The following is a 72,089-nucleotide window of genomic DNA, read 5'->3' as shown; positions in this document are numbered from 1 at the left end:
AGTATTGTTTCAGATAGGGATAGCAAGTTCATGGGCCATTTTTGGCAAACCTTATGGAGAAGACTAGGGACTAATTTATCATTCAGCTTAGCTTACCATCCACAAACTGATGGTCAAACTGAAGTCATTAATAGGGTGTTAGGCAACTTGTTGAGGTGTCTAACCAAGGAGTATGGGTAGACTTGGGATCTAGTTATTCCACAAGCTGAGTATGCCTACAATGACAGTGTAAATAGGATGACTGGAAGGAGTCCTTTTGAGGTTGTCTATGGCGGACATCCAAGAGGGGTGTGTGAACTAAGAGAACTTGGTTCCATGGAGATGAAGAGTGGGAAAGTAGAGGACTTCACTCAAACCATCAAGGAAGTCCAAGAATAGGTCAAGAGAGCCATCCTAGAGTCTACTCAAAAACTGAAAGCTAAAGTGGATGAAAAAAGGAGAGAGGTTCAGTTCAAAGTGGGTGACTATGTGATGGTCCATTTAAGTAAAGCTAGAATGCAAAGTAGTGAGCCTACTAAACTACAAATGAAGAGGGTTGGACCTTGTAGAATTATGTCCAAATATGGTGAGAATGCCTACAAGGTGGATCTTCCTTCAGATTTGGCTATATCACCAGTCTTCAATGTTGCTAATCTGATATTATATAAAGGTGAAATAGCAGGGCAAACTGAGAATCAAGTCAAGGTGCTACAAGACTTGGATGTGAATGCCTTGCCTCAAGTGAAGCAACCTATAGCAGACAAGATCTTGGAGTCAAGGGTGAAGAAGTCTACTAGACACCAGGTCTACATGGAACACTTGGTGAAGTGGGCAGGTCAACATGAGTCTGAAGCCACTTGGGTTGAAGAGGGCAGGTTCAAGAAACATGGTATTGACCCATCTCTCATGTCTCCCCTAGTTCCTTAATTTTTTGCAGAGGGGGGGTATGGTGCAGGAGCACCCTTCTGAGGTATTCCTCCATTTGGATTTTGTTGGGATTTTGCTTCTTTAAAAAGCCATGTAAATGTAATAAGAGCCAAGAGCTCATTGGTCTTGTTTAGATCCTAGTTTAGGTCCTAGGTTCACAAGTCTAGGTTGAGTTTTCTTTTGGAGTAGAGGGTATGTGTGCCCATTGATGATTTTGGGGTCCTTTTAGCATGGTTGTGTCCATAGGATAGCCCAATGTAGGCCTAAAAGTTAAGAAAAGCACCATTGCAAAAGTTGCTCAAAAGTTGCAAAAAGTTGCATGACAACTTTTCAAAGTTGTCATGCAACTTTTCCACCTAATAGGTCATAACCTTAGCTTGGCATGGAGAACACTAACCTTGGCACAAAAACTGAGGCAAAGACATTATATATGGTTGCAATCCATAAAATGAGGGGTTGGATGTCAGATTGTACGGCCAAAGGAAAAAGACCTTGATTGTGACTGTGTTTTGGTTGCCAGTCGACACAAATGGAGCAATGAAGGATTGTTAATGGATTGTTTTGGAACCTAAATTGTATTGGGAGTCTTTTTTATTGTTGAAACATTCATTTTGAGCACTTAGATTAAGTTTGTTTTCCAAGTTTTGGTGTGTTTGTAAATACTTTGCAAATTTCTTCTTTACTGTCCAGTTTTGGATTGTTTTGTGTAAATGGGTTGACAACTCCTATCCCCATTGTGGAAACACCATGAAACCATGGGGAATAGGAGTGAAGACCTTGTATAGTATCTCAAAGGAAGTAGGGCCCTTGAAGATGTAGGAAAGCCTTTCAAAGACCCACTCCTAGGCGAGACTAGACTCTGCCCGACTAGGAAGGGTTAAGGTTGTAGAGGTCTGTGAGAGCAAGGAAGGACAAGGAAGGAGGAACCCTTTGGAGAAGTCATAGAGGGGTGTGTGGAGAATCATTGGTGAGAAGGAGAAGCTTCCACCAATCCAGACAAGGTGGTGAAGACAACAAACCATCATTGTGACCTTGGTAGGCCTAAAAACCCTCATAAAAACCCTCAAAAACCCCTAAATTCACCTAGGGCAGTGTACAGACACTTGGAGGCCCAAAAATAGGAAAATATTTGAGCCTTTTCCAAATGAATAGCAGTCCCTTTGGGAAGTTTCACAAGTTTGGACATTGTTTGCAAGAGGGAGCCGTAAAAGTCCGGAATGGAGGCCTAATTGGGGCACATTCCTTGTAGCCCTATTTTGTAGGAAAGAAGCAAAATAGTGAGATCGGTAACAAGTAGGAAGGTCAAAACCTCTTGGGGGGACATGAATGGATGGAGAACTATGTCAAATACTTGTCCTATCCTTTCTAGGACCTGAGAAGGTGTAGGAAGAGTTAAACCATTATTAGCCTATGTGAGGGTTCTTGAAGCTTGTGAGTAGGTAAGACCTTAGGAGAAGAATCACATGTTGTTGGTGGGTGGATTGGGAAAGGTCAGGGGGTTTGACAAGCAAGGGAAGTCCAAGAGACCCTAGGGTGTGGTTGGAACACCTGGTGATCCAAGGAGAGGATCAAAGAGCATAGACTAGGCTAGTCTATCCCATACCCATTCCCATCATAGATCCAATAGATTCACTGGAAACTGTTATGCATGCAACAAGTTTGGGCATAGAGAATTTGAATGTAGGTTGGTTTTGCACAACACTAGGAGATATCCTCCAAGGACTCAAGGAGTCATCTCGAAATCTTTTGTGAACCAGAATCCCATCCAGTATAATACCTATGACCATCGGTTAGGTGGTGAATTAGTATACCAAAAATCTTTGCACTTAAACACTTTGCAAGATTGATAGTAAACTGGTAAAACAATTTAGCAAACAAACTGGTTAACAAACATGCAAACCAAATAGCTAATAATGCTTTCACCCACAGAATCACAAACACCATAACACAATATATTTTGACATGGAAACCCAAATGGGAAAAACCATGGTGAGATGGGACTCACAAGTAACTATTTGCAGAATAGAAACTAGACCGGTTAAGGTCTTACAACATTCTTTACCAGAACAGATCCTGTTAGGAATCTCAATCTCTATTATGAGATAAGTCCAATTAAAGACTACCTTGCTAGAGGCTTTTAGATCGACAGATGTGAACCACCTTGTTAGAGGATTTACAAGAGGCTTTTGGGCCTACCTGGTTAAGGGCTATAGACTTGTCGAAGATGTGAGTAATCAACAAGTAAGTGATCTAGCAAATAGCATAGATTGCTTGGTTAGATCCTTGATAGCTTGATCTTAATGCATTACATCATTACTTCAGTCTTCTACAAATTCATACTCTCTCTAACTCTTCAGTTACCTTGAACCCTAGCAACAACATCAAACTCAACAACAACAACCTTAGAACCCTAGACATGATGTCCTTATAAAGGAATCTGATTTCATGTAGGTCCAATAGGATTACAATACAATTTCCTAGGTTCAATGCATCTAGACATATCTAGTAACACGACACAAAAAGCACTGTCAAAGAGTGGGCACCGTCAAATGATCAGTGGATGGTAACTCATCACAAAATCCCGATTGGTAACTCATCGCAAAGTATTACCAGTTCATACAAAATATCAGTTGCCGGTTTGTCAAAATGAAGACTGGTAAAAATGTGTTATGCCACTTTAATCCCTTGTACCGCTTGGTATCCACGAACTGCTTGATGTCCACATGTCGCTTCAGACCGGTGAACACATTCTACAAAATATCAGTAGTCTAAAGACTATAATACAACATACCGGTTGGAACAAATACCGGTTGTGCTCTAACTCACACATATGAAGAGGATCTTAATGCAAGTGTGTGTCCATCAACAACAATCACAACATGAACATCAAAAAAGCCAACAATCTCTCCCTTTGGCATTGATGGAAATACTTAGGAAAATAAAATTTTGACATCTAAGTGTTTTACAATAAAAACATGCCATTAGCAAAATTGCTCCCCCTAAGCATATACACTATCCCTTTAACAATACGATGTATAACAATTTTGCATATAGAACATAAACATTGAGATATCAGAGCATATATCAAAGCATATAGTAAAATTTTAAATCTAGATACTTCTCCCCTATACTTCTCCAAAATAGATAGAGTACTTCTCCCCCTTTGCCAACAATGACAAAGTACCGTTGAACAACCATGTTTCCATTTGATATTTAAATTATAAAAGTTTATGACAACAAGGAGTAATACTTGTCAAAAACAGATTTATAGTCCTGCAAGAACTGTTTCATCAATAGAGACCAGGACTCTAGTAGGGAAGTGGCTACTTCTTTCTCTGTTTGCATCTGGGAGACCTGTTCTTCCATGGCATCAACTGTGCTCATCTCCTGTGTAACTGTTAAGGCATCTAGGTTCAGATAACACTTCTAAAGAATTTGCAGACATGGGAGTAGAACCAGTTGTAGCTCCTACAAATCTCTAGACCATGTGCTGATCTCTTGCTCCATTTTGGCTGACTGGATGTGAAACCAGTGAACGGTTTGCCCATAAGTTGCAAAGGAATCATAAGGCATCTTGAATGTCCTCATGTAGGACTGTAAGTCTGTTTGAAGCTTTTTCTTCTAAGATAGCACATCATCACAGAACAGATGGGGTTGACAGATTTTGTTAAGTAGCATATTTCCCTCATCCAAAGCATCCCTTATATCCTTTTGTTCTTTCTTCAGTTCAGTCCGGAGCTCATTCAACTTCTTCACCAGAGCTATATTAAGAGCTTTTTGATGCTCCTTCTTGACATTAGCCTCTGCTACCTCTTCAAGGCTCTGCACCTGATCATCTACTACTGTGCATATGAGCTTAAGTCTAGCTAGTGATGAATCGGTGTTTGGAAGATTTATACCGGGTATCAAAATGGTAAGCGTATCTACAACTACTTGGATTACATCCTGATCCTTCTTCTGTCAAATGATTTCAAGATGCTCTTGAGCTACCTTGATGCTCTGCATTAGCTCCATTTCACTTGCAGACTGGAGATCTATAGGACTGGTGAGATCAGCTAGTTTAGCTTGACTCCCGGTTGCCTTCGGAGTCTCCATCTAAGTGCTCTTCGCTGCTTCTCCTACCTTATCCTCTTCCACTTTCTTCTTCTCCGCTTCTCTCCTCTTCTCTGCTTCCTTGTCTTCCTTAGCCTTTTTCTTTTCTACTTCCTTTTACTTCTCCTATTCCTTATCTTCTTCTTCCTTCTTTTTCCTCTCTACTTCATTCTTCTTCTTCTCCTCTTCATCCTTTTTATTGTTTTCTTCTTCTTCCTCCTTCTTCTTCTCCTCTTCATCTTTCTTCTTTTTCTCCTCTTCATCCTTTTTCTTCTTTTCTTCTTCTTCCTTCTTCTTCTTCTTTTCTTCATCTTTCTTCTTTTTCTCCTCTTCATCCTTTTTTTGCTTCTCTTCTTCTTCCTTTTTCCGCTTCTCTTCTTCTTCCTTTTTCTGCTTCTCTTCTTCATCCTTCTTCCTCCGCTCGACCTCTTCCTTCGCTGCTTCTTGTCCATCCTTGGATTTCTTCTCCTATTCAGCCTAATGCTCCTATCCTGTTGCCTCAGATGGTATCTCTTGGGTAACATCCTTAGCATCCAAAGCATAGACATCAATGGTGTCGATTGGTTCAACAACCAGATTTCCTTCATCATCAAATGCTTCATCCTATTTGGATATAACCGGTTCTTTCTTAGCTTACCAGTTGGCTTCAGCCACTCAATGCATCTTCAGAGCATCTAGAGCATGGGTGTGTGAATCCTTGAGCACTTCCTTACCTTTTCCTTTGAGTAATAGGAGTCTTCTTCTTCTCATGAAGAAAAGACCTTTGTATATGTTCATTACATTGAATAGTTCCGAATTTGATACATCAGGAAAATGTTCAGCAAAATTTTTTTCTCTCATTTCCTGTTCCTGCTCTATGGTGATGCGCCATTTATTGTCTAAGGACTTATACAAAGAATCTGGTGTTTTAGATCTAATTTCTTAAGGGGACCGGTCATTAACACATAAATATTGAATTATCTCTTTTTCCACTGCGTCCTTTTCATCATCATTAAAGTCATCAAAATAATCAATTAAATAATTCAATACTTTTCTCCTAATGTTTTTGATAGTTCTTTGACAATGTGTCAAAGGTTTGTAGGAGGAGATATCAATATTTACCGGTGCAGATGATGTCGGTTCATTCTTTATTTTCTTTCTTGTTTGTCTTGCCTTCTTGGGCTACTCCTCAGACACAGTTTCCTCTAAGTCCAGAGAGTTGCTTTTTGTCTTCCTTTTCCTCTCGAAGACTTTAGCCAGTGCTGCTTCTGGTTTCTTTTTGGCTGGTGACTGCTTGGTCACTTTTGGAGTCATAGTAGTAACCAGTGTGGATGTTGTAGGCATTGCCTTTGCCTTCTTTACTGCAGGTTCTTTTCCTTTCTTTGCTGGTGGTTCCTCAACCGGTGCTATCCTCTCTAGGTAGGTGCCGGTTCTCTTCACCTTAGGATCAAGCAGTGAGGAAATAAGGGTAGAGGCATACCCTTCTAGCATATCATACATCACCTCATAGCCCATTGGCTCTACTTCTTCTTGTCTAGGCTCAATAGCCTCCATTATGCATTTATCTACTTGGATGGTGAAGTGGATATCATCTTCATATTTCTTGATGATGTCACCTGATATCCTCACTCTTTGGCTCATCTTCCTTCTGAACTCATCAAAATACTTGTTCAGAATATTAGGGTAACTGGTTCCAAGTGCTTCAATGCTTTCCTTGATTTTCTTGGTTACCGGTTGGTCACCAGACCACTGAACATCTCCTACTCTTGGAAAGTAGCCTTGGAAATAGAAGAACAACCCAACTAGTAGTTGTCCAAACTTAAACTGAAGTGCATTATCTTGTTTGATCACCTTTAGATTCAATAGGAGTTGTCTCTGCATACCGGTGCACAGATCAAATGATGCATCCTCCTTTATCATCCGGTAAGTGACATTTACCACTGCAACAGATACAAAGTTAATCCTACTGGCTGAGAATGTCCAGTATCCAATCACCATACACACATACTTCACTAGATCATCCTTGATAGAATTTACTATCATGCCTCGTGAGTCACTCGTCGAATTGGTGAGCTTGGCCATTTCAATTTTTCTTACCATTCTTAGGGTTGGCACTTCCCCTATGTTGTAGAAATCAGTGACTGCATGAATTGCTTGCGGTGTAATATCATGCGTCCTCTCCAGGTACATCTTGTCACCATAGACTCTTCTCAAAATGATCCTTATGTGATCTTCTATAAAATCTTCCAGGAAGTAGATAGCATTATGGAGTTTCTTCTTCTCCAAGATATTATACTCCAATTTGATTTTCTTATCCTTGCCACAAAACAAACCTAACTGGGAGTGGATAGCTAGAGACCCTAGGTCTTCAATCTTGCAGTCTATGTAGTCAGAAATTCCCTCTTCTACTATCACACCAGCTAGAACTTGTGATAGAGCATTATACATGGACTTTCGTTGAATAAAACTTTCCGATTCAATAGATGCACTAGAACAGGTATGAGATGCCAAAGCCATGATAGAAACTTTAAGAACTTCAAGAAATACCTTTTTAAAACACATGAATTTAGGGATTTCCGATTTTCCTTCGCTCCACACTCCATTGGTTGCTGAATCACCACTTTGTGTTCTCCACTTGACCGTTTACAGTTTGAATTTGAATCTCCTTCACGGTTTGTCAATTTCTCAAGATCTCAGCTCAAATCGCCTCTTCATCGCTCTGCTCTTTGAAAAACTTTTCTTCGCTCGAAAACAGATAGTGAGAAATGATTTGAAAAATGGCTTTAAACATATCTCTCACCTACCATCATTAATGCTCCTCTATTAGGGCATAAACCCTAATTTGCCTTTTTACCATTTCCAATCTTCTACCAAGTGAGAGGTATCACATACTAGTTAAGGCCTTTTACTGGTGTAAACTAGGGGTTCAAAACATTTCACCATTTGCTTCCCCCTAAGCTTTTCTAAGGCTTAGTTTGTCGGTTCCAATATTTCCACACTAGGTGCAGAAACTGGTTCCTCTTGTAACACCACTGGTTTCTTCTTCCACGTTTTGTTCACATATGCTTGAATGGTGTCAATATCAATGTCTCCTTCCAAAGTGACTGGTATATCATCAGATATGTTCTTTCTTGATCTACAAAATCTAGCAACATGACCTAGTTTGTTGCAGTGATAGCAGACCAATCCAGGTGCTCTCCAAGGTCCATTGTTCATGTTTCCATTCTTCCTTCTACATGTTGCAATAGTGTGACCATGACCATGATAGATCATACAATTTTCTCTCCATCTGGTTGCTGCTTGATAGCCACCACTTCTTGGCTGATGATTGAAGACATTAAACTGGTTGTGATTCCGGTTCTCAAAAGGTTTCCCTCCTTGGGTCCTCTGAGGATATCTTCCATTGTTATTCATGACAAACCTGCATTCAAATGCTCTATGCCCATACTTGTTGCATGCATAACAATTACCATTGAATCTATAGGATCTAGGCTTATCATTTAGGAAATAAGCAAAATTGTTGTAAGCCTTACTCCTACACACATTTGCAGTATGTCCTTCTTTAAGATAGTTAAAACAAACAAGTTGAAACTTTTTCTTACCTTTATCCTTTGATGCTGGTTGTTTCTTTGATGCTCCAGCATTTGTACTAGAGGTCTCACCTTCCTCATGACTGGAATAACCAAGTCCATTGGTATTCTTGATTGGTTTGGCAGATTCAAGCTTTTGCTCAAGCTTGACAGTACTCTTGTTGAACTTAGCAAGTATTTCCTTTGACTTAGAGAGTTCTTTGGAAATAGCAGCATTTGCTTCCATCAGGTTTTCATTCTCAGAGATGATACTATTTAGTTCACCTTGCATGTCATCCTTTTCCACTTTGCTATCATGGAGTTGAGCAGTTAGGGCACTAATCTCTTGTTTCAGCTTAGAGATCTCATGATCTCTTTCTTTTACCAGATCTTCAGCTTTCCTCCAGTTCTCAAGCTCTTAATACATCCAGATAGTCAGTCCTTCCAACTCCTTTCTTAGGTTGGAGTTTGATTCATTCAACTTGTTTACTTCTGCAATTAGGGCTTCCATGTCTGCTTCATTTGCAGAACTATTTTTAGACAGCTCCATTAGCTTTTCTGCATGTTCCCTCCAATTTGCTTCAGATTCCTTGTATTTGACCATAAGATCATCATAGGCTTGCTCAGACTGAGTGAGTCATTGAGTAAGTTCCCTCAAGGTGTATTCCCCCATATCTCTTTCCAAGTGGTTAAACTTATAGAAAGGTAGGCTCTGATACCAATTGATGAATACTGAGAGGGGGGGGGGGTGAATTAGCATACCAAAAATCTTTGCACTTAAACACTTTGCAAGACTGACAGTAAACCAGTAAAACAATTTAGCAGACAAACCGGTTAACAAACATCAAACCAAATAGCTAATAATGCATTCACCCATAGAAGCACAAACACCATAACACAAGAGATTTTGACGTGGAAACCTAAATGGGAAAAACCATGGTGAGATGGCACTCACAAGTAACTATCTGCAAAATAGAAACCAGACCAGTTAAGGTCAGACTGGTTAAGGTCTTACAATGTTCTTTACCAGAATAGATCCTGTTAGGAATCTCAATCTTTGTTAGGAGATAAGTCTGATTAAAGACTACCTTGCTAGAGGCTTTTAGATCCACAAATGTGAACCACCTTGTTAGAGGATTTACAAGAGGCTTTTGGGCCTACCCGGTTAAGGGCTATGTACTTGTCGAAGATGTGAGTAATCAACAAGTAAGTGATCTAGAAAATAGCATAGATTGCTTGGTTAGATCCTTGATAGCTCAATCTTAATGCATTACAACATTACTTCAGTCTTCTACACATTCATACTCTCTCTAACTCTTCAGTTACCTTGAACCCTAGCAACAACATCAACCTCAACAACAACAAACTTAGAACCCTAGACATGATGTCCTTATAAAGGAATCTGATTTCATGTAGGTCCAATAGGATTACAATACAATTTCCTAGGTTCAATGCATCTGGACATATATGGTAACATGACACAAAAAGCACCACCAGAGAGTCAGCACCGTCAAAGGATCGGTGGATGGTAACTCATCACAAAATGTCGATTGGTAACTCATCATAGAGTATTACCGATTCATACAAAATATCGGTTGCCGGTTTGTCAAAATGAAGACTGGTAAAAATGTGTTATGCCGCTTTAATCCCTCGTACCACTTGGTATCCATGAACCGCTTGACGTCGACATGCCGCTTCAGGCCGGTAAACACATTCTGCAAAACATCAATAGTCTAAAGACTATAATACAACATACCGGTTGGAACAAATATTGGTTGTGCTCTAACTCACACATATGAAGAGGATCTTAATGCAAGTGTGTGTCCATCAATGAAAATCACAACATGAACATAAAAAATGTCAATAGAAAAATCTTGCAATCATCTTCAAGCAATCAGTGAAGAACACTAAGAGGTGAACTAGCAAATGAAGTGGTGTGCTGTGCGCGATATTGGAAAACCTAAATTTCAGATTGTGAAGGTATTTTCCAAAATTCTTTCTTATCATTGGGTTATGGCTTTTGCATTGCATTCTAGTTCTAGTGCACCTGAAGATACACCTGAGTTTATTCAAAAGAAAATGAGATACAATGCCCTATCTCAAATTCCCGTCGGAGTTATTATCAAGGGAGATATTTCATGGTATATAGATTGTAAGTTGGAAGACCTAGGATCCTAGTAATTCACTCCCAACTAAGTCTGTTCTATGGAGATGACAAGAAGATCAAACTAGAGTATAGCATCCTCAAGAAGATGAATCTGCACAATGTGGTATACTTTCTAGAAGAATTTATAGAAGAACATATTCACATTATCCTCAACAGAGTGCATGGTGACAAGATGTATCTCAAGCAGACCCATGACATCATACCGGAAGTGATTCATGTCGTTACTAGATTCTGCAATGTTGGAGAAGTACCGGTTCTACAGAAGGTCACCAAAACTCAAATGACACAGCTCACCGGTTTTGTGAGTGACCAACGGGCAATGACCGTCAACACCATTTTTGATGATCTGGTAAAATATGCTTGCATGGTGATTAGTTATAGGATATTTTATGCCAGCAGAATGAATTTTGTCCCTGCTGTTGCGGTGAATGCTGCTTACAGGATGATCAAGGAAGACATTAAATATGACCTATGTACCTGTTTATAGAAGCAATTGTTTGTGAATCTAAAATCCATCAAACATGATAAATCTCTAAGGTTCAAGTTTGGCCAACTTCTAGTCGGTCTATTCTTCTACTTTCAAGGTTATTTCCTTGGAGTAGGTGATGTTCAATGGTCTACTAACCTACCGGTTTCCAGACAGATTAAGGAGAGTCTACAAGTAGTGGAAACTACATATCCTAAGGTTCTAAATAAGTATTTTGATGAATTCAAATGAAAGATGAGCCAGAGAATGAGGATATTTGATGATATTGTAAAGAAGTATGAAGATGAGATTTGCTTCACAATAAGGACAAATGATTGCATAATGGAAGCTGTGGAACCAAGAAAGGAAGTACTTGGCCCTATGGGGTATGAAGTGGTGAATGACATGTTGATTGGGTATGCCTCTACCCTACTTGCCTCACCACTGGATGCAAAGAAGAAAAGAACCGATACCTACTTGGAGAGGGTCACACCGATTGAGGAACTGAAGTAGAAAAAGGGCAAAGCAGTGCCATCAATATCTGCACTGGTTACATCTGTCAGTCCGAAAATGACCAAGTGGTCACCAACCAAAAATAAACCTAAGATTGTTCCAACAAAAGTATTCAAGAGGAAGCAGGAATCCAAGAATCACTCACCAGAGTCAGAAGACACTAAACTAGAGATTCAAACAAAGAAGACAAGGAAATCAAGCAAGAAGGTGAAGTGTATCGGTAATGTACCAGCAACTTCTACACTGGTAAATATAGATATTTCTTCTTATAAGCCAATGACATATTGTTAGAGGACAATAAAGAATATTAGGAGGAAAGTTCTTGATGATTTAAAGGAATATTTTGATGACTTTAATGACAGTGAGAAAGAGGAGGCAGAATAGGAAGTCATTAAATATTTATGTGTTAATGGTCAGTCGCCTTCTGAGATTAAATCTGTTACTCCAAATTCTTTGGATAATAAATGGCGCATTTCCATTGAAAGAGAACAAGAGATTAGGGAGAAAATTTTTGCACAATACTTTCCTGATGCTTCAAATTTTGAGTTATTTGAAATTATGGATAAGAACAAAGGCATCTTCTTTATGAGAAGGAGGCGACTCAAGTTACTAGAAGGTAAAACTTCTAAAGTAGAAAAGGATACACACATACATGTTAAAGTTGCTGTCAATATGCACCGAGTATAGAAGCTGCTAAGCAAGATAACCAAGAACCTGACCTATCCTTAGACAAACCAAATCAAGTATTTGATATTCAAGGTGAAAAAGTGACAGAACAAATTGACCCTATTGATGTTGATGCATTAGATAATGAGGATGTCACTCCTGACAAAGAAAAAACTAAGAAAGAGAAACATGACAAAGAGAAAACAAAGAAAGAACAAGTGGAAAAGAAAAAGAAAGAAAAATATAAGATAAAAGAAGAAGAGAAGAAGCACGAAGAAGATAAGAGAAAAGAAGAAGAGAAGAAGAGAGAAGAAGATAAGATAAAAGAAGAAGAAAAGAAGAAAGAAAAAGACAAGTGGAAGGAAGAAGAAAGGAAGAAGGAGGAAGAGAGGAAAAAGTAGGAAGAGGATAAGAAGAAGGAAAAAATGGAGAAGAAACAAGAAGAGGAGAAAATGAAAGAGTCAGAGAAGAAGAAAGAAGAAGAAGAGAAAAGAGTGGAAGAGGAGAAGGAAGCAGAGAAGAGAAAACAAGCGGAGATAAAGAAAAAAGAAGGAGGCTAGATTGGTAAGGCAACTGGTGATCAAACCAAGCCGGTTGATTCCACCAGTCGTATTGATCTAACTCTTGCATGTCTAGCTCAATCAGTAGATGAATCTGAGCTACTTCGAGGCATCAAACTTGCACAAGAGAGACTGGAAGAATTATAGAGGAAGAAAGAACATGATGTCATACAAATTGCAATTGACACCCTTACCAGTCTAATTCTCGGTACTAACCTCCCCAGTACCGACTCCTCTCTATCCAAGCTCAAACTTCTTTGTACCATAGTAGAGGACTAGGTACAATGCTTGGAAGATGTTGCTCAAGCAACTGCAAGTAAGAACCATGAGAAGGCACTTAATATTGCCTTAGTCAAGCAAATGAATGAACTCAGGACACAACTACTGAAGCAGTAGAATGATATCAGTGTTGCTATGGGTGAGGGTAAATTACTTCCAAGTAAAATCTGCCAACCCCATCTGTTTTGTGAAGATGTGCTCAAACAAAAAGCTCAACTCCAATTGGAGTTACAAGAATATATCAGCAACTTCAAGATGCCCTATGATCTATTCACTGTCTATGGACAAACTGTTCATCATTTTCAGCGTCAGACTTCCAAGATGGACTTAGAGATAAGAAACTGGACTCAACATTTGCAGGAGCTTCAACTGCTCCTATTGCCAAAACTGCAAGTCCTTTAGAGATGTTTTCTCAACTTGGAAGCCATCATGGTAACTCAAGAGATGAGTACCATCAATGCAATGGAAGAACTGGCATTCCATATGAAGACTGAAATTGAGGTTGCTACCTCATTACTTGAGTCATGGACATTGGACATGAAAACGTTTGTGCAAAACTTTAAATCTTTTTTTGAGAAATTTCATTCCTTATTGTCATGAACATCTACTCTGTGTTATTTTATAAAAGGATAGTTTGCATTACTTTGTCATTGTTGGCAAAGGGGGAGTAGTGTACATTAAAATTTTTGTGAATGTTTATGCACTTATAATTTTTGCAAATGGGGTAGTGTATATGCTTAGGGGGAGTAATTTTGATTGTAGCATCTTTTGTGTTATTGTTGTAAAAACACTTAGATGTCAAAATTTTCCTAAGTGCTACCATCAATGCCAAAGGGGGCAATTTTTGGCATTTTGATGATGTTTTGATTGTCATTGATGGACACACACTTTCTTGATGTATGAGTTATGCTCAACCCGTAATTGTTCCAACTGGTATTGTGTATTATTGAATGTATAGTCTTTAGACTATCGGTATTTTCCAGAAGATGGTTTACCAGTCACAAATTGATTGAAGATCCCAAGTGATATGAAGACCCCAAGCGGTTCGAGGATCTCAAGTGGTACGAAGGACCCAAGCGGTAGTTAACTTTTAATCGGAACACTACAATCTTCCAATCTTCATTTTTGACAACCGGTAATCTGTATATTGTATTAACTGATATATATCTATGATGAGTTACCAACCAGTATTATTGTGATGAGTTATCATCAACCGACACTTTGATGGTGTGTTCGTGTCATGTTACCAAATGTGTCTAGATGAACTGTACCTAGGAACTTGTAGTCTAATTCTATTGGACCGACATGAAATCAGATTCCTTTATAAGGACATCATGTCTAGGGTTTGCATGTATGATATAGAGTATGAGACATAGAATAGAAAAGGTTAGGTGTGATCATTGAATAGAAGATTAGGTTTGTATGAAGAGATAGAGTATGGAGATATTGAAGACTAAAGTAATGCTGAAATGCATTAACAATGAGCTGTCAAGGATCTAATTAAGCATACTATGCTATCATTTAGATCATTCACTTGTTGATTACTAATATCTTCGATAAGTTTGAAACCCTTAACTGGGTAGGCCTAGTAAAGCCTTTGTAAATCCTCTAACAAGGTGGTTCACAACTGCGGATTTGAAATTCTTTAACAAGGTACTCTTTAACAGGACTTATCTCCTAACAGAGATCTAGATTCCTTACAGGATCTATTCTGGTGAAGAATATTGTATGGCCTTAACTGGTTTGACCTTAACTAGTCTAGTTATTATTCCACAGATAGTTACTTGTGAGTTTTTGCTCACTGTGGTTTTTCCCATTTGGGTTTCCACGTCAAATATCTTGTGTTATGGTGATTGTGCTTTTGTGGGTGAATGCTTTGTTTGCTATTTGGTTTGCATTTATCTTAACCAATTTATTAGTGAATCTGTTGCACTGGTTATCTGCTAAACTGTTTAAAATATTGATTACAATATTTATTGGTATACTAATTCACCCCCCTCTTAGTATTCATTGTGAGCAACTTTGACAACAAGTGAGAAACTTTGACAACAACTTTGACAACATATTTCAATTTTCTTGGTGTAAATTAAGGTTGAAAGAAAAGAGAAGAGACTTACTATTTCTTCAGAAGTGGCTAAGATAAATATAACATCGGTAATACGTCCAAGGGGAACAAAAGAAACACCTTTCACCATTTTCATCTCCATCTTTTTTGAATTTGCAGACAAGAAAGTCACGTTCAGCTTCTCACTTTCATAAATGAACAAATATTACATCTTTTATCCAAATGACCCCAAAATTTCACAAATGACTTCAAATGACCATTAATGGTCCTAAATCACCTTATTTAGATAAAACAATGGAGAATAATATGAAAACCAAAATTTCACCATTGCAAGCATGAGGGTGCTATTGCACCACTCACATTGACAAATATAAATGAAAGGAATCAAAAGCATACAATGATCATTAACATGGATCAAATCTGACCATTAAACTGAATTTCATTTTCATTGAGACAAGGAGTTTTGTAGGGTTAATTCAATATTTTAGAAAGTTTATCAAATCAGATTCCATGATTGCAATGCTTTATATCATAGATTTTTGTTGTTTATATTCATATTATTGATTACATATGAAAATATTCATTTAGCTTTATAAAAGGGCAATCGCCAAATACAATGATCAACAATAATCATTTAACTGTATTAATAATTATTTGATCATTTATATATATATCAAAATGCACAATAATCAACACAATGAACAAATTTCGTATGTATCGAAAATGCCTATCAATATCAACGAAATGCACAATAATGAACACAATACACATTTATTGGATCGAATATCAACATTTATATATATCAAAAAAGACATGTATGCCAAGTCAATACAAGTTTTACAAAAATGTGGCATATGCCATGTCCAAATTGATATACAATAAAAATGTAGAATATATCTACATGTATTGGTCATTCAATGAACAAAACTAACACTGTATGATCCTATACAGTTTGTAGTGGATCATCAAAATCAAGCCTCTTTGATGCAATACACGACTTTGTAGATGGCTACAAAACGCTAATTCAAAAGCTAAGTTAGAATCCTTTTGTAGAAAATAGTTCATAATTATCAACATAACTATGCATTTAACTATAATTTCTTTGCAATAGAAATGTAGATTACCTCATCTGTTGATCTAGGATCTACTATCTTCTTTGTCTTCTTCTTGTCAACCTTAGGATTTCTCTTGAATACCTTCGTCAAAGGTTCCAAGTTATGGCCAAGCCACGAAGGGGCCTATTGTTGATTAAAAATAATTAAGACAATGTACTAACATATATACATCAAAAACACTAAAAATCTATGATGTAGAGAACAAAAACTGTATTGAAGCCTGAGATGCTTCGCCAATAGAGTGAGGAGGGCTCACCATCGATGGAGTAGTTTTTGCCATTACCTTTACAAAAAATGATCAAGATTAAATACAATTAATATAGTGATAAGTGTATATGGTGAAAATGGATAACAATAATAACAAGATTGAAAGGCTAAATGAATTCAACCACCAAACCCTAGCCTAACAACAACAAAGATCCACCATAACATATGAAGATTACCTAAGACAATGCAAATCAAATGAAATCACAAAGATCATACCATCAAATATCCAATAGGGTTTTGATCTCCATTCTTCCTATCTCCATTGATCTTGCTTGATATATTTGCTCTCAGATTTTATGTGCACAAGAGCTCAACAAAGAACGGAATGTGGTTGCAAGTAGGATCGTAGTGTAGTCAATTGCATAAAATATCATTAGGGTTTGATAATGAAGGAAGCATCTCCTTAAATAGAAGACACAATATGAAATGGAGGGATAAGATTGAGAGGTGCAAAAAAGGAGGTCGGCTAAGATTAGAGGGTAGGTAGAAGAAATAATAAAATAATGAAAGAGGTAGATAGTGTATGAATTAAGAGATGAATGACATGTGTCATGTGTAGAAAAAGATAATAAATTAATTAAATAAATAAAGATTTATTTAATTAATAGAAGAAATGGGATAATTAAATAAATAAGATATTTATTTAATTTAGGAAAAGGATAATTTAAATAAATAAATGTATTTATTTAAATGAGAAATAAGGCTAGAAGAGGATAAATGAATGAATTAAATAAATAAAGATTTATTTAATTAATAGAAGAATTAGGCTTAGATAATTAAATAAATAAAATATTTATTTAATTAGACATGACAATTTTGAGTGTCTACAATAAGTATTGTAGGTTAAAATAAATTAATGTAATATATAAAAAAAAGCATACCAGAGCCTGAGATGCTTCTCCATTACATGGAGGAGGGCTCGCCATTGATGAAGAAGCTATGGATATTTCCTGTATGAACAATGATAAGATTATAATTCATAAAAAGTTCACATGTACATGTGCATACAATCATCAAATCAATAAAATAAAGTAGAGATACATACCTCCACCCTCTCTCAATCCTCGGGCATATCAGGTGCATTCAACATATCTACAAAGCTCAATGGCCGCTATATATAAAACAAACAAAAAACACTAATCAATCTATAAATTCCAATTAAGACAATTTCAACCTTTTCAAACAATTGTACAATTAAAAATGTGTTCAATTACCTTCTTCCCACATTTGGGCATCCTTGAGGATTTGTTTCGCTAAGGACCAGGCCTAGACACGAAGGGGTCACCCTAAAAAAAAACAAAATGAACACGAGATATTACTACAGATAATATTAAACGTAATTTAACAAACCTAAAATTAAATTACTTGCATAAATTCCATCAAAAGAATACATAAAATAAGGTGTACAAAATATGATACCACATAGCTCTATAGGCCAAAATCAATCATCGAGAGCGTGACATCATCAATCTGGGACATTTGGTCCCTTGACAAAGCCTACAAAACAAAAAAATGTCAAGCATTAAAGAGAGTTAGTATATCTTGTAATTTTTTTGAATTCAAAGTGTACTATTCTATTTTAACATGTTATAAAATTTATACCTCAATCATCGATGTTGCAGCTGCAATAACTGTAGAAGGAATCACTAATACATTTGGAATAGATTTTCGATTGAGGTTTCTGACGGAGAAGGTATATTGTGGCCAAATTTGATTTTTTTTTGAAAAAATGCCCGCATTCATTGTAATTCTGATAGAAATTTCCCATTTGGTTTCGATGAAGAAGGCAATAGCAATGAGAATTTTCTTTTTTTCAAAAAACTGCTCGAGTTCATTGTAATTCCGATGACAATGACCATTACTTAAAAAAAAGAAGAGGGGAATTCATTTGTGCATTGCAATACCGCATAGGCATCCATGGCGACTTCAACCCCCAAGAACATCAAACCCGTGTCGAAGGCATTTGTGGCATTGTTTGCGATCCCACGCAGGAGGTAGATTCAAATTGCCCTAGTTTTTAATTTCATGTTGCAAAAAATATACACGTGGTGGTTAATTTCCCTAGTTTAATCTCGTAAAACCATAGAACTGTGATTGAGGAGTGAGCATTCAATTTTTTAGCAACAATCCCTTCCTCTCGTATACGCACGTGTTGATTGTTCACATGAGATCACATCTCTTTGCGACATCATATCAAACAATTCATGAGCCTTGTCCATGTTTCCACATTTTGTATTCATGTCAAGCAGGGCATTTGCAAGTACAACACCTAACAAAATTCCTCTATCTGTTATGCTTTGATGGATACCCATACCCTGTTCCAAAGCTCCCATTTTTGCACAGGCAAGGAGGATGCTGGCAAAGGTTGTGGAATTTGGCTTTATGCCTTCCAATTTCATTTGCTTGAAAGTGTCTAAAGCCTTTTCAACAAATCCATTTTGTGCATATCATGCAATCGTTGCAGTCCACGAGACAACATTTCTTTCAGGCATTCTATCAAACAGTTCATGTGCCTTGTCTATGCTTCCACATTTTGCATACATGTCTACTAGGGTAGTTGCAACTACAACATCTGATAAAATTCCTCTATCCTTTATGCTTCAATGAATGTACATACCTTGTTCCAAATCTTCCATTTTGGCACAGGCAGGGAGGATAGTAGCAATGGTCATGGAATTTGGCTTTACACCTGCCGATTGCATTTGCTTGAAAGTTTCTAAATCCTTCTCAACAAATCCATTTTGTGCATATGCGACAATCATTGCAGTCTAGGAAACCACATTTCTTTGAGGCAATCCGTCAAACAATTCCTGTGCCTTGTCTATGCTTCCACATTTTGCATACATGCTAATAGAGCAGTTGCAACTACATTTGACAAAATTACTCTATCTTTTATGCTTTGATGGATGTCCATACCCTGTTTTAAAGCTCCCATTTTGACACAAGTTGGGAGTATGCTGGCAAACATAACTAAATAAATGCAATGATCAACTCTAAAGACATCAAACCACTACTAACAAAACCGAAAGTCTAAAATATCATAGGGAATAGTGTGAGTTGTCCTGAAATAAAATATTTTATTTTAAATTTCAACTAAAACATAATTACTCAACCATTTAATGTTATTAATAAGTGTTTAATTTATGAAAGAGATAAATGGTTGGCCACAAGTACATGAGTTACTAAATGCACACAAATAAGTGAATTTGATATTCAAAACTATCTACAATGAATTCAATTCTTGTCCATTAGTCATTTATGTTTGCAATAAGCATCTTTGTTTATTTTTCTTAATCTTCATTCATAGTTATGTGCATATTTCACATTCTATAATTAGGATATCAATTGCTATGGGTGAACACTAGCATGATGTTTGTGTTGTGGTATAGATGCATGGAAACATAATTATGGGATTGTTATATTATAGAGATCATAAATCTAGATATCGCATATTAGTTCTAGCTCTTCTTGGATTGAGTCTAAAGTTGACATACAATCATAAAGCTATTATTAGCAGATCTATCCATTTCTAGTAAAGACAATTGAGAAAGTCATTTTGATATTGAGAGTTTCTTATCTGTTTACCTATTGATCATTATTAAGCCATAATATTTAGGTCTATTTATCTCTCTTGCAAAACTTCTGTAAGTGTCCTGGATTGTCCCTACTACTTACTCTTCAATAAAATAGTGGAGTTCTAAAGATTTGTTGCACAAGATGGTGTTGAACGTATCAAGAAGGCTAGCATGGAAGGCATGTTCAAGCTTCCACTTGTACAACTTACAACAAATTATTTGTTGATAGAAGAAATTATTGAAATAGGGATACAATTGAAAGACAAGTAAGTACATACAAAACTCCTCAGTTGAAAGTAAAATCTGTGTATAAAAAGAGTATATTGAATCCCAATCCATAAACATAATAGAGATACTAATGGATACTTAATTGGATGTAGCACGTCACACCAAAGTTGTTAGAGTATGCTAAGCTAGTACATAATGTTTCCTAAAGCCACATTAGTATTTTACCCAGATCATTATCTACCAAAACTAACTATAGTAATCCTTTTGAGGATTCATTTCATGGTGCTAGATCTTCATTTAGTTCCACTTCTTGTTGGAGAAAAGAACAACTATTTCTTGAGGTAGATGAATATCCCATCAACAAAGGACAAGACCCTTTCTAGAATATAACAAATTCTACTCCAACAAAAGATCATGGGGGTTTCACTAGAGATATTGAATAAGAGATAGACTTCTACTGCTGCATTAAAAGCATTGGCATGTTCTTCATTTATTGATGTAAACTCTCTGTAATGCCACCAGAACCAACAAAGGTGTAAAAAGTTGTTTGCAATGCATGGATTTTTAGGACTATCCTTTGAGAAAATAGAATTAAAGTATGGAAGCAGGATCTGCTAGCTCCTAAGCGAATCTTGATAAAAAATAACTGTAAAATATTTGGGTGAGCTTATATGCAAAAACTCATGCTTCCTGATGGGTTTATATATAGAAATAAGCACGAATTAAGTGGTAAAGGGGCTTTTGGAAACAAGAGGGACATAGAGGCAGTGGAAGTGAAAACTTCTGGTGTTGTGTCTACTCCATCTCAGAATGGGAATGGTGAAGGTGTTGTAAGAGGAGTTGAGAAGGGTGTTGGAAGAAGTGGGGGTGTTTACATTCCCCCATTTAAGCTGGCTCAAATGATGAAAGATGTGGAAGACAAGAGAAGTGTGGAATACCAACACATGACATGGGATGCCCTTCAAAAGAGTATCAATGGGTTAGTAAATAAGGTAGATGCATCTAACATCAAGAACATCATTCCAGAGTTGTTTGTGGAGAATCTCATCCATGGGAGGGGTCTATTTTGTAGGTCTTGTATGAAATCTCAAATGGCATCCCTTGGATTTACTGATGTTTTTGCTGTGTTGGTTGTTGTGGTAAATACAAATTTTCCTAAAGTTGGCAATCTGCTTTTGCGAAGAATTATTTTGCAACTTAAGAGGGCATACAAATGCAATGAAAAGCACATGTTGATAGCAGCAACCAAATTCATAGCTCATTTAGTGAATCAACAAGTTGCACATGAGATCATTGCCTCAGAACTTCTCACCCTTTTATTAGAGAACCCCATAGATGATAGTGTAGAGGTTGTTGTTGGGTTCGTGAAAGAATGTGGTTGTTTGTTGCAAGACCTTTCACCCAAAGGTCTCTATGGGATTTTTGAAAGATTTAGAGCAATTCTCCATGAGGGGGAAATTGACAAACGAGTACAGTTTTTAATTGAAGGCCTTTTTGCAATTCGTAAAGCTAAGTTCGAGGGTCATCCAGTTGTGCATCCAGATCAATTAACACATGAAGTTTTCCTAGAAGATGAACTTGATCAAGAAGCTGGTTTGGATGTTTTCAAGCCAGATCCTAATTTCTTAGAGCATGAGGCAACCTATGAAAAACTGAAGAAAGATATCCTTGGAGATGCTTCTTCAGATGAAGTAGAAGGGGAGAATGATTCAGGTGATGATTTAGATGATGATGATGATGATGATGATGATGAAGAGGAAGGTGAGGAAGCACTAAGAATATAGGATGAAACAGAGACAAACTTGGTCAATTTAAGACATTCAATTTATTTAACAATCATGTCAAGTGTTGATTTTGAGGAAGCTGGTCATAAGCTACTAAAGATCAAGCTTGAACCTGGTCAAGAAAGAACATACCTTTGTTATTATGGTCTTCCTGGGCAAAGATTTTGTATGATCAATAAAATTTATGAGGAATTTTTTGACAAGTGTTTTGTACAATAGTATTCTATGATACACAGACTGGAAACAAATAAACTGCATAATGTTGCAAAGTTTTTGGCCCACTTACTTGCCATAGATTCTCTTCCATGGCATTGTCTTGCTTATATACATCTGACAGAGGAAGATACTACTTCCTCTTCCCATATTTTTATAAAGATTCTCTTGCAGGAGCTGACAGAGCAACTTGGTATCTTGTTGCTTAATGAAAGGTTGAACGATCCAACAATGTAGGAGTCTTTTGATTCAATTTCTCCAAAGGACAATCCCAAAAATTCATGATTTGCTATCAATTTCTTTACTTCTATTGGTCTTGGTGGTATCACTGAGATTTTACATGAGTATTTGAAGAATATGCCAAGGCTTGTAATGTAGCAGCAAAAGTCTATTCCTAAGTCAGATGAATCTACCTCTAATGATGATTCTTCTAGTTCATCAGGTTCATCAGATTCTGATACATCAGAATCAAATTCTGAGAGTGAAACTGATAGTGAGAGCAGTAAGGAGTCACCAAGAAAGAAAAATAATTCAAAGCATGACAATGAGTATGAAAAAACAAGAAGAAAGAAAATGGCAAGGGCATCTAACTTGGAGGATGAAAGTGAGAGTGAAAAAATCAGAAGGAAAAAGAAAAGGAATTAAAAATCTTTCTTGTCAGTTATTCAAGGCTCCAGTAGACACCATTTTACTGGGCTGTGGCAAACAAAAGAATTACTCCAAAGTGCTTTGGTTTTATAACAGATGATTATAAGATGCTACAATGTTATCTTATGTATTTTAATAGCCATGGGTTTTAGAGTTTTGTACTTGACAGGTAATGGATAAACAGTGTTAGGAGGAGAAAATATTGAAGGCCAAGTGCAGATTGTGATAATAGTAGATCAATGAATCCTGTTATTTATTGAGTATTTCTTGTTTTCCATGTTGTGTGATGTACCATAAGAAAAGTAGAAATCTAAATTCAATAAGATGCTTCGTTCAATGATGATAATTTTTATTTTCTTGCCTGTGAAGAAAGACCATGTCAGACAATATCAATGAACAACAAAATAAGGAGACAATTGCTAGATTGTGGTCTAACTTGAAAAGAAAAGGTGATGGAAAATGTTATTGTCCATGCAAAATTTGTAAGGGGTTAAAGACTAGAAGACTTCTAATCAAAACAACAAAGAAACATTGTAGGCTGCATGGTCACATTGAAGGTGGACATGATTATCATCCATTGGTAATTTTTTCATTATATCGTTTTGATAATTTATATACATAATAAATCATGTGATGATGAGATCATGATCACAGTTTATTTATGTTTATCAAATTTATATAGGTTGAACACCTCGGAGCACATGGTATGGATCAACACAACCCAGAGAATATGGTTTTTGAAGTGGACGAACATGGAGGTGTTAATATCAAAGCTGAAGATAATGATCCCATGGAAGATGACGATCATGAGCCAGAAAACACAATTGAGCTTCCACCTTCACGTGGTTGGCCCTGTTAAGTAGAGAATATTAAACTATTCTCGAAACCAAGTGAAGCTCAACAAGATAACACACTTTTTAATATTTCATTATGTTGCACAGTTAATCTTATTGAATAATGAATATTGAATCTTAATTGCAGGGTCCAATAGAGCCAACATGAACAACAACACCACAAGTTGTGGGGTATAATGAATTCCCATATTGTCTTGTCTATACACAAACAATATGAGTTGCTTCTAGTGTTGATATCCAAGGTAGGACTGCAAAAGTTATGAATATGCCTCATCTTTGTAAGTTTTTTTATTACTTGTAAGTCATGAATATTTCTCTTTAGTTGATTAAAATTAAATGAAAATCTTTAATGAATACACAAAACTATATACATATGCAGGTGCACCATGGTTGAGATGGTCCAACTCCCTAGTCTCACTCTACAACTAAGCTCATGCCATATCTAAATCAAAGACATCTCAAATACATCGTCGGTGGAAAGCTGCAAAATGCCATTTTCATACATAAGCAAGATATACACAATTGGGCACAATCACCAAGAGAACGGTAAAAAGTGTGTTTGAGATTGTATCATGGATGCTTTTAAGGATTGTATCATGGATGCAAAAAATCTCTTCATTAATCCTTGACTCATGATTGCTATAATACTTATTTAGACTTCTAATGTCATTTGTAGCACTTCTTCACTATTTTGGATTGAGTTTCAACTATTTATTTGCCTTGACTTATGAGTGTACCTAGCTTTGTCCTATTTTTGTAAGCTTCCTCTTTGAATTGTGGTTGTAGCTTTGATAATACCTTTTTAATGTTGCACTATTTGTAAGGAGGACAACTCCTAATGCATGTTGCAAATTGTGTTCTAGTGACTGAGACTAACCTTTTTGTACTTGATGTTTTTGACTAGTTGTCATAACCTCTGACTTTGATGTTTGTGCCTTAATAGAACTAGATGTTTCTTGTATGCATACTTGGTCAAGGACTACATTATGATGCTATAGGGCTACAAACTAAGATTATTTATTGCATGAGTTGCACATTTGACATGAGTTTCCCTATGGTTGTTATGCCTCTTGAGGTTATAAGGTGTTGTTCTGGTCAAGTTTTGACAATGCTGCAACAATAACATGTTATTTGTTGTTAAGGTTTGAAAAGACCTTTTAGAAACTTATACCCTTCTTTTTTTCACTCAGTAGACTTGATTACTATCATTTTATTTGGTACTAGGTATGACTACCTACTGGCTTTATTGTAGACTGCAATCTCTCTAGACTGTATTTTCCGAGTGTTGTTGTTCTATACTTGACCATCTATTAGGAAAACATAGCTTGAAATGTCCAAAACAATTAATGAATGACTACACTATCACCAATCTATCTTGAAGATTTGACTACTCTTTAGATTATGATTATGACTATCATGATATTTCATGAGACTGCTCTATCCCTATATGAAACCCTTTGTTCCCACTAATCAATGCTTTGAACTTGACTGTAACTTTATAGTGATCACTGTCTTTGTAGAGTAAGTTTGCTACTTTCTCAACTTTTGATATATTGGAGGCTCCTAGGATGGTTTCTATCTTATAGTCACAATACCTTGCTATAGTTTGCATTTCAGATCACTGCTCAATGATCATATGATGTCTTTGTCTTTTGAATTCGACTCTTGTGGTGAACACTAACAACGCATTGGTGCTTGCAATGTTAAAACCTTGGCCAAGATGGTGATGCTTTATCTAAGTGATTATTAGATCACATGAAATAGATACACCTACTAGTCAGATGGTCATAGTAGTTTGGGGTTACCTATAGTGTGTGACTGACTAGTTGTGTGTAGGTTTTGAACACCAAGATCAAATGGCCAGATGTAAAAGAGACCCAATCCTTAGAATGCACCCTCATGAAGGGTTGGGTCTCTTCCAATTGGAAGGGGCATGTGAGACTGGCAAGTCTATGATTGAATAGAGAAGCCCTTGATGATGCTCTCCCTATTCCAAACTATGTCGAGGCTTGATACAAAAAGTTTTTGTTGGAAATTTAAATGAATTGTAACCTCTGAACCTTTATCTCTTCCCTCAAAAATAAAACTTGCCATTTGAATTTCTTTCTCATATTGATTAGCTTAATAATATTTGTTCAATGTTTTTTATCATTAAAAGATTACCTTCCTTTTAGATAAATTAGTTAGATTCTTATTATGTTGAAGAACATTTAGTTAGTTTTCTCCTTCAACTGAAGTAGTTATGTTTTATTTTGAATGCTCAATTTTTTATCTTAATATAGATCATGATTTATTTTCTTTAAGTATAGAATTAATGAAATATTACATATGGTATCAGAGCAACCAAGTTCAACATTGAACCTCAGGCTTTCCACCTATAAAAAAAACTATAGACATATGCAGGCGCACCATGGTTGAGATAATATGTAGGTGCACTATATACAAAACTATATTCACAAGTAAATCTTTTATTCAAATCCACAATATGAAACACAGAGTTTTACTGGAAGAGCACAAGTAACCTTATCTCCTTTAGATAATATCACAAGCAACTTCCTACAGAAAGATGCAGTAATCCACAACATATACACAAAGGAAAGACGATTGAATATATTATGTATGTTTGCAAAATGGTAGAATAGTAAGCCTGAGGCTATATTCTACTTCTTCTCTAATGATCCTTATTGTTACAAAAGTTCCCTCATTTACATGAGGGTATACATTGTCACCAAGCATCATGGCTTTTCAGCACATAACCATTAATTAGCACTTTTGTTAACAAACTAGAAGATAAAAAAGTTCAACATTCCTATGTGTTCAATGTACTTATCATCTTTATACATTAGAACATCATTTTTTAGTGTCCTCATGTCGCTTTCTATCTGGAAATGATTGGATAGAATATGGTTAAGACAAAGTGACAATTCTTTGTCCTGATCCAACTCTGCTACTACTTGATTCTTCTCATCACTGAACTCTTGTTTCCACTATTCCAATGATACTAACTCACCATTACTATAAAAAGAGGGCACCCTAGGGGTATTCCCATCATCCAGCCTCTGAAGCTCTTTCCTTAATTGATTTGCCAATTCATCATGGGACTTCAAGTAAGCCTCAACTTCAATTTTCTCACCTGGATTCATTAGACTGTTGTCATTCATCATGCCTTCCAACCAAGACCTGAGCCTTTTATGCTCTTTCAAAGCTTTGATTGTTCCAGTGTATGTCTTCCAATAGGCACCATACTTTTGAATCTATTCTCAACGACCTCGAGAACTAACTTATCCATCTTTTGTTGTTCCTTTTTTACTTGCCGAGATGTCTTTTTGGCCTTGTTCCTCCAATACATAGCATTTGTCAAGGCATCCATGGCATCTCTGTCAACACCGTATGTCATCCTTGTTTGATTGGTACCTATATCAATATGAAGCAATCTTTCTTGCAACCTCTATTTTTCTTCATTGATTTTCTCATATAGGCTTTTGTATGTAGAATTTTCTTGGACTAGAAACTCTCTCTGATCTTGGTTCAATTTAGTGATATCTAAATTTAGTTTGGCAGTTGTTCTAAGGTCAATCTTTCCAACTTGCTGCACCATCAAATGTCTAAAAGTTTCTTCTGTATCAACAAATATAGGTCTTTTATCTTTGGGATAGATAGCCCACTGTAGAAGAGCCTTCTGATCTGGATCATATCCTGATCCTCTAAAGAGTTTATCAATCTCTTTTGGCATCATTTTCTTACTTGGTTCCTATTTCTTGAGGAATCTATCAAACAACAAGACAGAGTTCATATCCCCTCCAGAGTATAATAGCACATCAGCTTCCTTAAGCAACTGTAGTCACATAAATCTGTCCACTTAATTAAATGAATATTTAATATTTATTTGATTATTTAACCATCAATTAATAATTAATTAAATTAATATATTTAATTAATTCATCTTAACCCTCTTCTCCTATTAATTAAATAAATTATTCAATTTATTTGATTTAATTCACTTAACCAAATTCAGACCATTAATTAAATAAATAAATCATATTTATTTAATTAAATCTTCTCTCACATTTAAATAAATTAATATTTATTTAAATCCCCCAAAATCCCACCTCTCACATTTAAATAAATAAATCATTTATTTAAATCACCTTTATCCTCCACCCACTTGCATTTTCCTACAAATGCAAGTTGCACAATTATTTTAAATAAATCATTTATTTAAATCACCTTTATCCTCCACCCACTTGTATTTTCCTACAAAAGCAAGTTGCACAACTATTTTAAATAAATTATTTATTTAAAATCCTATTTATCCTCACCCACTTGAAACCTTTAATGGTTTCCCTTAAAGTAGTCAAACTTGATGGCTTTAAAGTCTTCAAACTTGATGGCTTCCTTCTATAGTCTTCTTAAGACTTTAATGGTTTTCCTTAAAGTCTTCAAGCCTTTAATGGTTTCCCTCAAAGTCTTCAAGCATTTTAATGCTTTATCTTCCTTTTTCTCATTTAAATAAATTAATATTTATTTGAATATTTATCCAAATACAACTTGCACACATTTATTGAAATAAATGAATTTTTATTTTAATAAAATCCTATTTTCCCTCACCCACCAAATCCACTTGCAAAATCTAATCCCCTTCTAGATTCTTCTAACCCCCTCCTAATTAGCCTAATCCATTCCCTAATTATTGTCACATTCCTAAGCAAAATGGAGTCACTTCTCAAAGCCTAAAAGTCTTTGATAACCATTAAAGGCTTTCAACCTTCAACCACTAAATGTCTCAAAGTCTTGGATAACCTTTGAAAGCTTCCAACCTTCAACCACTAAATGGCTCAAAGTCTTTGATAACCATTGAAGGCTTTCAACCTTCAACCACTTAATCCCCAAAGTCTCCAATAACCATTAATGGTTACCTCAAACCCTCCCACATGGTTAAAACATTTGTTTTGACTCAACCTCTACCCAACCCAAAGGTCTCATCAAGCCTTTAATGCTTTGACCATGATTATCTCTTAAACATTTGCACAAAGGTTTATCCTTGGATTAACTCTTAATCCAGTGGGTAATCTTAATTTAGACTTGACCCTTACCTTCTAGATAACCATGAGGTCTTCTCAGGCCTTTAATGCCTCCAACCTCTTCTCTCAACCCAATCCTATGTTGACACTTGTCACCATTTTATTGGTGCCAATTGTGCACATGGATCCCCAAATTTCAAACTTGGCCCTTGATTAAACCATTCAATCTTAACCCTTCATTTCCCCATTTCTTCTATAAATAGAACCCTTCTCCTCAAGCAAAAGAGAAGCATTTTAGAGTATTGTTGTTATACTGGCATTAGCATAGAGCTTTTTCATAGCATCACTATCTACTCTTGCATAGTATTTAGCTTTTCATTTCATATTTGAAGCTTAGTATTAAATCTCAATCCTCCATAAGCATCCATAGTGCAAAAAGCTGCTGAGAGCTACACTCATTTGGGACTTGGAGAGGAGAGGAACAAGGGAGGAGCAACTATGAGCATCTTGATTAGCTATTTCATTTTATGTTTATATGCTTTCTATTTCATGCTTAATATCTCTCTTGATATGCCTGTTTAGGATAATCTTTTGTTGCTAACACTAACGTTTGTTTCTTGTGCTCTTGTGTGTGTTGCCATCAAACAGATTTTCTAATCCTTTTTGCAGAGCATCATTTTACTAACTATTTTTCTCTTTTGTGCAGATTTAAATTAGATTAAAGAGTAGATTTATATTTTTTTACTAACTTGTTTTTGAAGTTGGTTTTAAAAATGAATTCACTTTTTATTTTGGTTTAAAATTAACTTCACATTTCAAATTTGGGCTTTTGAAAAAGAATCACACATTTGTTTGGGGCTATTAAAAAGAATTTCATTGTTCAAAGGTAAAAAGAACCACAAACTTATACAAAAACAACTTTATTTTTTTTGCAAGTTAGAAAACAAACTTCGTTTTGGTGCTTAAAATCAACAAGGCAAATTTTATTTCTTGCATCAAGATAAAACTCACAATCCACACTTCCATTTTTGGTGCAAATAAAATTCACAATCAACTTGTCTCATTTTCAAAGCAATTTTACTTCATGCAAACGTGTTTTTCATTAAGTTGACCAGGATTTCAAATTCTAGTTTACTCAAACAATTGCCTTTGAAAATTAAAAAGAACACCATGATTGTTGGAGCAACATCTCCAAATAGTTAGATCACATTGCAATGACAGATTAAAAAGAACAAGTGTTTTTCGTGCTTGGCACACTTGTGCAAAGAGTTGGTCGAGTGGTCCTACTTCTAACACACACTATCCTCTCCCTTGGCTTTCGTGGTCCTAGGTGCAAGAGAAAAGTGTTAGTAACACTCAAAATTTTATCTTTTTAAGAGAGGCCTGCCAAGGGATCGATACTCTTGGGAACGACCTCGAGCGGTAAATCCTTCGAGCCGCTATAGAAATCAGGTGAGAGCGAAAGCTGTAGCCTTGGGTATAGCTGTTCCTACAGTGTAACTGGCCGAAAGGACAAATGGGCCCCACCACCAGTTACAAGGCTCTTAAGTGAGTCACTGCAGAATGAACTTATGTCCAAAAACATCGAACATGACTAAACACCTTTAAGTAGTAGCCCACCCGTTCTATTGATTGAGGATATTTGAGGTATAATTTAGTGCAAGAGCATAGATGGTTTTGCTCCCAAGATACTCACCATACATATTTCCTTGAGTAGAAACATAGCTTTTTGAAAGGTCACTTGTGGCTTGATAAAAGTGGTGACTCCCCCATCATAGGGATCATCTATTTGTTATGCTCGTGCAAGACTTAGTATATCACATCCTTACCTGCCACTGCGGGATTGATAAGGTATGTAGTACCAAAGTCGAAGAAATATCAAGATGTGGGCTAAATTTATCACAACTGGCCATTTGACCTTAGGGATAAAGAGTGTTTGAAGTGTGTTCGTTTTACAGACCTAGTGCAAATTGAGCCGACTTCAGGCTTTGGAATTACACCTTAAAATAAATCTAAAGGAAGGGTCAAAAACAAGTCCAAGGATTGGGTTGATCTAGACCCATACTCATTTGTGCCTTTTGAGGCAACATTCTTGTGTTTGTGTGCTTGCTTTGTTTTCTTGTCAAAGAAAAATCAGAAAATCAATCCCAAAAACAAAGTATTCATCCAACATCTGTCAACACAACCAAAAACATCAAAAACAAGGTACAAACAAACAAAGAGACAAAATTTATGACCATTCTTCACATCTTGCGAAAGAAGCAGTGTCATCAGAATACCAACTTGAAAAGGAGACCATTAAGCTCAAAGGCTTTGATCAAAAGGAGGAAATTCTTTTATATCAATCGACAAATCTTTGTCTCCCATAGAGTCTTTCTACATCGCATGCGTCTATACCTTCAAGGTAAAACAAACGAGTTTGATTCCGAATCATTGAACCGCAGAGCTTTTATGCAATATAGAGCTCTGAGTTATCACAAAAATCAAGGAGGAAAGATTAATCCCAACTTCTTCCCAAACATCTGTATCACCTACAACACAGCTCGAGAAATGCCACCAACGCCTGAAAGGGAAGAAGTAGAGTTTGTTCCATTTGTAACACAAAGTTTTTATTGAAGTTGAAAAACAAAACATCCATCATCTCATTCATACATCATTATTCCATCATCAATTCATCCCAAAACTCTCAAAACATTAAGAGGTTCTTGTCCCAAATTCCTTTTTTAGATATTGCTTGAAATCAAACACATCACATCACTTTTAGATTGTTTCTACATCTAGGATAAGCTCATCCTAAGAGACACATCTACGCAGGTTAAAACTAGTTCATGAGTGAATCCTCTCATTGCTAGGTAGTCTAAATCTGTAACACATCTCAGATTTCTCTACACCTTATCACATCCAAAAATCTATCAAAACAAGCAAGCAATTCAAAGAAGGAATTTCGGTTACATCTATCTCAAAGTGCTAGAGATCTGCATACAAACACAAATCACCAACCATCAATCTTTCATTTCATCAACAACTCATCATCATCTTCAATCAACTTCAAAACAAACTTGCAAACAAAATGGCTCAAACCCGATCACGATCAAGGCAACGAGAAATAGAAATTGAGGAAGAAGAGGACAACCTCAATGAATTTCAAGAAGCACTTGGAGGAAATGGGAATGATGAAAACCCAGGTACACCCACTCCTTCAACAATCGAAAGGGTTCAGCATAATCCTCATTTTAACAGATTATTTGATGAAATACTAAGGAGCAACGCAGATGCTCACTTCTTAAAACTCGCTCAAGAAGGAGCCAAACTCCCCTCGGACTTTGATCTTGCCCAATTAAGACAAGCATCAGAAAGACAAAGTCGCCATGAGGAGGAAAGGGGTAGAAATCACATCAGATATAACATTTCTCGAGGTAACCCACCACCTCCTCCTCCAAATGAAATAGAGATGTTGCGGCAACAAGTCGAGAATCTCGCCCAACAACTTCATAGTGGTGTTAAGACCAATCAATTCTCACTTAATGACATCTGTCCCTATCCGTTTGATAGGAATCTTTATATGCCACCCTTTCCACGCGGGTTCGAAACACCCAAATTTGAAAAATATAGAGGAAAGGGGGATCCCCGTGATCATGTCCGAGAATTTCATTCCGCTTGTCTTGAAGTGGCTTATGAGGACACATACCTAATGCGCCTTTTTCCCCAAAGCTTGGGAGGAACCACCACATCATGGTTTTCCCGACTACCAGGTGGCATTAGAACATTTGAGGAACTCATCCAGAAGTTCCTATCTCATTACTCTCATAACATTGAACGCGACATCACCATGGCTGATCTATGCAACACCAAACAAAAACCAGGTGAATTATTCTCACTATTCCTGCAACGATGGCGCCAAATGTCTAGCAGACGTTCTCTTCAGTTACCTGAACAAGAACTAGTGGAAATTTTCATTTCCAACTTAAACGAAGAAATGGAATTTCACTTGGATGTCAAAGATACAGATTCTTTTAACGATATGATCACCAAGGGTATAAAATGTGAACGGGCACTCATCAAAAAAGGACTCATCAAAATCTTTAATGAACCAAAAGATGGTCCTCGCCCGCGCTTCAATAGCGATAAACCGAACTTCTGGAACAAGAATAAGAATATCGTCAACGATGGAGTTGTGGATGCTCGGACTATCCAAAATGCACAACCTGTGGTTCGATTTGCAGGACAAAATCCTCCACCTCAGAATAACACAAATGTTCCTTCCAATCAAGCTCGCATCACATCTCATGATGAACCAAGACCTCGTCCACAAAAACAAAAACGCACATACACTCCCTTAGGGGAACCCATTGAAACAGTGATGCGACAACTCATTTCTCAGAATTTGATCACTCTACCTAAGCTATCCAACTATGAGCCGCAAGTCAAACCGGCATGGTGGAGAGATACTGAACATTGTGAGTTCCATCAAGGAAGAGGACACAAAACAAGTAATTGTCACCGATTGAAAGATCTCATTCAGGATCTTATTGACCGAGGAGAAATTGAAATTGAAGGACATGACCCAAAAACAACCAATAATGATCATCAGATGTTCAAGAATCCACTTCCATCGCAAGATCAAAGGGGTCCTTCCACGTCCAGACAAGGTCCTGATACCACTAATTATACGCAAGCTGCGTATAATTACACTGTCAATCACCTGTATGATGCCAGTGAACAAATTGCAACTATCACCTTCAAAAATCCCACCTCAAATTGCAATGTTGTTACACGTCGTGGCAAGGTCACCATCAAGGCAGCTCCACAAGGCACCACCTCCATCCCAAAGCAGTACAATCTTGTGGAACAATTAGACAAAACGCCTGCGCTTATATCCATTTTAGAGCTATTACGCCTGTCACCATCTCATAAAACTATCTTGGATCAAGCACTCCAAGAGGCGTCAGTCCCTGCAAACTTGAATACAGACCAATTTCAAGCCATGGTTGGAAATCTAAAGTCATCACCTTGTCTCACTTTTTCTGAAAGCGACAACTCTTCTTTCCAACAACCTCATAACGCCTCACTCCACATTGAAGGCTTTGTCAACCAACACAGGATCAAGCGAGTCTTGATCGATAATGGAGCAGGCCTAAACATTTGCACACTTCAGTTGGTCACAGCATTGGGATATGCAATAGAATCAGTGGATCCTCGTAAGAAGATCACCATCAAGGCCTATGATGATGCAGAGCGTTCATCCAAAGGAGCGGTGGTGCTACCAATTCGAGTGGGCCCTGTGGTAAAACACATAATTTGTCAGGTTCTGGACCTTCCTCTGCCATATAATCTATTATTAGGAAGACCTTGGATACATGCCATGCAAGCCGTTCCATCTACCTACCATCAATGTATCAAGTTCCCACATAATGGTGCAGAGATCACAATCCTGGGTGATGCAAATCCCTTTGCATTTTGCCATAATATCAGCCATCAACCAGAAATTACTGTTCCTAATAATAGGGAAGCCATTTCCTCTACATCATATGTAAGTCCCACCTCTCTTGCCAGTTCGAACACCCCTATACCCAAGCAAGAAAAGCTTAAAATGAAATTCGCAGAGGAAGGTCCTGGGGAATACAACTTGAGTCAACTCTTTTGTGTGGGACAAATGCCCACTTCTCCTAGAACTCATGGTAAACCACAGCAGTTACTCCAGCAACCACTAAACATACCAGCATGTGCTTTGACACCTTTCGTTCTTGGAAAGAGTCAAGAGGAAGAAACACAAGATGAGGACCTAGCGGACTGGATCTATAAAGATCCCATCACCATTGACAAACCGCAAGTTACACTTCCTACGGAACAGTATGGTAAAGGCCTCCTCATTATGCAGAGAATGGGGTATGATGGTCAGAGTGCTTTGGGATACTGCAAACAAGGACGACATGAACCATTGCTGCCAGAGTTCAAGCCCAAAGGTAATACAGGCCTAGGCTTTGAAAAAGAAGTCCTTCCTAAACTCAGATTCAAAGGTAAACCCAGCAAACCATTTTGCCCACCTACTGCAAAGAAGACACCTTTCATAATCAAAGCGCCATCAAGCACTATCCCCACTGCCCCATCGAGGCTCACGACTTCACCGCAACCATCACCAGTGCCAAATATCCCACCAATCGAATCATTAATCCCATCCACAGCAGTCATCACATCAATAAAACCATTCATAGCAGCAACTATATTGGAACCCGCAGCAGCATCTATGGCACCAGCCATTCCAACAGAAGTCACTAAATCAACACTGTCGATACTTCCAGTGACAAAACCTTTAAACCCCATCACAGTTCCTGCAGCACCGATCACCTCAAAGGTACATAAACCAGTTACGCCTGCAGTATTCAACTCCAGAGACATCCCAATATGGTATAGCAATCGGATGCTGGAAAGTGATTCAGAGACCGACTCACATGAGTGGGAATTTGATTCTGTACAGCTTAATACTTCAGATGAGGAAGACACATCACCACCTCCACCACGCAAAGACATCCCTATTTATGGAGAAGCACAGATAAAGACCACTTGGGTTCCTGAGCTGGAAACATCTTCCACAGACCCTATGTCTCATCCTACGCCTGATTCTGACAGGGAAAGTACCATCAATGACCTTCACCACACTGTCTTGACCCTCACTAATACCTCTAACAAACTTAATCTAATCGATGAAGTAATGCCCATTGTCCACCCTGAACTCATCGAATGGAACCAACCAAATCCCCCATGTCTTGATTTCTTCCAAAACGATGAGGCTATCATTGACTTTTTGGAATTAAGGGATAACCTACCAAGCGGGGATCACAAAGCTGGATTCGCCATTGAACTTAATAGCGCAGCATACTTCGGGGCGGATGCCAAACCTTTCAGCTGCAAAAATATAACAATAAAACATGGATCTTCCAGTGAAAACCACACTGTGGCACTGTTTGATCCAACAAAAGTAAAAAGAAAGAGCGTATCCAACGGTGAAAACCTCTATGAGGCACTTGAGGATGAAGGGTTTGACATTCTCCCTGCTAGTACACAACAGGAACGATCGACGATTCTCATTGAGGAGACTAAAGAATACAATGTGGGGACTCCTGAAAATCCTCATATCATACATCTGGCATCTCTTCTCACTCCAGAGGAATAGCCTCAATTTATAGAGTTCTTCCAACAGCGTCAGATCAACTTTGCATGGTCATATGCAGACATGCCTGGGCTTGATCCTGATTTAGTCATGCATCATCTCACAGTAGCAAAAGGAGCCAAACCTGTCAAGCAGAAGCTTCGTAAGATGCATCCTCAGATTGTCGTGCTAGTCAAAACAGAACTCAAGAAACTCCTGGATGTTGGTTTCATTAGACCAATTGATTATGCAGAATGGATCTCCAATATTGTGCCAGTTGGCAAACCAAAAGGGGGCATCCGCATTTGTACAGACTTCAGAGATCTGAATAAGGCATGTCCTAAGGATGACTTCCCTCTACCAAATATCGACATCATAGTAGATTTGACAGCAGGACATGCCATGCTTTCACTCATGGATGGATTTTCAGGATACAATCAAATAAAGATCGCACCAGAGGACCAACATAAGACAGCCTTCACATGTCCATGGGGCACATACTGCTGGAATGTAATGCCTTTTGGTCTAAAGAATGCAGGAGCGACCTATCAAAGAGCAATGACCACCATCTTCCATGACATGATGCATACTATAATGGAAGATTATGTGGATGATTTACTAGCAAAATCACTTACTAGAGAAGGACATCTTCACATCTTAGATAAAATCTTTGATAGACTGGAACAGTACCATGTTCGACTCAACCCAAAGAAATGTGTCTTCGGAGTGACCTCCGGGAAGCTTCTAGGATACATTGTCTCAAGCAAAGGTATTGAGGTCGATCCAGCAAAGGTTAAGGCAATAATGGACATGCCACCTCCAAAGAATATCAGTCAGCTAAGGACACTACAAGGGCGGCTTCAATCCATCCGAAGATTCATTGCACAATTAGCCGATAAGTGTCACCCATTTACACACCTGCTACACAAGAACATCCGCTTTCAGTGGGATGACAAATGCCAGCAAGCATTTCAGTCACTCAAAGACTATCTCATGAATCCACCATTGTTGATGCCACCAGATCCAAGTAGACCATTATTGCTCTATATCTCAGCAACAAGTACAGCATTGGGTGTACTACTAGCACAACATAATGCAGAAGGTAAAGAGTGTGCTGTATACTACATCTCTCGCACACTGGTGGGCTATGAACTCAATTACACACCTATTGAGCGAGCTTGCCTAGCAGTAATCTTGGCAGCCACCAAACTGAGGCACTATCTATTAACACACAAGGTACAACTCATTGCAAAGATTGATCCACTCAAGTATTTACTCAGCAAAGCAGCATTGACAGGCCGCTTGGCCAAATGGGTGATGATTCTAAGTGAATTTGACATTGAGTATGTGGACCGTAAAGCTATCAAAGGTCAAGTTATTGCAGATCAGTTGGCCGATGCACCACTCATAGGCGATCATCCCCTCATTTCCAATTTTCCAGATGAAGAGATATTCATGATCACAACAACACAACCATGGAAACTATATTTTGATGGTTCATACACTAGGCACGGCTCGGGGGCAGGCATTCTGTTTATCACACCTCAAGGTGATAGCATCCCGAAGTCTTACAGGCTCACATTTCCATGCACAAACAACATAGCAGAGTATGAGGCCTTGATCACAGGACTCAGATTAGCCATACAATGGAAATTAAAAGAATTGCAAGTATATGGCGATTCCCAACTGGTCATTCGACAAGCAACTGATGAATATCAGACCAAAGATGATAAACTCATGCCATACAAGCAAATGGTGGACACTCTAAAGACATCATTTACTACTATCACTTTTGAGCAGATACCAAGAGATCAAAATCGAGCTGCTGACGCTATGGCTACTATCGCATCTCTCCTAGATCTTCCACAGAATTCAACACGCTACGAGTTCTTGGTCGAACAGCTTTGGATCCCCGCTTATGATATCCCCGAATCTGAAATGATATGTTGCCTTGTTGGTTCTGAATCCCCATGGTATGGTGAGTTCTACACCTATCTCCGTGATCACACCCTTCCTCCCGACCAATCAAATAACCAACGAAAAACCTTCATTCGCCAAACTGCTCGATATACCATTATTGCTGAAACCCTATACCGACGTAGTCTTGATGGTACTCTCCTTCGATGTCTGGAACAAGATGAGATAACAAAGGCTTTGGAAGAGGTACATGAAGGAATTTGCGGGACTCACTCAAGTGGTCCATCACTAGCCAAGAAGATCATGCGAGCTGGATACTATTGGCCCTCTATGGAAAATGATTCCTACTACTTTGTCAGGAAGTGCAAGAAATGTCAAGTTCACGGTGACCTGATACATGCACCAGCACAAGAACTGCAACCAATCACAACACCATGGCCTTTTTGTCAATGGGGTCTTGATCTTGTGGGTAAAATCCATCCATCTTCATCCAATGGCCATAAATTCATTATTACCGCCACCGAATATTTCACCAAGTGGATCGAAGCTGTTCCACTTACCCAAGTCACCGGCAAGCAGATCGCCTCATTCATCCTCAATTACATCATCTGCCGGTATGGTGTACCCATGTCCATCATCACAGATAACGGTCTTCCTTTTAAAAATCAGGATGTCCGTGAACTTTGTGAGAAATTTCATATCCAACACCGCTTTTCCACTCCCTATTACCCACAAGGCAATGGTCAGGCCGAAGCATCCAATAAAAACATATTGAGGATCCTAAAGAAGACAGTCAATGATGCCGGCCATGATTGGCATGTTCAATTGAATCCAGCGCTATGGGCATATCGAACTAGCATTCGGACCCCTACAGGTGCAACTCCTTATTCATTGGTCTATGGTGCTGAAGCTATCTTACCTATTGAGGTCGAGATACCATCCTTACGAGTTTCCTTGCATAATCTCATCGATGATGAAGCCTACAGAGTATCCCGTCTTCAGGACTTAGAGTTACTTGATGAGAAGCGACAAGCTGCATACAATCACCTCAAAGCCTATCAGCAGCGCATGAGTAGAAGCTACAATCACCGAGTTAGATCTCGTACATTTGAGGTAGGTGATCTTGTTCTTCGAGAAAATCCTCGCAACCAACCAAACAGAGAACATCAAGGCAAGTTTGAATCAAATTGGCTTGGCCCATATGTTGTCACTGCTGTATTTGGGTCCGGGGCATATCAGTTGGCTACATCAGACGGAGAACCGCTCGCAGATCCAATCAACAGCATGCACCTCAAACGGTTTTACACATAAGCTGTACAGAGCATCAGGCTCCCCTGCCTATCAAAAAAATACCAAAAACATTCAGAAAATGTCCTGAAGAAAATACAAAAACATTCAAAAAAGTAAAGAAAAATCATGCATCCAAACGGTGAACAACCACTCCGGTGGCACCTTGGGTAAGTACGATGGCGAAAACCTGGCAAACAGGCGCCACTCGTAAAGGCTATGGCTCCATTGTCTTTCAGGCTTGTTGCGATCACATTCATACATACACACATCCATCCATCTAACCATGGCTTGTTATTTTATCTGTAATCCAAGAAAGTACTTCATGCGTCTAGCATCCCGCTTTTTCATAAATCATGTCCAACTTGGGGGCAATGCCCTTACAATCTAGATGATGGAAGTGGATTCTACATTACTGGTGATTCATTGGCAAAAACATTCAAAAATGTCTCGCAAAATACAAAAACATTCAAAAATGTCTCGCAAAATACAAAAACATTCAAAAATGTCTCGCAAAATCCAAAAACATTCAAAAATGACTCACAAAATCCAAAAACATTCAAAAACTATTACACAAAATCCAAAAACATTGAAAAACCCATCGAAAATCACACCAAAACATGGCAACACCTTGTACATATTCATTCAAGCAGATGCAAAACCAACATTAACAAAATACTCACACAAATGACCACTTATCACTCGACCAACACAATCAACATCAACAATCAAACTGTCTTCAACAAGGATGCATCCTTCCTTACCAAAACAAAGACAAAAGTGACGTTTTCTTTGACAAGAAAATTATGTTAAGCTATCAAATGCTTGGTTGATTTGTGAGTACAATTCGTTTGTTTATCTGTATCAGGATCTTGCAGCATTGTTTTGTATCATTTGCGCATTATTTCCGATGAAGTTCTGGGGCATGTACTAATGGTGTCTACGTGGGAAGTTCACTAAGCTACGTGATCTTATGCCAAATGCAGTCATAGATCATTACGGCTTGCTGACTACAGCGTATATCTTGACCATATGAGCATGAACCATTACCAAGGATCCATATTCTTTATTCTTTATGTATATATTGTTTGTTTACAGGTACAATGCTCATTCTTTGGTTCCTCCTCATCCAATTTGGATAAAGGTTTTTATTTCTTAGTACGGTATGCACTTGTCTCAGGATATGATCAGCCTAAGATCAAGGAGGACGATCCAAGTCATGCATGAACGGAGATAATCCTTGTCTGTTCCGCAAGCAATACTCAGGTCAACTTGATCCATTATATCAAGTTGCTTGTATTAACTTGCTATATCAAATCCATGTAAGAAATACTCTGGTCATCTTGAATCTTTATGTCAAGTTGCTTGTATTTTCTTACAACATTTTAAAGCTCAATGATGAAAAATAAAGCACCATGGATCGTCATTCCATCTCATTTGTATATATTGCATTTCGTTGCATTCCACCCATCCATACATTCATAATAGCTGCATATCATGCATACGTAGTCATAATAATGCATACTCTATTTTACTCATCTTCTTCCATAGGACTCGATCCTAGTCCTCCATATCTTCTATCTAACATCAAATCCCCCCTCACCCTCCCTATCTTGATCATCAACATCATCCTAATCCCTTCATCACTTCCCATCCTCACTCATCCACAAAATTAAGCCAGTTACTCTATCTACACAGATACATCGACTCCCACACACCTAGACTATCAACAGATACTCTGATCAAGTATCTTCGGGTCTCAACAGGTAATCGATTATGGTAATCCTAGACTACATCAGGCATTTATCATAATGACCTAGTCTCAACGGGGCTGCCATGATTCCCCACAACCATCCATCACACGCACACACTATCAATTGATCAACCAATCAAACACAATCCAATGGACAATTACATCAATTGTCTACGTCTCAACGAGTATTTTGCTTCATATACCTTGACTTCATCGGGCAATTACATCAATTGTCTAAGTCACATCAGGTCACTTTGATTCACTTACTCAGACTTTATCATGTCCAAGCGACCAACTGACATCAACTGTCACGCTTTGACTTGACCGGGGCAATTCAACCGATTGCACCAGATTGTCCAACCAATTTTGATCAATTGTATAGCATCAATCAAAACCCCACACTACATCTGCTATGTATCTCTTGCATGACCTCAGGGTACTCGCTGGCTTGTTGTTTCTTCATATTCACTCCATTTTCTCCCATTCTTTCATCATTAGTTCTAATTTCTTCTATTCTACCTCCCCTCCGCTTTTCATTCTTTTTCGAGAGATCACCCGATTTTTCAAAAAAAAAAATTCGGCCCATCTCTCGAGGGGGCATACCACCCATTAAATTTACATTTTATGGGGCATTTCTTCACACCTATTTTTCTTTCTTTGAAACGACGCGATAAACCGCACCGTCTCAAAGAGGGGCAAATGTAGTCACATAAATCTGTCCACTTAATTAAATGAATATTTAATATTTATTTGATTATTTAACCATCAATTAATAATTAATTAAATTAATATATTTAATTAATTCATCTTAACCCTCTTCTCCTATTAATTAAATAAATTATTCAATTTATTTGATTTAATTCACTTAACCAAATTCAGACCATTAATTAAATAAATAAATCATATTTATTTAATTAAATCTTCTCTCACATTTAAATAAATTAATATTTATTTAAATCCCCCAAAATCCCACCTCTCACATTTAAATAAATAAATCATTTATTTAAATCACCTTTATCCTCCACCCACTTGCATTTTCCTACAAATGCAAGTTGCACAATTATTTTAAATAAATCATTTATTTAAATCACCTTTATCCTCCACCCACTTGTATTTTCCTACAAAAGCAAGTTGCACAACTATTTTAAATAAATTATTTATTTAAAATCCTATTTATCCTCACCCACTTGAAACCTTTAATGGTTTCCCTTAAAGTAGTCAAACTTGATGGCTTTAAAGTCTTCAAACTTGATGGCTTCCTTCTATAGTCTTCTTAAGACTTTAATGGTTTTCCTTAAAGTCTTCAAGCCTTTAATGGTTTCCCTCAAAGTCTTCAAGCATTTTAATGCTTTATCTTCCTTTTTCTCATTTAAATAAATTAATATTTATTTGAATATTTATCCAAATACAACTTGCACACATTTATTGAAATAAATGAATTTTTATTTTAATAAAATCCTATTTTCCCTCACCCACCAAATCCACTTGCAAAATCTAATCCCCTTCTAGATTCTTCTAACCCCCTCCTAATTAGCCTAATCCATTCCCTAATTATTGTCACATTCCTAAGCAAAATGGAGTCACTTCTCAAAGCCTAAAAGTCTTTGATAACCATTAAAGGCTTTCAACCTTCAACCACTAAATGTCTCAAAGTCTTGGATAACCTTTGAAAGCTTCCAACCTTCAACCACTAAATGGCTCAAAGTCTTTGATAACCATTGAAGGCTTTCAACCTTCAACCACTTAATCCCCAAAGTCTCCAATAACCATTAATGGTTACCTCAAACCCTCCCACATGGTTAAAACATTTGTTTTGACTCAACCTCTACCCAACCCAAAGGTCTCATCAAGCCTTTAATGCTTTGACCATGATTATCTCTTAAACATTTGCACAAAGGTTTATCCTTGGATTAACTCTTAATCCAGTGGGTAATCTTAATTTAGACTTGACCCTTACCTTCTAGATAACCATGAGGTCTTCTCAGGCCTTTAATGCCTCCAACCTCTTCTCTCAACCCAATCCTATGTTGACACTTGTCACCATTTTATTGGTGCCAATTGTGCACATGGATCCCCAAATTTCAAACTTGGCCCTTGATTAAACCATTCAATCTTAACCCTTCATTTCCCCATTTCTTCTATAAATAGAACCCTTCTCCTCAAGCAAAAGAGAAGCATTTTAGAGTATTGTTGTTATACTGGCATTAGCATAGAGCTTTTTCATAGCATCACTATCTACTCTTGCATAGTATTTAGCTTTTCATTTCATATTTGAAGCTTAGTATTAAATCTCAATCCTCCATAAGCATCCATAGTGCAAAAAGCTGCTGAGAGCTACACTCATTTGGGACTTGGAGAGGAGAGGAACAAGGGAGGAGCAACTATGAGCATCTTGATTAGCTATTTCATTTTATGTTTATATGCTTTCTATTTCATGCTTAATATCTCTCTTGATATGCCTGTTTAGGATAATCTTTTGTTGCTAACACTAACGTTTGTTTCTTGTGCTCTTGTGTGTGTTGCCATCAAACAGATTTTCTAATCCTTTTTGCAGAGCATCAGCAACTATCTTCCCTTCTTAAGTGTCATTTCTCTCATCACAAGATCCATCTCCTCTTGTAACTTTTGAAGCTGCTGCTCTTCTTCACTATTTCTCATGTTATTCCTAATTTGAGATCCTTTATGTTGATAGAGGAATGCAATGAACTCCTTGGAAGCAATGAAGTCACTATCAGCAATGAAATCCTCATGCTCTAGGAATCTGATGTCAGCCACTTCTCAGACATTCAGTTGTCCTGTTGCCAAGTCTATCGGTGTATCCTCTGCATAACCAGGGGGTAATCCTCTTGAGGAGTGAATGGAATGATGCTAGATGTGGAAGCAGGAGACATATGAGCCAAAGGCTCTATATTCCTAATAGTATCAATGTAATCCCTAAAAACATGAGTCGAGACTCCCTCAAGTATTTCCAATCCATGCTCCATAAGTTTTTTGGCCAACTCCAAGGGGTCTTCAATCTTTTATAGCATGTTCTCATCCATTTTCCTTCTAAAAAGCTTCATTTATAAGCTTGTATTACTTTCTCAAACTTTATTCGCTTCACTCTGGCCTGTTCTCTGCCAATGTTCTTAATGAGGTCATTCGGTAGGTAAGATTTATGCTCTCCAGCCTCCAGCTTTTGTGATGACCAGGCTATCCTTATGTATCCTTCAGGATTGAAATTGGGCCTTGGATCCCCCATAGCCATGCCATAATAATCCAATTTTGTCTGCAGTAGGCCATAAATCTTTGAACTTTTCACAATAAAATCTAAAAATACTAACAACCCAGGTACAATTGATTGTTTACCATGGCTTGTCAGATGTTCTGTACTCACTATTGACAGTTGCCTCATAATTTCTAGACAAGCCACTCTGTTAGGGACTGTAAGTGGTAGTAAGTATGGTCTCCCTTCGAACCTGTATACCCTGACTTGTGTGCAGTGTAAAAAACAATACCAATCTCCCCAATTGTGTTCAATTAAGGGATCTTTAGTGAAATATTTTGGTCTTAGGAATCTTTGAACCTCTGGTGCAATGGAATGATCGTATGGGCATCCCAGCAGTCTATATAATGGCTTGACAATGAGCTCCTCAAAATGCCAATATTGATTATTCACATACCTTTGGTCCCATGAAGAAACCTGTAGTTGCACTGGTTTTCTCATCCCAGCATTGTCATATGTCCTGACACATAACTCTTTTGGCCATAACCCTTCATCTTGGCCCACATACAATAGCATATGCATAAGTAAGGAATAATACTTGAAATGAACATTGATGGCATCCCCCTTTAACTTTTCTAACCCATGATTCAAAACCTCAACCAAATAGGTAGAAAAATCAGAGAAGCGGGGGTCCTTAGACTGCAAATCGGCACAAATGACCATGGCTGCAATATCCATCAAAGGATTGGATTTTATCCCTAGCACTTGGGCAACATAGTAATAGGTATACTTGAAATATGGATGGAAAGAGTTGACATCATAGGGAGCTTTGTCATCCTGACCTAGTGGCACTAAGGACCCTGCATTCCTAGGTCTATGTATAGGGAGTCTCCACATTTTGTAAATGTTCTCTAAGTTAAAATATTCACTTGTTAACTTCTTGAGGTCAATCAATTCTTCAAATCCCCAATCCAACTCGAACACGGTGTCAATAACCTCCTTTGTGATTGCAAGAATTGGCTCACCCATGTAGTTATATATGGTCCTGGTTTTAGGGTCATAATTGTTTGCCAATACCTTCATGAGTTCCACTTTCATGAATACATTAGCCACAACTAACCTTCCTAAGTTCAATCGCCATAAATTGTTGATAGGTTGAGGGGCAACTTTTTGTTGTACCCATGTATGAATAATTCATACCCTCTCAATTCTGTCCATATGTCTCCAAGATCCTCAAACCAGTCCTCCAGGCCTTCCTCATCAGGTCTTATCTTCTTGGACCTCAAACTGGATGATGGCCACTGGTCAATCAAGTCTTGGGTCAAAGAATGCCCTTCCCTTTTCTGTCTTTTAGGTTTTTCTTCTGCAGTGATAGGTTCTTTTCCCTTTCTGGTCTTATTAGTTTTAGATGATGATTCCATTTGAATTTTAAAAAAGAGGTCTGTGTGCAAACAACTTACTTGGAATTACTGAGCTTTATCTATGAATTTGCCTAATTCCTTCTTTTAGTTCATTGCCTATGAATTCCTTAATGTTGTGTCCTTTGATGTTGATCCACTACTTGTGGTGTATTTAATCAATTAGTAATGGCGGTTTGGACAATGGTCACTCGGGCACATGTTTGAATTTAATGGTGATGTGACCTTCCCTGGGATTTGTTTATGATTTTTGCAGCAATCAATAATCATTTTGATGAGGATATGTCTTTTGATCATTTGTTTCTTTATTCCATCGATCTCTTTGTTTCTATCGACAATACTTTTGTTTCAAATATTACTTCAATCAAGTATTTTTTCCCTTCATTGAAATACCGTATTCGGTCAATATGGCTGTCTCCTCATCAAAACATATCTGATATCCATCGGGTCTTATGTCGAAGAAACCTTGGGATTTAGTGTCCTCCTTTATTTTTCCATCTAAATACTTCTTTCATCAATATCACTATGCCCCGTCGATGAGTGAGTCTATTATCTCACTGAAGCTTTTCTTTATTTTCCCTTATCATTCTTCACCGATAAAGTTACATCAACAAAACCATGCATATCGAGAACATGCCTTTTAACCTCCTCGAAACCTATATCCTCATCGATATCTTTTATCGATGTAGCTTCCTTTTATCTTATCGATATTATTCTTTCGATGAAAACACTCCTTTCGGTGGGTCCTTTTTATGTTGCACTGATAGTATTATTTCCTCGAGAACTTTTCCCATCGATGAAGACCCTCTCTACTTTCTTTGATATCTTTTGTCAATGAAGTTATTATCTTCGGTGAGTCCTTTCTGGAATTCATCAGTGTTTCCTTCCTTTGATGGCTCTTTTATATCAATGAGACATCACTAGGTCTCATCGATACCTTTTGAATTCAGATCGATATTATTCTTTCGATGGAAACGCTCCTTTTTGTGGGTCCTTTTTATGTTGCACCGATAGTATTATTTCCTTGAAAACTTTTCCCATCGATGAAGACCCTCTCTACTTTCTTTGATATCTTTTGTCGATGAAGTTATTATCTTTGGTGAGTCCTTTCTGGAATTCATTGGCGTTTCCTTCCTTCGATGGCTCTTTTATATTGATGAGACATCACTGGGTCTCATCAATACCTTTTGAATTCGGATCGATATTATTCTTTCAATGAAAACGCTCCTTTCAGTGGGTCCTTTTTATGTTGCACTGATAGTATTATTTCCTCGAGAACTTTTCCCATCGATGAAGACCCTCTCTGCTTTCTTCGATATCTTTTGTCGATGAAGTTATTATCTTCAGTGAGTCCTTTCTCGAATTCATCGATGTTTCCTTCCTTTGATGGCTCTTTTATATCGATGAGACATCATTGCATCTCATCGATAATAATAATTATTTTTTGATAAAAATTATCATCATCAGAATTACGATGGATAAACAACATCACCGTCGGTGCGAAGTTTCAAATCACCATCAGCTTGGCGATGAAATCTACTGATTCCGATGAATTCTTTGACCATCGGCAAAGTCCATTGGATTGTCGTATTTCCAAAAAGCATGGCATTGTTGACCAATCCAACACTGAGTTTTTGACGGTTGATTTTGTCAGCACTCTGATGAAAATTCGTCACAAATCTGAGAAACGGTCGTCGAAAATCAGCTCCGAATGTACTAGTGAATATTAAATGTCGTTGCTGCATCCTAAAATTTATATTGTTTGTATCAATTTAAATCGATCTACAAATGAAAATTCATTTACAATTACAAATTTTAAGTGACTAATAAATAAAATATTATGAAATCAAATCAACACACCTGTGTCTGCAGCTAACTAGAAAATTGTTGGCATTTTCATGAAGATTGCATTAATGAAATGTTATGTTGTCATTGATGTCAATTAACTGATAATGACATTGTTATAATGTTATTTTGCAACTAGTAGGAAGAGATAGTAAAGGGAACTACAACCAGTAGGTGAGCTCGTGGAGGAAACCGGTATTACTTATGAAGAGGAGAGATCAATCGGTAATCCTACCTATTGATGAGACCAAACCCCAATTGATGGAGCTTGGTGAATCAATTGTAGTGGTTTATGATCAAATGATGAATGATAAATATTATGCCACATATACATGTTGTATGAGAAGGGTTTCAAATGATTTATGGTGCGTAGAGATAATACTTTTTATCTTGGGAATGAGAAAGTTCATTGCATGAAGAGGAAATTGTGTGAAGTGTTACAGAGTTTGATGAAGTGGTGATCAAGGAGAGGTTGAGGATTACTTGAATGATGTGCAGTGATTTCTATGTAATCCAATGGTCATACTTGAACCGATTTGTTTGTAATCTCTATAAGATATTAGGTTTGTGATGTGTTACCCACCTATTATTCTTGCTTATAAGGTTGATGAGTTGTTTTGTCATAGTGTTGGAAATTTTTGGTTGAGAGTAAGAGTGAGTGGTTGTTGAACCTGATAATGTATCTGTAGTATGTGTAAAGGAAAAGAGGAGAATGAAAAATATTTAAACAAGCAAGTGTAGTGCTATTCAAACAGATCAACAAACCCTTGTTGTTCTCTAACAATTACAACAATCAAATCCCCTAACCGAGTAAGCTCTAACAAGCCTAGTGTTATTCAAATCCTCTAGCTAGGTGATCCATTAGCATGGATTTCAAATCCTCTATCGAGGTTACTCCTAACAGGGTATTGCTTCTAATAGGGCATTATAGTCAATCCCTTAACTAGGTGGTCCGTAACAGGATCTATTCTTAACAAGACTTTTGTAAAAGCTTTAACAGGCTTGGCTCCTAATAGGGCGAACTTCAAAAGAGTTCAGAATACTTGTGGGTATTCATCCCCACCGTGGTTTTTCCCATTTGGGTTTCCACATCAAAATTATGGTGTTAAGTGGTGAATGCTTTTGTGGTTATGTTTGCTTTGGTTTAATTGTTTAACTATTAAGTCTACTTTGTTATAATATGATGACCGACAACAATTTGATATATGTTTTTACTAGTGTTAGTAAACTATTTGAATGATTTGGTTAAAAGGTTTTGAGAGTTTCAAAGTTGTTTTACTGTTAGTCTGTTATGACAGTTAACTGGTTTACTTGATAGTAATATTGCATGTGACAGTTCAATGTTTAAACTACTCAGTTCTGAATTTGTCTTGAGAGGTTGTTTTTGAGATTGGTGAAAGTCTAATCAGTTTTATATCTACTGATTCACCCCCCTTCTCTATAGTTGACCAGATCTTTATTGATTCATCATACCATCAAAAACAACATGTCCACCAATTCATCCGTAAGCGCCATATCTTCAATCGTGTTGGCTTGACATCTAATCCCACAAATTGTGCACGAATGGGCTGTGGAGCCATCTACAGTGGCCTCATCATCCATCCTTTTGCATATGCCTGAGCAAGTGGGACACACATGCTAAATGGGCTCACCAGTGTCAGCTGCCCCAGCTAATGGATCATCATCTGGTACAAGAGGGTGTGCTAACTGTGTCCCATGCTGGATGATTGCATTGGTCAATGTTGTGGCCACCTAAAGAGTCTGTATTTCCATCAACTCTTTTAGGGCGACTAGGATAGTCACATGAACCTTGGGTTTGGGTGCTAGGGGGTGACGAATTTGCGGGTCTAATACCCTATGAGCTCTAGGTCTATCTTGGGTAGAGCTGCCACCTCTACCATGGAACTCTCTCATGTCAAAATAATTAGGCTTTTCATTAAGGACAACCTCACAATATAATTTCCTCAAAAAATACAATGGCATCTCATAATTATTATAATACAGATCCCTCATCTACACATTGGTACACCAATGTATGGGAAACCTCTTTCCATTAAGATGTAAGGACTCACTAGTTCTAAGATCAACAAAAAGAGCACATATTTGTGTTTTATTTATGTTTTTGTTTTTCACTCCCTCATATGGTAATCCATTCTCATAAAATGCATGACACCTATCCCTATAGTTTCGCCATTTTGTAATATGAGTGGAAATTGTAGTGGCACCACTAGCTAATGTTTCTAGGCTAGTGGCAAGGGATAAATGATGATCAAGGTTAGATGTTTTCAATTTATTGATTAGTCTACTTATTTTAGCAGTGTTTTGCACTAACTGATTAAGCAATTGATCCTGTGTAGCTAGTGTATGCTCTAAAGGAGGAGTTGGAGGTGTATTTTGTGGGTTTTGTTGTGGGTTTTCATCTTGTTGTGGTTCTAGATTTTGAGAATCTGATATATTTTTAACAAAAAATAAAAACTAATCAAAATCAATGATTTTTATATGAAAATGTAAATAAAATTTATCAAATATACAAAATAAATAATTTTTTTTAACAACCTACCACTTTCAATGTCGCTGGGAAGTGGAAATAGAGAGCACGTGCATGGTTTAGCAAGAAAATGCCCCTCCAAAATGCTTTCGGCCGCGGGTTGAAAATGAGACCCAGTCAGTGTTAAAAACAAAATATTGACAGGTAACGTGTATGACACTAAGACCGCGTATGGGGTCCTAATTTCTAAGAAACCACGTACACGGTCTAGAATCATGTACACGGTCCCTTCCCTTTAGGCTCGACATAAACATACCAAAGTGCATACAAGGTTATTCAAAATTCAAAAACCACGTACGTGCTATCTATTTTTTCAACTTTTTTTAGGTGTGTGTCCACTTTTTTGGCACCATCTTGGTGCACACACCCACAAAACTATTCATTTGTGTAGAGCTTGTAAGGAGGTGAAAAATAAGAGGAGACCCCTAGATACAAATTTAGGAAAATCCTCTAAAGAATACGATGAGGCATTTGTTTTAGCCTTGTCAAGACATCCATAAGAAGATGTGTGGTCGATACATTTGGGTGCATCTTTTCACATAACCTAACATCAGGGTTGGTATTCAAAGTATGAAGAATATGATTGTAGGAAGGTGTATCATGATGATGAATCTCATTTGAAGGTTGTTGGCTATTGAAGAGTCAAGATTAGATTCCCTAATCCCAGAGTGAAGGGATCAATGGTGTAATACATATCCACGGTTTGACATGGAATCTACTCTTTATAAGTAAGTTGAGTGATGTGAGTGTGTGGTTTGTTTTCTCGCAAGGTGAATGCAAGATGACTAGAGAATCTATTATGCTTGCTAAGAGTGTTCAAATAGGAACCTTGTACAAGATGGATGCATGTACTATTCAATGCAATGTGCTTCTATGGAGTCCAAGAAGAGGCCTCTATATTCTTCATCCTCGCCATCAGATTGATCTATGAAGAGGACTATTTATTGTACATACGATGGTCATGCTTTCAGGGTATGTAAGGGTGCTAATGCTTTGGAGATGAAACTCCCTATGGAGAAGAAAATTCTATGACACTTAAATCTTCATGACATTAGTGAGAAGGTTCTTAAAACCTTGAAAAATAAATGCCTCGTAGAGGGGCTTGATGATTATAATCTTGAGTTTAATTTTTGTGAACATTGTATCCATAATAAACAAAATTGTGTTCAATTTTACTCTAGTTCTCACAAATCTTTAGGGTCTTGGACTTGATATATTCTAATGTTTGTGGTCATGTTAATTTTCCTTTGATTTCAAAATCTGTGTATTTCATATCATTCATTGATGACTATAACATAAGGACATTTGTTTATTTTCTCATAAGTAAATCTAATGTCTTTAGCTAGTTTAAGGAGTTTAAGTCTCTTGTTGAGAATTAGACTAGTAGAAATATTAAGTGTTTGGGACTGACAATGGTGGTGAGTTTTGCTCGATTGATTTCAACACGTTTTGTAAGGACCATGGGATTGTGAGGCATAAGACAATTCTATACACCGCTCAATAGGATGGAGTTGCAGAGAGGATAAATAGGACATTGATGGAGAGGTCTATGAGTATGATTTGGCCTTGATTTTTTTTTTTGAGTTGAAGTTGTAGCCATTGCCTGCTCTTTGGTAAATCGATCTACTACATCAAATCTTGTTGATAAGACACCTATGAAGGTGTGGTCAAGAAAGAAGACCTCGATGAGACATCTTGCAATATTTGGTTGTGAATCTTATTCTCATTTTTCAAGTGAAAAGAAATCCAAGTTGGAGTACAAGGGAGTGAAGGGTATCTTTATCAACTATGGTGTCAGTGTAAAAGGGTACAAACATTGGGATCTAGTGTCATAGATGGTTTTTATAGAAGAAGGGTTATTTTAGAGACATGAAACCTTCCAATATTGAGCTATAGTTAGAGAAAGACAAGAAACATAATAAAGAAGTAGATTAGATTCCTTCTACCCCCGATAAAGAAGAACTACAAGATCTTGGTGGACCTAATGATGAGGAGAGCTCTAACAGCTCTTAAATTTTAGAGGAAGATGAAGAACCTCAACCTCAACCTTTGAGGAGGTCCACTCATGTTAGGTGATGACCTAATAGATATGGTTATTCACCATAAAGGTTCAAGGATATTCATTGTTAGATTCCTATTGTATTTTTCTTTGATTTCTAATATTGATGAGCTTAGGACTGTTAGAGAGGCTATGGATATGCATGATGCAGATAATTGGATGGAAGCCATGAATGATGAGAAGACATCTTCAAAGAAGACAAATACTTGGGATTTGGTATCTTTTCTTGAAGGATGAAATCTTGTGGGATGCAAATGGGTGTTCAAGAAAATGTTGGGTCTTGATGGTATTCTTGAGAAGTACAACACATGATTGATCGCAAAGGGGTATTCTCAAGTTGAGGGAATAGATTATGGTGATATTTTCTCTCCTGTTACAAAGATGACATCCATTAGGTCCTTGTTATCACTTGCTACAATGTATGATTGTGTAAAGCGGAAAATCGCGAGTGAACCCTAAGTGTTCCCTCCACCACTCCCAAGGGGAAAGGGGGGTCACTTAGGATTGTCGATTTTCACTTAGGGGAGACTTTACATTCAAAAGAGGGGTTGAAACCCACAAGATCCAATCCCACACAATGCAAGATTGGATTCTAAATGAGTTTCAAGGGTTAAGATAGCGAGGCTACCCTCTTTTGTAAAGAATGTAGATAGAGGATTAAGCTAGGAATACATAGAAAGTGAGAAAGATTCACTTATAAACTGAGATAGGGATATAGGATGAAGCTGTGGACCTGGAATTAGTAGTAAAATGTCGAGACGGTGCTGTCCTGCAAATTTGAGTGAAAGTTGACAGGACGATGGCGCCCGGCGTACACACGGTCCTCCGAAAAATCCACGAAACGAAGGGGGATCTATTCGTCTCTGCACAAGGATTCCAGATCTTCAATTATAGCCGCATACCTGCAACCTACACATAGAAAAGTGAAGATGATTGGGGGGTTAGGGATTAGGGGTTTGCCCTTAGGTCAAACCCCGGTTTTGGAATTAACCAAGAAATGAGAAATGCTGTAAATGTAAATGATTGTAATGTAAAACAAGTACTAGTACCTTGTTCTAAGAATGTTTGTATTCTTACATGCGAAGGTGTAGATGTTGTTGTATGTTGTATGTTGTAGTATGTGATCTCCTCTTCAATGGTTGAATCCTTGTCTTGAATGCAACACTTAGCCTTGAATGGAGACTTAGAATGATCAATTGCTTGAAGGAATGCTTGAATGCTTGAATGCTTGAATGTTTGAGTATCGCTTCCGCCTTTTTTTTTCATCTCCCAAATGAGAGAGGAAAATGTAGTTTATATACTTGTCAATTAGGGTTGAAAGACTGATTTTTCTGACCTTAGGCCGACCAGGAAACAATATTTCCCGAATTGCAAACATAAAGACCCGAGGTCCCAAAAGAGACCAGGCCCAAAATAGGGCTAGGGACCAGGGCACTGGGCGCCATGGTCCTGGGGGACCAGGGTGCTGGGCGCCCTAGTCCTGAAGGACCCTGGCGCTGGGCGCTCTGGTCCCACCTCTCGGGACAGCAGGGTGCAAGGAGGATCAGGCCAGGGTGTAAGAAAATGCAGTTTTTGATGTCATGGACAAGTTTCGGGGTCTCCACTCAGGTTCCGTGTTACGTCGCCATCATGAAGACGGAAATGCAGTCGAAATTGCAAGTGTCACAATTTTAGGATGCTACATTTAGCCCCCACTTTAGCGGGAGTATAAGCATACGCTCATACTTCCGGTAAAGTACAAGGAAACAACATTGAAAGACTTTCACCACGTCAAGGAGGCAAGACACACCAAGCCCCCAGTGGACTAAGGATCTTACGACTTCGATTGAAAAAGTAAAAGGGAAGATCACGAGGGAGAACCATGACTGTCAGTAGTAAATTTCTCTCACTATGAGTCATGTAAGAAAAATACCAAAAATTTTCAAGGCAAAGCTAAGTTCGCCAAGAAATTTTCAAGTATCCTGAAGGGATAGACAGGGTGTATGCCCCCCTATGTTAAAGTGATCGTACACACCTCAATGGGGGTGATTGCTTTAAGGTAGTGATACATATAGGAAATGAGAAGGGAAAGGAGCATGTTTTCACAAAGATTTAGCCCCCAAGTGTGAGATAAACCCAAGGATAATAGATACAAAACACAAAGCATGAGGTGACTTCGCTTTCCTCGGGGTCAGTATGTTGTATGATAATTCATGTATATCATATGCATGTATGTATAATTGTTCTTCATTCCCCAATCAAGGAAGGTCACCTAGAAGAAGGGAACACATGTGTCTTTTGAGTCAACATGAGAGAGACCAAGAGAGATCTCAATGCTTTGCATCATCCTCAAGTAGACAACACTAAGGACAACAAATAGAAGAATGAGAATAACACATAGAAGAAGTAACAAAAGAGAGGAGGAGAGAATCTACTATGCTAATGAACTAGTCTAGCACATCATCTACCCCCCGATCTTGCTGATCAATGTTTTGGGAAGGCAGGGAACACGCTAGAGGAAGAACATCCAACACAGCAAATGGAGCTATCACAAGATCCAAACAAGGGCTATGTTCATGTTCCAAGCCACGTTGTTCTTTTCTAGGAGCTAGGATAAGTGCTTTAGAAAATTCGTTAGATAGATGGTCATCAATATCAACAAGTTCATATTCACTATCAGAAGCAAGAGAAGTAACATTTTCATCATGAATAACATTTTTATCTAGATCATCATCAAGATTTATAAAAATAGGATCTTTAACTCGCACAGGATCAAGACCATCATGCATCTTATGTTTAGGAGATTTTGGAGAAAATGGAATAATGCTTGTTGAAGGTGTTTTTGGAGATTGTAAAGTTTGAGAAGCAGCTGCCTGAGCTCTAAGACGATGCTTTCATCAGCATTCGCATGTAGAACGATTTCGTCTAGTCTTAGTAGGAAGTTGAGAAGATTGAGGAGGAGGAATGTTCTCATCCTTATCACTTGGGTGTTTAGGTTGTGGTCTCTTAGGCTAGATAATAGGAGAAGAGGAAGGTCTCTTCTCTCTATAAAAAGAAGGAGGAGGAACTGCTCCATATAAAGGAGGAATATTTGGTTTAGGAAGGAGACCAAGTCCATCATGACGAGGAGGTATAGGTCTACTTTTAGAAATTTTATTAGACATAGATATAGTCACATCCATAGGGATGGGTTGGGAATCTTCTTGAGGAAAGACATTAGTTTAATCTTTCAAAGGAAGAACTTCCTTCTCAAGAATGATAGGAATATCAAGTTTGGGTGTTCTAGGTTCACTTAGAGATAGGATCATATCTGTTTTCCACTTTTGATAAGATTTGAAAAGATGATCACTTCACGGAGGAAGGGATTGGAATTGTTTAGGCCAAAAATAATCAATAGGAACACTAGAAGTTCTTTCAGCTGGTTTAAAGAGACTATGATTGACAGTAACAACTTCACCATTATGGGGAAATTTCAAACACTTATGAATAGGAGAAGCAATAGCTTTCATGGAAGATAGCCAAGGATAGCCAAGCTTCACACGAAATTGTTCGGATGAAGGAATAATAGCAAAGTTCACATCAAGGGATTTGTTATGGACCTCAATAGGTAATGTAATAGAACCAATTACAGGAGAAGAAAATGCATCAAATAATTTCACAATCACATCTATTTTGTCATAGATCACTTGATTCAATTGCAAAGTAAAAAGAAATTATTCAGTAATAACATTAACCATGCACAAAGGATCAATAAGCACTCCACGGCAAGGTGTATTCTTGACTTTTGCAACTATGTATAAAGGACCATCAGGTGCCCTGATAATTTCACTAGAATCAAATGTGATGGAAGGTTCTTTAGGGTTTTCTTGCTGCCCTACAAAGTTAATCACATTCGGAGTCATAGACACAAGACCATCAGATGAGAAAGAGGAATCATTAGTCTCAATCGCATTAGAGGTATGAGAAGGTAATGGATCAGTAAAAATCTGAAGATTTTGGTTAGGAGGAGCTACAGATGTGTTGCCTTTATCATTCACTCTAGAAATAGAGATAATATTATTATCAATCAAATCTTGAATTTTACCCTTTAAAGAAAAACATTTTTCAGTATCATGCCCAGGTTGACGATGAAATTGACAAAAAGATTTGTTATCAAAATAGGGTGAATTAATCTTTGTAGGATTGATTTGCCTTATAGGAGGAAGAGTAAGCACATTTTGTTCCAATAATTTATTCAGAATACTATGCAATGATTCATTCAAAGGAGTAAACTTTCTTTCTTTCTTGAAAAACTTAGAAATAGGAGGCACACCTGATGCTGCATTCACATTGTTGTTGATGATGTTTTCATTGAATTTGATGGAATCTCTATTTGGTTTAAACTTTCCAAATGGTTGTTGACTGCTATCACCCTTATCACTCGGAGCCATAGGATGTGATTGTTCCATTTGACTCACAGTCAGTTGATAATTGTGAAGAGTTGCACACAACTGTTGGAAAGAAGTAAACTCAGAAAACAAAAGTTTATCTCGAATATCTTTTTGTAAATTAGAAATAAACATTCTTTGAATATCATTGTCAGGCACTGGAAAAGAAATTTGAGCATACAAATGCTTATATCTACCAATGAAATCAGTCACTTTTTCTTTAACACCTTGTTTACAATGCATTAAATCAATCAAAGTAACTTTAGGACTTATATTGTTTTGAAATTGTTGAATAAAAGCATTTGCAAGTTGTTCGAAAGAAGTAATAGAATAAGAAGGCAATGAGCAATACCATTGTAGGGCTTTGTCTCTTAATGTTCTAGTAAACAGTTTTGCAAGCAACCTTTGGTCATAAGCAAAATCAGTACATATTGTTTGAAAAGTCTTAACATGTGTTAGAGGATCACCTTTACTATTATAAAGCTCCAAATGTAGGATTTCAACATGTTTAGGAGGGATAGCTCGAACAATGTCAAGAGAAAGTGGGCTCGCAACATCAAATGTGGGCACACTAAACTTAGATTGATTCATAGAAGCAATTTGTTGCTGTAAAGAAGAGACTGTTTGTGCAAGATTATTAATGGTCGCTTCAGTCGCAGAATTCATATTAGATGTGTTAGATTGAGATGGAGGTGTTATGTTATTGAAAGAAGGTAAAGAGTAAGGTGGTGGGACACTATGATAGTTAGTCATAGGAGAGGATTGGAAAGGAGGAACACTACAAGGAGGAATGGAATGGTTGAATGAATTGCCCCCTTGCGTCATGTTCATTTGTGGAGATATAATAGGGACACTCATTGAAGGAATGAATGAAGAAGTCGGATTGAATGAAGGAAGAGGGTTAATTGAAGAAGAAGGATTGCCCCCATGACTGGTGATCATAGGCAGAATGTCTTGTATAGAAGTAGCCATTATGTTTGATGTAAAAGTAGGTATGCTAGCAATAGAAGTTGTCAAAGGAATAGAATGATTGACTTGAGTGGGAGGTTGTGTATAACCCAAATTTTCAGCACAACTCTTCATAGGCATCACATTCGAATCCACAATGTGTGCAATACCATGCAAAATATCAATTCCATTCTTATCACTTTGAAGCATATGTTTTAGACCCTCAATTAAAGGAAGAGCTTGACTATCGGGGTATTCTTGAGACATCCATTGTTGAAAATTGTCAAATTGATTATCCAATTTCGAAAGTTGTTCTACAGAAACCTCATGGAGAGATTCTTCATCATTAGGAGGATTAGAGGAATTACCCATGTCCTCGTTAAAAAGGCTATTCAAATTAGGTGCACTTGGAGTGCACACGCTCCTCGCAACTTTTTTCCAAATTTTCATGGATGAAAGATATTATGATTTTATTGCGGAATCTAAAGTTACAGCTGATTTGGAGATGTTTTGATCAGTGAAATTGTCGGACAAAGGTTGAATCAAGAGGGTTTCAAAAATTAGGGTTTTGACACTTAACCACTTAATTTTCAGAATTAAAGCACAGATATGAATTGATAATTTGCAATAGAAGGGTAGATCTAAAACAAGCATTAATAGTTAAACATTTCGCAAGCTCAATTACTAAAAAGAAAATTCAGGGTTTTTATGCAATCAACCTCTAAAATTTTGCAAAAGATCAAACACGGAAATGTAATCAAGGAATCCAATTTTTCAGATCTAACCATGAATAATCAGAAAGGATGTTCACGTCGGGTTCACCAAAATGTAAAGTGGAAAATCGCGAGCGAACCCTAAGTGTTCCCTCCACCACTCCCAAGGGGAAAGGGGGGTCACTTAGGATTGTCGGTTTTCACTTAGGGGAGACTTTACATTCAAAAGAGGGGTTGAAACCCACAAGATCCAATCCCACACAATGCAAGATTGGATTCTAAATGAGTTTCAAGGGTTAAGACAGCGAGGCTACCCTCTTTTGTAAAGAATGTAGATAGAGGATTAAGCTAGGAATACATAGAAAGTGAGAAAGATTCACTTATAAACTGAGATAGGGATATAGGATGAAGCTGCGGACCTGGAATTAGCAGTAAAATGTCAAGACGGTGCTGTCCTGCAAATTTGAGCGAAAGTTGACAGGACGATGGCACCCGGCGTGCACACGGTCCTCCGAAAAATCCGCAAAACGAAGGGGGATCTGTTCGTCTCTACACAAGGATTCCAGATCTTCAATTACAGCCGCGTACCTGCAACCTACACACAGAAAAGAGAAGACGATTGGGGGGTTAGGGATTAGGGGTTTGCCCTTAGGTCAAACCCCAGTTTTGGAATTAACCAAGAAATGAGAAATGCTGTAAATGTAAATGATTGTAATGTAAAACAAGTACTAGTACCTTGTTGTAAGAATGTTTGTATTCTTACATGCGAAGGTGTAGATGTTGTTGTATGTTGTATGTTGTAGTATGTGATCTCCTCTTCAATGGTTGAATCTTTGTCTTGAATGCAACACTTAGCCTTGAATGGAGACTTAGAATGATCAATTGCTTGAAGGAATGCTTGAATGCTTGAATGCTTGAATGCTTGAATGTTTGAGTATCGCTTCCGCCTTTTTTTTTCATCTCCCAAATGAGAGAGGAAAATGTAGTTTATATACTTGTCAATTAGGGTTGAAAGACTGATTTTTCCGACCTTAGGCCGACCAGGAAACAATATTTCCCGAATTGCAAACATAAAGACCCGAGGTCCCAAAAGAGACCGGGCCCAAAATAGGGCCAGGGACCAGGGCGCTGGGCGCCATGGTCTTGGGGGACCAGGGTGCTGGGCGCCCTGGTCCTGAAGGACCCTGGCGCTGGGCGCTTTGGTCCCACCTCCCGGGACAGCAGGGTGCAAGAAGGATCAGGCCAGGGTGCAAGAAAATGCAGTTTTTGATGTCATGGACAAGTTTCGGGGTCTCCATTCAGGTTTCGTGTTGCGTCGCCGTCATGAAGACGGAAATGCAGTCAAAATTGCAAGTGTCACAATTTTAGGACGCTACAGATTGGGAAATCAAGAAATGGATGTGAAGACAACATTACTTCATGGTGATTTGGAGGAAGAGATTTCTATGTCACAACCAAAGCATTTTATAGTGAACAACAAAGAAAAATTGGTTTTCAAGTTGAAAAGACTTTGTATGGTTTGAAACAATCTCCTAGGATGTGGTACCAAAATTTTGATACCCATGTGTTGAGTTTGGGATTTTAGAGGTCTAAATTTGATCATTGTGTTTACTTCAAATTATCATTGTTGCATTACATGTGGATTATCTATGTTATTATTGGGAAATGGATATTTGATTTTTAATTCAAGTGATGTCTCACTTGTCAACACTATTTGAGATGAAAGATTTAGGTGCAACTAGGTACATTTTGAGGATGGAGATTGAATAAGAGATAGATCTAGTAGAAATATTTGGTTAAGCCAGAGTAAGTATTTGAATTTGGTGTTGGAGAGATTCAACATGACAACTTGTAGATCCATGATAGTTCCTATTGCATTGCTCAAATAAAATTATCTATGGAGGATTTTCCAAAATATCCATCTAAGGTGGAGGAGATGGCTAGTGTACCATATGCAAGTGTAGTTGGTAGTCTCATGTATGCTATGGTTTGTACAAGACTAGATATTTCCCAAGCAGTCGGATTCCTGAGTTGATATATGGTTAATCCTAGACGGGTGCATTGGGATGCGGTTAAGAGAGTGTTCAAATATTTGAGGGGTACTTCTGGGTATTCCTTGTGCTATCATGGATATCCTATTGAACCTCAAAATTCTATAAGTATTTGTAGATATGTGGATTCATATTGAGCAAGTTACATTGACAACAAAAGATCCACTAGTGGTTTTGTCTTTACTATGAATGGTGGTGCAATTAGTTGGATGAGCATAAACAAGTTGTAGACACTTTTCCATAATAGAAGAAGACTATATGGTAGGTACTCATGCTTGTAAGGAATCCATTTGGCTTATATGGTTGTGTTCAAATATTGGGTTTGATGCAGGATTGATTACTATCTATTATGACAGTTAGAGTGCAATTGTCTTAGCAAAGAATCTGACTTTCTCTGCCTGAATGAAGCACATAGACATTCAATTTATTGATGAAACTAGTGAGCACATAAAATTTTAGATGGTTTTCTAGTTCTGTGGGCCTCTTAGCCCCTTGCAGCTAATCTTGGGCCTATTTGAAAGGTCTTCAACAAGTGGGAGAATGTTGGGAATAAGGTGTCTCACCCTTTGCAAATCCTAACATTGATTTTGGTGTATTTATTTATTATTTTAATTTATTTATTGCCTACAAATGTCTAGTCATATAGTGGGACCCACAAACTTGGTGGCATTCTACTTGGAAATGATTGTATGACACACATATTGCACATGTGGAGGTAGGCATCCTACTTTGAGAATCTTGAAAAGTGTTAGCCTATGATAGATTCTATGATAGAATGGATAAGTGGTAGGAGATACCTTTTGCATGGAGAAGGTGGGTCCCTAAGTCAAATTATGACACGTTTTAAGAGAATATGCTAGCTAACAATGGTCATTTATAAAAAAATCTCTTACAACTATAAGTGTTGTAAGTTATGACAACTATAAGATGCATAAGAGTATATGTCATACCTCTAAATAGTAAATTTTGGGTGTCCAACTTAGGTGGTTTGAATTGGGATTCATTTCGAGGTGTACATCTATCATTTACATGCTTTTTGATGGTAAAAAAAATACGGCCAAATGCTTTGCACGATCCCATCTTGTAACTTCATATAGAAGCTTCCTCTTAGAGTTGTATTTTTCTATTAAAGGTAGCCTCAGAGACTATTAGTTGTGTTATGTTTGTAGGTGAAGTGTTATCCTGCCATGGGGGCTTCAGTGACTAGGCAATATTATATCATGTGCATTCATATTGGGGGGTTTAATATCCCCAAAATGAGGGTACAATGTATTGTCTATAGGTGAAAATAGGGGGGTTTTTTATTTAGGCTATGAAAAAATACAATATTTTGTGAAAATAGGGGGGCTTTTAATTCAGGTTGTGTATTGGGAGGGGGTGACAAAAAGGGAGTTTAAAGCAATTATTTTTTGAAAATAGGGGGATTCTTTAGTATGTCGTGAACACATGCACTATAACCTAGGTTCACTAAGTGAAGCCCCCATATATCCTGCTAGAATTAATCCAGATTGTGGGTTATCAATTGTTGGCTCCTGGTAAAGAACCTAAGTGCTGATATTGTAAATTGTAACTGTTAGTTTATTGAAATACAAAGTACTCTTCTATTGGAGTGTGGTCTTTTTCATCAGAAAAGGGCTTTCCCCATGATATATCTTTTGTTCATTGCATTTATCTTTATGCATGTTTATTATCTACTTGTAAATGTGTTTTTGATTTTGAAATAGAAGATTTGTAAAGAAAATTTGCACCATCTCCTCCACTAGATTAGTGTTAGGAAGTTTTTTCCACACCTTATCTTCCTTTTAATTCTAAGAGAGCTACCTTTAGTTCCTTATACATACTAGTTACTTCCAAATACAGTACAAACATAAAAAGACTGATGTCCAACCAAAACTACCAAGCTCACCTATTAAATGTTGCAAACAATCATCAAACTCTCTTTGTAACTCCACATCATAGAGTCCTACATTAATGCCTTTTTTCTACATTATTAGTCTCATGCTTAAATGCCCCATAAGAATATCCACTCAACACATTCATTTAGAGAGATTTGTGATTTGCAATGAGAAAACATATGCTTATTCATAGTACCAATCATAAGAAAAAAATGGAAGAAAATGATCAAAAAATAACTTGATAACTCGATTTACATGCAAGCAGACAAAGAAAGGAAATCATTGTCCTTCACACATAGTACTCATGTACCTACCCTTGCTAGTCTACAAACAAATACTCACATAGTCCTCATGTACTTTCCCTTGTTGAAATTTCACAACTTCTTTAACTATATAAAGCTAAACAATGTTATAAACATTCTACGTTAATATTTAACGGTTATGAGCTAACTTGGTCTTGTGCATGCTAAAGTATAAAATAGATAGGAATACATGTAGAAAAACTTGTTGAAAGAAAAATTTAAGAAGAAAGTACATTACAAGAACATTAGAAGGTTAGGGGCAAGTAGGAGGGGTTAAGATCCCAAAAAATCTCCAATTGAATTTGTGATAGGCAGAAGGTTGTAGGAGGGCTTAGGCAATTAATTTTTCAATAGAAAGAAAGGTTTGATAAATGAATTGAAAAAAGGTTCATTCCCTAAACAATGGTTTGATATTTAAGGCATGGATATAATGTAAGAAAGAAGTGCAAGAATATTATAAGCAAGGGCTACACAATGGTGAAGTTCATGCCAGGAGTGGAAGGATGATTTTGTTTTTGTCTATTTTATCTAATTGAAACTTTTGCTAGACATTACACTTGCTCCATTTTCTTTGATTGAAGTTTTTCCAAATGTTATAGTGGTAGACACATATGCAAAATATGGACAAGGTTTGGTTGTGATTTCTTTAGCTTGTTATGGCCTATAAACATTTGATACAAAATAAATTAATTGTTGAATATATTCTTATTTTTCCATATTAGTTCATCAAAGAACTATATTAGTGTATTGAATTTAAAATGAAGAGTTTTTTAAAGAAAAATATCTAGATTTTATCAATTTAATAAATCATTAATAAATGATAAGTATTAAAATGAATAATATAATTATAACTTATTTTAACAATAAATAATTAGATTTATCCTAAGATATACTATAAAATTAAAATATATTTTTTAAAATTATTTCAAAATTATTATTAATGTTTTTAATAGTTATATTTAATTTATTAATATGTTTATATATTTTAACATTGAAAATCAATTATTTCAATAGTAACAAGTTTCACGTTTAGGTCGGCTAAACTGAAGAAAAAGATGGGAGGAGCGGGAGCGGGAGCTCAAAATTCAAATTTCTAGCAAGGTGGGAACCCTGGTTCCAATGGTGAGAGAGGCCAGATCAATGGTGCTGGTCCTATTGACGATAAGTACAAGCCCCCGAACTTCCTAGTTCCTGTTGCTGACTCACAGTCCGATGGTACTTTGTTTGCTGTGATAGTGGATTATTCTAGGCATCTGGGGGAAGGGTCCAATGGGGGGCTCATGCCACTAGTTGACCTTGTGGATAAAGCGAGGGAGGGGAAAAAATGGTCTTCCCTTTTTGGAACTAGACCAACTGGTAAATCCTCCCTTCCTCCTGTTAAGAACATTTCTGACCCTTCTGGTGGTAAGTTTCTATCTCCATCCCTGACCAGGTTCTAGACCATAATATCAACAGTATGTCGAACTCCTTGGTAGGGAAATTTATGGGTCCACGCCCAAACATTGAAGTTGTTAGGGCCTTTGTTAATCGAAAATGGGCCCTTAAAGGAAACGTTGAGGTCTCGGCACTACCCAAAGGTCTTCTGTCTTTCTCTTTTTCATGCGAAGAAGATAAGGTAAAGATCTTGTGCGAGAGTCCCTGGATGGTGGGAAAGACAGCCTTGGTTATAAGAAAATGGCATCCAAAATTGAACATGAATGATTCTCTTCTGGCACAGGTTCCAGTTTGGATAAAACTCCTAGGATTGCCTCTTGAGTATTGGGCAGAAAGCATCTTCTCTGGAATAGCAAGTTCTTTTGGTGAGCTGCTCTCTATAGACCCAGTCACTGCCTCAAAAAGAAGATTAACCCATGCAAGGTTCTGTGTTGGAATAGCCCCTGAGGCAGATAAGCCAGAATAGATTGATCTAGTTTCAAAACTGAGAACTTGGAAGCAACATATAGAATATGAAACTATTCCTTTTGCATGTTTCCACTGTAAAAAGGTAGGTCATTGGGAAAAATATTGCCCAAAAAAGCAAAAGGTGGAGCCTAATCAGTTAAAACCTCAGATTGAAAGCCAGAATATGCTAGAGAAACGGGTGTGGCAAGTTAAAAACACAGAAAATAAGGAAGAAAATTCCAATCGCTTTTCTCCTTTGGGGGAACAGAAGGAAGCCTCAAACTCTATCTTCAGTCCCACGGTACATGAAGTAGATAGAAATGAAACAACCAAAGCTAGTCCCATAAAAACAACTCAGAAAAAGGATTTGAACGATCAGAATGATCCTCCAAATGTGAAAGATGAAGTGGTTGATGACACATATAAAAACAAGGTAGTGGAAGCTAGAGACTATCAACCTGAGGAAGGTGAGACCCCAGATCCACAAGTTGAAAGGACAGACTCTTCTGTAGCAATACCTAGTTCTGAAATTCAAGAAGCCCAAAAGTGTGCAATTTTGGGATTGAGTCTTTCAGATTTAGATCAGAACTCAAGAACAACAAACATTATTTCAATTGAGTCCAGAACTCCTAAATGGGGTAATGAAGATGAAATTTCCAAAATCCTCATCAATCCAGAAGTGGCTCCTATGTTAGAAATGAAATGGAAGTAGCCTAAACACAAGAGTAAGAAAGCAGCAACACCCTCGACATCCCTGATTAGGAAATCTAGCAGAATAGCTCAAGTTGATGTGGGATACGTCTCCTCTTCCCCAAGATGACCCTCTAACCACAAAGTTAGAGATATGGAGGCCAGCAAGAACATAGCAGATGGAACTCAAAAGACTCTCAAGGAGCTGGGAATTGGTAAGTAGCTATGAAGATAATTTCTTGGAACATAAGGGGTCTAAACAATCCCCATAAACATGATATTATTAGGAATATGATAAGAGATAACAATCCTGACATTTTTCTTATTCAAGAAACCAAAATGAGTAGAGAAAAAGTTGAATCTTTGAAGTTCTTCAAAAATGGTAATATTAGTGGGGGAAGTTCTGAGGGTGCTTCTGGAGGCATTGCAACCATCTAGAATCTGAACACTGTTAAAGGCCAGGTCATTATTCAGGAAAGTAATTTTTCTTGTATTAAATTTGAGCATCTTAAAGATGGCTTTTCATGGGTTCTCACAAACATTTATGCTCCTAATACCTTAAAGGCTAGAAACTCTTTTTGGAAAAGGATTAGACAGGCTAGGGAAAGTTTCAAAAATCTAAGCTAGATGGTTATGGGGGATTTCAATACGCCTTTGAAAGAGGAGGAAAAATTTGGAGGCAGTCCTCCTTAGCTGGAAAGTAGGATGGCCCTTATGGATTTTATTTATTCCTTAGCTCTTAATGATTTGGAGATACAGGGTTGTAATTTCACTTGGACTAATAGAAGAAATGATGATGACCTTATTCAAGTGTGCCTTGACCGAGCTCTAATTTCTGATGATTGGTACAGTCAGTATTTTTGTTCTTTGTCTGCACATATTCAGGTTGGTTCTGATCACTTTCCAATCACTTCCAATGCTAATCTGATCAATAGAAGAAAAAACTATCCCTTTAGATTTGAAAAAATGTGGACTCTTCACCCCGACATTAAAAAATATATTCAAAAATGGTGGAGTATCCAAGTTGAGGGAATGGCAATGTTGAAAGTTGTTAAGAAGCTCAAGAGTGTGAAGGACAACATTTGAATCTGGAATAAGAACAGCTTTGGGAATATATTTGAGGCTAAGAGTAAAATTCAGGAAAACCTTAAAGAAATACAGGACCAGATCCAGAAGGATGGTTTGAGTACTATTTCTATTGCTGAGGAGAATGAGATTCTTAAGAAATACCATGACATTATTGCTAAAGAGGAAATGTTTTGGAAGCAGAGATCGAGATGCATGTGGCTAAAAGAAGGAGACAGGAATACAAAATTCTTCCATATGTCAACCATCAAACATAAAGCAGCCAACAGGATTAACAAGTTAGTTGTGGATAGTGGGGAGTTGGTCAAGGAAGATTAAATAAGGAATGAAGCTAAGAGGTATTTCTCGGACCTCCTAATGAGGGATCAAAGTCTGGATGTTGAAGCTCAGTCCTCTTTTCTCCAGAACATTCCTCGTCTCATTGATGCCCAAAATAATGTATTTCTCTCTTCCATTCCTTCCACCTTAGAAATTAAAAATGTTGTTTTCTCCTTTGATGGAAACAAAGCTCCTGGTCTTGATGGTTTCCCAATGCTCTTTTTTCAAGAGTTTTGGGACATTATCAGGACTAATGTTGCTAATGGGGTTAAGGAATTCTTTGGGGCTAGAAAACTCTTGAAGGAAATCAATTGTACTTTTATTGCTCTCATCACCAAGACTCAAGGTGCCGACTCTTTGGATAAGTTTAGACCTATTAGCCTCTGCAATTCCTTTTACAAGATCATATCTAAGGTCCTAACTTCTAGACTCTTATTTATTCTCCCAACTTTAATTAAACACTAGCAAAATGGGTTTGTTCCTGGAAGACAAATTCTCGATTCCATTATTACTGTTCATGAGAATATTCACTCTCTTGATAAAGCAAAGAAGAAGGGCCTCATCCTTAAGCTCGACCTCTCCAAAGCCTATGATAGGGTTGACTGGTCTCTTCTTCAGAAAGTTCTCTCTTCCTTTGGGTTTGCCCCAAGAGTTGTGGATCTTTTCTCCCAACTTACTACTTCTGCATCCTTTGCTGTTCTTGTCAATGGTTCTCCTTCAACCTTTTTCCAAGCTTCGAGAGGTCTTAGGCAAGGAGATCCTATCTCCCCCATCCTTTTCATTATTTTGGTAGAATGCTTTGGTTGGACCATGGAAAACTTGGTGCAGATAGGATCCTTTAAGGGCCTCAAACCTTCTTCTACTGACCTTATTTGTTCACACCAGCAGTTTGTTGATGATACAATAAATATGGGGGAATCAAGCATCTCAGAAGCTAAAGTTCTAAAGAGTACTTTGTGTAGATATGCTTCTGCTATGGGGCAGCTTATTATCTGGGCCAAAAGTGATGTCTTTTTCATTAATACCTCGGAGAGAAGACAACAAAGGATTAGCAGAATTCTGGAGTGTAAGATTGCTAACCTTCTTGCTACCTACCTTGGTCTCCCCATGGGGATTGCCCCTCCTGACTCCTATTGGAGTTCGTTGGTTGATAAATTTCACAAAAAACTTGCAGGTTGGAAAGGGGCTCTCTTAAGTCAAGCTGGTAAGCTCCTTCTCCTTAAGACTACTCTTCAAAGTATCCCCATTTAGGATCTGAGTTTATTTAGAATTCTAGTCAAGTATGCTGAAGCTATTGAGAAAATTCAAAGAAGATTCCTATGGTCTAGGGTTGAGGAAAAGCAAAGAATGTCCTTGGTGGCATGGGATCAGGTCTACAAGCCAAAAAGCAAAGGTGGTTTGGGGCTTAGGAGGATTCACACTTTAAATGAAGCTCTCTTGTCTAAACAAGCTTGGAGATGGTTTCACTTTGATTCTGAATGGTGCAAAATTTGGAGAAGTAAGTATTCTCTTCTGTCATCTTCTCTTTCTTCTTTTCTTAATTCGGATATCAGCATAAATGGATCACATATCTGGAACCATGTTTCTAAATGTAAAGATGTGATTGCTAAAGGGGTGACATGGAAACATGGAAACTTGGAAATGGTAGAAAAGTTAGATTCTAGGAGGATCCCTGGCTTTTTGACAAACCCCTTATGGATTTCTATGAGTGGGCTTCCCATGCCCCCTCCTGTATTGGCTCTTTTGGTACCTTAGTGGCAGATTACTAGAATGGGAACAACTGGCAAAACATTGATAGTATTCATCCCAATCTCTCTAAGCTCAAAACCCAATTGTCTGCTATTTGGCTGAATAAGGAAGAGGATTCCTTGATCTGGAAATATAACCCCAAAGGTATTTCTACTGTATCTTCTATGTATTGTATCCTCTCCCCCTCCCCTCCTATGAATCCCTTCTGGTCTAAAGCTTGGTTAAAAGGTCTCACTCCCAAAATCAATTTGTTCTTCTAGACTATTCTCCAGAATAAGATCCTTACTGTTGACAACCTAAAATGTAGAGGTTTTACCCTTCCAAATAGGTGTGTGCTATGCTTTCAAGAGGAAGAGTTAGTGGACCATCTTGCCCTCCACTGTTCTTTCTCAACCTCTGTTTGGGAAAGCTTCCTCAAGAGCTTTAGTCTAGCTTGGGTGTTTCCCAGTAACATCAGAGATTTGTTCTCCTCCTGGGAAATTCATTGGACCAACTCTTTTCTGAGATGTATGTGGCAACTCTCTCTTCCACACATTTTGTGGGGTCTTTGGAAGGAAAGAAACAACCGAATATTTAGGGATGTGTCCTTAAATCAAGACATTATTTTTCAAAAAATTCAGAGGGCTATTCAGGAAAATATGGGAACTATGGAGGTCTCTTGTTACTCTAACAACTCCTTGGAGACAAATATCTTAAGAGCTTGGAATATGAAGATCACTGATGGTCATAATATCAGTTATAATAAAAGGCTTGAAGTTAAATGGCAAACCCCTCCCCAAGGTTGGCTCAAAATCAATTTTGATGGAGCAGCCAAAGGAAACCTAGGTCCCTCAGGCTCTGGAGCTATTCTCAGAGACGACAGAGGCATTTGCAAAGGTATGATTGTTGTCCCTATTGGCATTCAAACCAATCATAAAGCGGAAGCTATGGTAGCCCTTCAAGGCATTATTCTAGCCAAAAAATGGAACTATCCCTATCTCTGGATAGAAGGGGATTCCAATAATATAATTAAGTGTCTCAATGGGACCTCAAAGCCCTCTTGGTCGATTCACAATATAATTTTTTCTGCCATTGATATCATGAGAACCTTCAAAAAATGCCACATATCCCATATTTATTGGGAGGCCAACTGTTTTGCTGATTGGGCTGCAAACGTGGTGGTTAAGAATGAGATGATTACCACGTAGACAGGTGAGAGCAGTCTCCCCGAAGATGTCAGACAAATCATAATTAATGAAAGATATCGAAGTACCCTAAAGACTATTGATAGGGCAATTATGATAAGTACTGAAGTAAGCACTTTGAGTTACTTCTATAATTAGGGAATTAATCATTATAATATCAAAGCCATCAGAATGTGTGTTATAACCCATCAAATCATAATTGCTATGCATGCTTTCTAGGTTTTTGTGTTAACTTCGAAAAGCTTTCTGTTTCACCAGTTCTGTAATCTAAACTTGACTGTGAGAAATGACACCATGGGTGGAAACAAGAGAAGGTATGAGCCAAGCAGTTGCAAGGAGTGGAAACAGAAAGAAGAGGTGTGGGAAATTTTGCAGAAGGGTGGTCTTTCGAGCTTCATTGAGAGACTCCATGGTTGAGATGGAAAGATAACTATCTTCTTCTACAAAAATTGGAAGAAGGGCATGCTTAAAATGGGCGACCAACTGGTGGAAATTGATGAAGACTTAATAGCTAAAGCCACGAGGCTCAAAAGGGAGGGCTGCAACTTCTACAGAGACAGGAAGGTCAGCAGGGAAGCCATTGAAAGGTACCTGGTCATAGAGAAAGAGAAGAAAAGACTGGTAAAGTTGAGTAAAACCTATTACTCGCCTAGGGCTTTTACAAAACTCTGGCGGGAAATTCTCTTTGTTTTAATGAGGTATATAATGCTAGATGGTAGGTTTATGAAAGTGTATGGGTATCATTTTGTCCTCTTAAATCATTTTAGGCATAATGATAAGGTGAATTTCCCTTACTTCTTGCTCTGTTCAATGAATGCCTCCCTAAAAGCCTATAAAGAAAATCCTCGGGGTGATACTGCAATGCACCAGGGACTTATGGTCCTCATTTATGACCATTTAAAGGCCAATAAAATCAATTGAATGCAACTCTTTGTGGATTCAGAAGAAGATTTGTCTGATTCTGATTTCTCAAAGGAGGAGGAATCAGACAATGATTCCTCGACTGATAATGAGGAAAGCTCTAATGACTCAGAGTATGAGAGTAGTAAGAAGAGGAAATCAAGACCCTCTTCTTCTAAGAGCAAAAAACCCCAAAGCAAACCCTTGATTAGTATTTCTTCGGAAGAAGAGTACTCTGATGTCCTTGAGGAGAAGAAGAACCCTAAGGGGGTGCTGAAGGAAAAAAGTAAGAACCAAGCCCAGCAAAAGAAGAAGCAAAAGAAAATAGAGGAGACTGGCAAAGAACCGGAGGATACCGGCAAGGAACCGGAAGAGGACAAGCAAACAAGGGCCCTAGAAGCTGAACAAAGCCTGGATATGGAGACTATGGAGGAGACTCTTAGGGCCGCTGATACTATTTATGCCCTCCATATCTCTAAAGATGAACAGACAACCCCTGGAAAAGTGACTCCTTCTCCTGGTCCACCTCCCGAGGCCTTGAAGGGTTTTATGAAAACCATAGAATGGCTTATTGATGGGAATAAGAAAATTGTGGATGAGTATAAAAAACTCTACAACAGAGTCCTGATACTGGAGACTATTAACATTGGAGAGGGGAACACTATGGCTGATTATATCGAAGATCTGAAGAACACAATTGCTAAAGCGGAAGACATCAGAGATGCCTTTAATCCCCGGTTTGAGAAAATTGAAAAGGAGATACAGGATAGAAAGACCCTAGAGGAAACTAGTGAAAAAATGCTCTCGGACATAGTTGCCAAAGTGGACAAGATAGAGGAGTGCCTCAAGAACATTGTAGATCAGAGCCTTAGCATTCTAAAAATCTCAGCCAACAACACCCATACCCTCATTAGCAAGCTTGATGATGAAAAGGAAACCCAGGAAATTGACCTGGATGCAGAAGGAATAGGGGAAGCCCAAGGTCCCAGAACCCGCACCCATGGAAAGAGGAAGGAAAAGAAAGTGAATAAGGACCTGGAGGAGCTAAAAGCAGTTGGGGCGACCTATGATGAGCTGGTGACTAAGGCAGAGGATCTGCTAAAGAAACTTACTATGTAGTGTCTCTTTGGGTTCTTTGCTGTTTTTTGTTGTTTAGCTATTTTTTCTATTCGCTAGTCTTTTGACCAGTCGCTCTGTATGTGGACTCTATTTTCTCAGCTTTCTTTTTAACTATGTTGTAATGGTTTCGAGTCCTAAAAACCTGTTTTTCAATCAATCAGAACATTGAAAATCAAAATGTCTTTCTACTTAAAAATATTTTTATTTATTAACTTGTACCACATATTTATGTAGAGATCTTAAAGCTTTGAAAAATTCAATGCTCTCAATTTGTTTAATATTCTATTTCATTGGAAATATACCAATTTGTTGCATCCAAGACAATGGTCACAAAGAAAGTGAATGTGACCACCCTTTCTTCAAAAAAAGAGAAAGTGAATATTGAGTATGTTTTAAGACTCAATAAAAGCCAATTGGAAATTATGTTTTAAGATTCAGTAAAAGCCAATTGGAAATTATGTCATAAAAGTTCCACCTATCATATGAATAATTCACATAGAATAGAGACGATGTGATCCTCTAATTTCCTCTACAAAATTTCTTTATTATGTGCCAAAACCCACATATGATCTTGCAGAGATATGACTTGATAATGTTAAATTAAAAAAATCTTATTCTAATCAGATTTGTCATCTGCAATGAGATGCAATTGTTTGAATGTGTGATTCTAGAAGAATAATTAGAGTGGAAATGACAGTAAG

Source organism: Cryptomeria japonica, chromosome 8 (genome assembly GCF_030272615.1).
Source record: "Cryptomeria japonica chromosome 8, Sugi_1.0, whole genome shotgun sequence".
Taxonomy (NCBI): Eukaryota; Viridiplantae; Streptophyta; class Pinopsida; order Cupressales; family Cupressaceae; genus Cryptomeria; species Cryptomeria japonica.
The sequence above is the reverse complement of the archived record's forward strand: the minus strand, read 5'-3'. Positions refer to the sequence as shown.